Source organism: Papaver somniferum, chromosome 5, assembly GCF_003573695.1.
Source record: "Papaver somniferum cultivar HN1 chromosome 5, ASM357369v1, whole genome shotgun sequence".
NCBI classification, from domain to species: domain Eukaryota; kingdom Viridiplantae; phylum Streptophyta; class Magnoliopsida; order Ranunculales; family Papaveraceae; genus Papaver; species Papaver somniferum.
The window spans coordinates 95268119-95340207 of NC_039362.1; the positions used below are offsets into that span (position 1 = coordinate 95268119).

Sequence of the window (72089 nt, forward strand, 5' to 3'; positions counted from 1 at the left end):
TCCAAACCAAACCAACAATATGCTGCATGCATTACATATTTCACTGACAAGTGACAACTTCAATTACCTTCAAAACAGTCCCTAGTATAGCATCGCTGTAATCAATTTTGACTTTTGAATAAAGGTTTAAACCATCTCTCCAAACTCCAGCTTTCTCCTTGATATGAACAAATAAATAGAGATCACCTCCTATACCCCTGCATGATATCAAATAGTATAACCAGATTATATAAACTGATGTACCTATCTACTATCCAAAAGATAAAAGATCTATAATCAACAGTAATAATCCACATAAAATTATATAGACGTCAGACCCAAACATAATAAGATAAACTTTATCTACTAAGGAGACCTTTTTAGGTCCTAATAGTTTGGTTGGTTAGAAAAATTAGACTTCCCATTCTTTCTATTAATTTGCGGTTGAAGATACTATATCAAATTTAATGGGACTTGCTATCCAAGTGAGTACCTGTTCTTGTCAGAACTCCCTTCTCCTTGAATTTGCATACTGGCTCCTTCGTAAACTCCTGGTGGGATAACTACTTGGATATTTCGTTTCAACTTCACTTTACCCTCGCCACTACACCTTCGGCAATTGTCAGAGATAACCTTTCCATTACCACTACATTTTAAACAAGTCGACACCTGGAAAATAAAACACATCATATGAAATAATAATAATGTATTGGTGAATGAGAGACTAAGTTTTTTTCGATACAACTCAAACAAAAAACAATTAGTACAAAATATCCTTCAATTGTATATACACCATTAGTAAAACACGCTAACATGTACCAGATGTCATTGCCTAGAGGTTTCGACGGGAGTGGCTCAAGATCATTATAGATTGTGTTCACTAAGCTCTAACTGTCCATATGGGACTATTCAATTCTTGGCAAAAATGAAAATTCATTTAATCATTTGAAATAACAAGGAGAAATTATCTGCCAAGCTAAATCTTCAAATTACCTGAGACATTAAACCAAATGGTGTTCTCTGAGCTTTCATCACTCTTCCCTTGCCACCACAATCAGTGCATAATTTTATGCAACCAGCAGTCTTCGCACCTGTACCCTGGCAATCATCACATGTCTCTAAATAGGCTACTTCTATATCCCTTTTGCCCCCAAAAACAGATTCTTCGAGGCTCAAATACAAGTCGTACCTAGATTACAAAGGCATTAACTTCAATCAAGAACTTAGCATAACACAGAAAATTATAAAGTTCAAGTAGCATTCTATGCCTACTGTCCCATCCTAATAGTCAGAATTTAAGGCACGATACTTATACAGTTGTAGAACATAAAATCAGAAGCAGATTGTATTCATCAATGTGATGCTGATAGAGAGAGATGAAATATTAGTTGTGAGCATGGAAACTTACCGAATGTCAAGACTTTGGCTGCGAGTGTTTCTCATATTGCCGCCTCCAAATATATCATTTTGCTCTCCGAAAATTGAATCAAAGATGTCAAAGGCGTCCACCTGAAAAATAAATAATTTCACATTGAAGCATGAATATGACTCCTCATTATTTTAGTCAAAAGGATGAAGAATTACGAAGAAACTTCAGTTATTCCTGAGCATGAATCATTGAGTTCTTACCCCCTGTGAATCAAAATCCGATGTGCCAAAATTTCCCTGTAAACCGTCCTCACCATAGCGGTCGTACAAAGATCTTTTCTCATCATCTGATAAGACCTACATAAAGGCTACATTAACATATGACCAAAAAAGAAAACTACAAAATCCGTAAAAAACCTTATAACTCTACTAATTACAATGCAAGCTCTAAGTTGGAATACCCAACACCATCGATGTAAGGTCGATTACTCTTTGGGTTAGACGTTTCGTAGTGTGAAGAATTCAACTTCACCAGACAGTCATCTTATTCATATTTCTCCATATTCATATAATCACCAGACAGTCATCTTATTCATATTTCTCCATATTCACTTAATTGTTGGTGAGGTAACCTGACAAATCTAGTTTGAGCAGCTATGTGCAGCATTACAATAAAATACGAAACAAAAAACAGAGCACTATACCTTCAACTTTCATAATACATCATGTTTTGGAGACAGCAACTACAAGAGTAATAAGGAAAAGAAAAATAAAAGCACCTCATATGCTGCACTAATCTCTTTGAACTTGTCTTCTGCCCTGGGGCTCTTGTTCATATCAGGATGATACTGTTTCACAAACAGATTACAAACATTTACATACAATCCAAACATATACAATTGGCAATATGTGAGGCGTTTAGACTAGAGTACCAATTAAAAATGTTTAAGGTTTAGGGTTTAATAATACCTGACGAGCGAGTTTTCTGTAAGAATTTTTGATTTCCTGCAAGGTAGCATTCCTGTTCAAATTCAATTTGGAGTAGTAATCAGAATTACTTGATGCCCTAATCCCATTTTTGCACCGAAATGGAGTAAACTTATGGTATGAATGATTTGAAGAACCCAAAAAGCTTGTTGTTGTATTAATAGATAATGAATTGAGAAAACCAAATTTCTTTGTTATCGAAGGAGTTGCAGAATTCACAATGAATCGAAGATTAGAAGAATTCGGAGATGGATTGTTGTAATAGCAGCAGCAGGAGCTCTGCTGAGCTATTGACATTGGCTTAGTTGAGGAGGAGGAGCAAATTGAGAGATAGATGAGAAGATTGCTCTAAAACCTCTGAAAAGAAAACTCCTCGTTATCAAAGGCGTACACGTTCGTTTTTCGTTGACCTACTTTAAACGTGGGTGAACGTACGTTACAATTTCTTTTAGAAATTAATCAGAAAAATAGAAACGACACGTGTCCAACATTCCTTTTCTGAGACCTCTCACCGAAGGCGGCTATAAATATGTACGCCCTAATTCGCTTAAACCTCACAAATCAATCACTGCTAATTGGGGGGAAAACAGAGATTTTTGATTCTTTTTCCAGAATAAGCAAGAAGAAGATGTTGGATAAAGAAAAATCTTATGCGACAAGATTGACAGGATTAAAGAAGAAAGTTCGTGAGTTCTCTACATTAGTTGATGTTGATGCTTGTATGCTTATCTATGGCGGACCCAAACAGGGGGGTTCTCATCATCGTCGTCGTGATGATCAGCCTGAGACATTCCCTGAGAATCGACGCGATGTAATTCGAATTGTGAATCGTTATCTTGGTATTCCTAAGGAAGAACGTATTAAAAGACACGAAAAACTATTTGATGGTGGTGATGGAAAGAACAAGATTGAAGAAGAAGATGATGATAATTTGGATGAATCAGTTAATAACAAGAAAAGAGGTATTGGGAGTAATTCTGATGGGTTAGAATGGGATGATCAGTACGACAAGTTAAGTGCTGATGAACTTCAACGGCTGATTGACTCTGTGGAGTCCAAGATTGGAATTATTGATGAGAAAATTCAGGTCATGGAAAACCCTAGAAGTGGTGGAGTTTCTGATCCTAGGGTTGTTGCTAATAATACAACTCAGGGAATTAATAATAACAATAATAATAATAATAATACTAGTATGCAGATGCAGATGCAGATGCAACCAATATATGTTCTTCAACCTGCCTTCAATCAGAATCTTGCTGCTGCTAACAATGGTTCTACTGGAATGGTGCCAATGGGGGTACCAATGGGGATGATAAATCCGATGAGTACAGCTAATGGGGCGAATGTACCGTATCCAATCATTCCAATGGTTCCAATGTTGGCAGCCCGACCAAGTGGAAGAAACAATATGGTTCCGATGATGGCAGCCCGACCAAGTGGAAGAGACAATATGGTTCCAATGATGACAGTCCGACCAAGTGGAAGAGACAATAATAACCAGGAGGTATATGGAAATCATCAAGGGAAGCAAGTTGAGTATTTTGTGCCACAGGCTGGAAATAACCAAGGGCAGCAAGTTGCGTATATTGTGCCACAGGCTGGAAATAACCAAGGGCAGCAAGTTGCGTATTTTGTGCCACAGGCTGGAAATAACCAAGGGCAGCAGGTTGCATATATTGTGCCGCAGGCATTCGTCCAGCCAACGTCTTCGACGAGGTCGTTTATACCAGATTTGATGCCTGGTGCTTCAGATGCATAAGAACAACCTTTTTGATGATTGTCAGGGTTCTTAGGCCGAGTACAAGACTAGTGAGTTCTCAAGTTCATGCTGCATGTTTTTCAACCTTAGAAACATGTCAGGGGTTTAGAGGTTTTAGACTTTTAGCTTCTGTATTTCTTTTGGTCTCAGAAAACACTTGTTCAAAGTTATTCTATAGATGATTTGTGTATTGATGTAATGAAAGACAAAATCCTTATTGAGTAGTATATGTTTTCTCATAAAGTAACGATATCGTTAACAATTGCATAAGACATTGCTATAGCCTACCAAGTTCTGCACTAAGGAGTTTTGAGTTCTGCAAGAAATCTAGCAGCGACTGAAAGAGCAACACCAAAGAATATGATGGGCATTAAGATGCATTAACGTGTAAGATGAAGCTGCCGGAGCAACTAGGAAGGACTTCTTGCATCCAAGTCTTTTTCTTGCAAGTTGTGTTTTTTTAAAACATCATTTCTTTTGTTGATTTGGTTTTTACATTGTCTAGTTGGTTTATGGATGTTGATGCATTTTCTGCTATATATAGATATACTAGATTGAAATTTGTTGAATTGTAAAAAGTTTTCGGCTGCAGCTATATGTTACTATCAATTTTTTGCAGTGGCTTAACGCTTATATACCAATGACACTGCATATTAGCCTAATATTGTCTTTAGCCCTGAAATCATCCTGCTACAGATTACTAGCATAGATTTGCCTCAACTACGGATACCTGCTCGGGAACAAACTGAACTTTTACTACTAAGATGATCATGGAAACCAAAAGACAGCACCAAATTCTTTACTGGTATGAGAAACTGCTGCATGATTCCATCTAAGTGGTGTTATATCTCTATAACGTTGCGAGTCTTGTGACCGAACACAAATGAACAGAGAAAGGAAGAACTGAACATATTTCAAGGACCCATCAGTAACGCGAGTTTATCAAATATTCCAGAAGCAATACATAAAACCAGATAAGATAATAACACACTAAAAACACCCACGCTGAAACTTAAACCCGCAAGAAGTCACATATATAACAGAAACAAATTCATGGCGTTTCTGCATAAAGATGATCTTTTCATCAAGCATTAGATAGAGACATTTGATATCAATAATGTTAGAAGGTGTAGCAGATAAAATTCTTGTCAATCCTAACCAGAACTAGCATGGTCTTTCCATGAGTTTATTAAATAAAATATCAGTCAGTCAAGGATCAGAAATACGCAGTCATTTATTTATCTTGTAATGCACCAAAATACCAACAACAAACGATGTGTTTACAGAAAAATCTCTAATACAAAATATGTTTACACTAAAATTGAACATTCAGATACAGAACCCAGATTTAATACAGGTGTCATTGCGCTATTTCTTGTGTATCTACTTACAAAAGTTTCATCATTTCACTAGCATGTTTGTACCCCTTGGGCTTGGGATGCTTGGCCTTAAATCCAAGTTCAACGCGTGATTTTCCACGATTAAACGAGCCTCGGCTACGAATTTTCTGCCACCAATGCAGTTTCTTGACAACAAGTTTTCTCTTACCAGTTACTGTTCTTTCTAATCGTCTTTTACCAGCTTTTGACGGCTTAGATTTATTCGAGCCCCAAAGGTGACTAATGAAACCTCCAAAGAGCATTCTAAGATGTCCCTGCTGTTTGAAATCCGGTCTGTTCTTAAGCTGTGTTCTTCTCTTGTTCTTTCTCACCATCTGGTCTTTGGTTTTGTGGTGGAGTATGTCATTACTTACAGGATTCCCAGCAGACCGATGATGAGCGTGGACATTTTCATCCTCCTTGGATGATGAAACACCAGTATTATGACGGCCGGGATGATGGTGGTGGTCATTCTGATGATGGAACATGCCTCCAAACTTGTTCTTTATTCGTCTAAACCATCCCATCTTGTCAGTGGAATGATGTGATGGATAAACGTTGGAATCACGACTCCTCCTATGTGAGTAGACCTCATCTGGTGATCTACTACGTGACGTGGACCTGCTGGAACTATATGAGTAATCTTCCGATGGCGATCTACTCCTTGATAAGGACCTATAAAGGCGACGGTGATCCAGCATTCTGCGTCGTGGATGTGGTTCCCTCTCGTTGCCACTAGAAGACCCAGAAGCGGATGACGAAGCAGAATCTGAAAATGTTGACATAGATCCATTAATCCGATCAAATCGCATCAGTGTTGGCGCCAGTATGACATCGCTTGGGACATTATTGTATCTTTGTCGACATGGGCCAACTTCCTTGGAACCGCCATATCCAACCTTCCTTGACAACTTCGAAGGTGGGGTAGATATTCTGTGTTGAGTCTGATTCTTCTTCTGACTCGATTTTTGCTCCTGTGCATATCGAATATCTTCCCACTTTGATTGTCTCTCAAGTGCATTCACTGTTTCCTGACCAGATTGAAATTTTGGAACAATGGCTACATTCTTCTGTTGGATGCCGGAATGCCCATTCTTGATTGAGTCAGAATTAGAAAACAGTTGAGTTGGCGAAGGTTGTTGAAGATGATTCCCGAGATGTGCGAACCTTCGTACCGCATCTATTGCAATAACCACCTGCCTTCCGGCTTTCTTCATTTTCCCACAATTTGGACACGTTTTAGGAGGAAATTTGAAATATTTCTCCTCAAATGTCTGTTTGATCACCAGAAGAAGAAAAAAATTAGTAATATTAGATAAGAAATTAGGATATTTGATCATGGATAACATCTTTGAATCTTATCATAGTATATACTTTAACTTGAGACCAAACACTCTGCTGCGCAAAATCGTCTATAACCCTTTTTAATCCAAGTCTTGAATCCTCGTGTAACTGGAAAACAAACAGAAAAAAGAGATTCAGAGGAATAGAATCAAATTTTGAAGGAGAATTGCTTGCAACCAGAATAATAAGATTCAAGAACAAGAATTCATTTTTTTAGGGGATTCTTTACTTACTGTCAGAGAAGGATTTTGAAAGAGTTTATACATGTTTTCAATAGTGCGCAGATTCTCTAATAACGATGAGTATGAATCAGTAGAATTTTCGGAATCCATTTTTGTTCTTGCTTTTAAACAAAATGAATTTGAACGAAAAACAAGTTATGCGCAAAAGATGTGTCAGAAGTGGTTTGAAACGAGTTTGAAAGAAAAACAGTTGTGCGCAAGTAGTTATTGTAACTGGCATATATGGATAAGGATGTGTCACTTAACTTTTTTTTTTTTCTTTTTCTGAAAACTTCTGTAGAGCACAATTCACATCACGGTACAAATAGAAATACAACACCAACCTATTGATTTGCTCTTAAGATTGAATAATTTGGATCCTTACATTTTGAGTTGCATATACTATGGATGGAATAAAGTTGAAATTTTTACTTTTGCATGATAAAAAATCAAAAATAGTTAAACTGACAAAAATCCCATGAACTGGTTTCAGCTCCCATTCAAGTATCTAGTTTCTCTTTGGTTCTGGGGTTTTCTTCCCTCGGGATTTCCTTTCTTTACTCTGAAAGAGACAAATATAAAAACATATGAAAGAGTTAAGCACCGTCCATGCAAAACAAACGAAGCAAAACAAGTCCCCAAAGAATAGATATAATATGTCCATCTAACATATCTGGAAAACAAGTTCCGGAACAACACCATACTTCACCACCAGTTGAAAATAGATGTGGTACTTTTTTCAAAAAGAGATGGGATTCTTCTAATAGTGAGGTATTCGTTCTATTCTGTTTAAAACAACTATAAATGAATGTTTGTGCATTGCAGTCTATGTACATGACGAGATAAGTGCCACAATACCTTGGCCACAAAAAAAAAAAACATCCACGTTATGAACATAAGGGTAAAACGCCTAGTCTTGTCCAATAAACGGTGAAATCGGTGCTCTCTGAAGCGAGTAAACCTGGAAGTAACCAAGAAGGTTAGGTGGAAAACTACATTCATCAGTGATTCATGCGATGTTGCAAACAGAGAAATATTGAAGCTTACCCAGGGCGTCAAAAATCTAGCCCACATGGCACGAGTTGTACATGATAGACGCATTTATGTGTCTAATATAGCTCATTTGTATATATTGTTAGTACTCGATATTGTACTTATTTGGTTATTTTATGTATTTGTAGGTGTTTTTGGAAAATAATCTCTTGCGGCGAATTTGGCTAAAAATGTGGCATTTGGACCTCCGTTGATAACGTACCGGAAGCGCCTCAGAAGTGTACCGGAAGTATCCCAGAAATACCCCGGAGGAACCCCGAAAAAAATGCGGAAAATGCCCCAGAGGACACTTGCTATACGGACCCTTGATTTTGGATAAGGGGTAACCTAATTACTAAGGGGTGACCCATTTCCAGGCATCTGCTAAAGGGAGACCAGCCACAGATAAGGGGAGGTCAACTTCTCAAATTCAAAAGAAAATTTTGGCGGGAAAAAAGGCAGCAGCGTCAACAGTTTTGGATCAAGGATTTGAGCGACCTAGCAGGCGATTCAATGGGCAAATTTGGTACCCACGGACTCTACAAGACATAAGGGACCTGTTAGAAGCGATTAGACCCATCTAATTGGGCTGGATAAGTCAGAAAATCCACACAAAGTCAAGACAGTGCACACGGTCCCTGTTTAGGGTTTTGAATTGGTTTGAAAGATTTGGGAGAGATTCTTGCGTGGGATATACTTCAAAACAGTTGAGTTCAAGAGAAGATTTTGGGAGCAATAGAATAGCTCACAGACGCATACAAAGATCGACAGATGGAATTATTGTTCAAACTGCACGTGAAGAATAAGAGATTTATTCTCGAATTTGATCGAGTTTCTAGGGAATCTGAAGGCTATATAAGTGTTGGTTTACATCAAAGAAAGGTTAGAAACCTTTAGGAGAGAGTTTAGAGTCGATGAGAGCCTAGGAGAAGCAATTATAGAGGAGACAACGCTGCTGCTGCTGCCATTAAAGCTTCTGAAGAACACGAAGAACAGACTCGCAGAGTCAGTCGTTCTTCAGCAGACTTATTTTCATACCACTGTCGTTGTTTCACAGCAGTAGATAGTTATCGTTTACAGCAGTCTTAAATTACCATACTTTTGTAACAGTGGCGCTGTAACACCACTACAGCGTTGCTAATTCTATTTCATCATATAATCATCAATAAAAACATCTATTTTAGCCATGAATTATCTTGTGAGTGTGTTTTTGGGATGAGGAGCTAAACCCATTAGCCGAGAGACGGAGGAAGCCATTGGTAATTTATTGGTATAATTCTAATTTTATATTTATTTGCAATATTATTATTTGATTATTTGCACGAATTAAAATTGAATTAATAGTTTTTATTGAGTAATTGTGAATTGACTTGATGAAGCATGCTGGGTTTTAGTAACTTTTGATGTTTTATACTTTTAATTACAATTATTACTTCAAAAACTTATTTGAGGCAAATATTAGAATTGATTTTAAAGATAAATTGCATAAGAACTATTTAGAGTTTACTATTAAAATGGTCATTGGTGGAATCCTAGTCTTGGTGTTTTTCTCAAAACTTTGAATTATTTTATTTTTGCCTGTTTAATTTAAATCTAGAAAAATTGTTTTCTTCACAAGTCTGAAAAGACCCTGTTTTTACCACTACTACAATCACTATTTGAAAAACCATCAAATTTTTGGCGCCGCCGACGCGGACTGGTTTGTTAGTAGCATTTTTTTTTTAGATTTTTTTTATTATTATTCTTGTTCTTCTTTACGTTTTTGGTTTTTTTTGTTTCCTTGCAGATTTTTGAAGTTGGAGCGAGAGATAAATTTGCCAAAGCTTGTGGTGATTTACTTAAAGTTTGGGAGCGAAAAGCAAAGCTAAAGGAGCGAAAAGAAGAAGATTTTCTTTATTTTGTAAAAGAGAGAAAAAAAAAAGAGAGACATTTTTATTTTTGTAATTTTTTTTTTTTTAGACTTTCTTTTCTTTTGTTTTTTTTATGGACTTTGGACATTAATTTTGGGACATTTTTATTTTTATTTTTAAACCCTACGGAAGGGTACCCTTAAATACAAACTGTTTGCAGGGAAGGACGACGATTACGATATCGTCTCGGCCCCTCGGGTTCGCACACGGCATAGGAGTCGTGGCCCGAGTCGACTTCAGCGGTTCTTCGCCCGTCTGGTACGGGAGGTAAAATTCTAAACACCCGCGAATCTCCTGCAAGCGGGTTACTGGACTCCTTAAGGTGAATATATGCTGAGGACTTGAATATGGACTGTTTTTAAATTCCTAGTAAAGGGCAAGGACTGGACCATATAAGATAAGGGTTCGGATTTCATCACCGCTCCCTTCTTGCCCGCCTTAGGAAAACGAAACCTAAAGCGAACCTAAGCCTAAAATTTGGACTAGAAAGAGACCTATAGGGTATCGAGCTTAACAGGACAATCATTCGAAAAATATTGGTTACTCTTTTAAGCACACCTCGAAGTTCTTGACGGTTTCTGCGAGTTGAATGCGTGACTGCGCCGCATTGGATCGGTGAGGTTTTGGGTATCAAAGCTCCACTGAGCTTCCCTCGCCTCGATTCAACTTGCTTAAACTCGGATTGATTCCAGAGGGGTTTGCTCAAATTGTAACGAATTCCCTTTCGAAGGATTAGAAGCTGGTCTAGAAACAATCTAAGTGGAGCCATCATGCTTGTTGTTTGCTAGAAATCTTTAGGTTTGCTGTGGTAAAGTCGAGTCAGCCTGCTGTGTGATTGCTAGAACCTTCCTGTTAGGATTTTTTTATTTCTTTTTGAATTCTTTTTAGTGTATGCCCGATTTTGTTAGGGCTTGGAAAAGAGATACTCTAGGTCGATTGATTAGCGAAAAACCTAGTAGTTCTTCTGATTTAAGCAGGGAGCTCGAAGATTCTTCTTTGAGAGCCCTGTTTTTGGAAACTTCAGTTTTGAGAATCTGTCTCTTTGTGAGGAAAGTACCCCTAGTACCAGTTGTGCCAGCGATGGCAACTTTGAAAGATTACATGTTCCCAACTAGGACCAACCGAGCTTCATGCATTAAATTGCCAGCCACTACGGCTAATTTCGAGATAAAACCTAGTATTCTTCAAATGATCCCTATATTCTTAGGAAAAGATGATGAGAACCCTTATTTTCATATTAGGGACTTTGAGGAAATCTGTGGGACAATTAGAATAAAAGACCTTACTGATGAAGTCTTGAAACTTAAGATGTTTCCCTTTTCCTTGAGAGAAAGCCAAGACCTGGCTTAACAACCTACCGTCTGAATCCATAGAAACATGGCAGGAACTTATCGCTGCCTTCTATATGAAATTCTACCCTAAGCATAAAACTGCAGCTGTTAGGCAGAAAATTAGTGCTAGTGTGCAACAAGAGGGAGAGTCTCTTTATAGGTTTTTAGAGCGATTCAATGATCTCCTATCTCAGTGTCCTCACCATGGATTTGATAATATGAAACTTGTACAGATTATTTATGATGGTTTAGACTATTCGACCAAAGCCATGGTTGAGTCTATGTGCGCTGGTGAGTTCACTAGTAAAAATGCTGATGATGCTTTTACCTTCTTAGGAGCTATCGCTGAAAAATCCCAACAGTGGGAATCTTGTGTTGAACCCCCTAAAAGACTCTTGGTCAATAGAAGTAGCACCAATATGGTAGATACGAGTTTTGCGTCAGATGCTAAGTTTTGCTTTGTCCAGAAGGTTAGAAGCTTTAGAAATGGGTCAGTCTAAAAATAGGCCCCTTGTTGAACCTAATAGAGCCTCTCAAGTCTCTAGTTGTGGAATAGAGCCCGATAATTCATTTTGGGAAGGTCAGTTAGTGAAGAACAAGCCCATGCTGTCTATAACAACTCTAGGTTTGAGAACCGTCAGAAGTTTGACCCATACTCAGAAACCTACAACCCTGGTTGGAGAAACCATCCTAATTTCTCTTGGTCTAAGGGCCAGAATCAAGGCCAGTCTAGCAATTCTCAGCCTCCCCCAGGTTTTGGTTTTAAGAACTCTTCAGGTCAAACCCAGTTTCAGAACACTTCCGAGAAAAAGATCTCTACCTTAGAGGAAGCTATCACTATGTTAGTAAGTAACCATGACATGCTATCAAAGAACCACATGAGCTTTCAACAAGAAACTAGGGGAATTGAAGAATCCCAGAGTCTTGCCAAGTTAGAACTTCAAGTAGGACAAATAGCTAAGTTTATAAGTGAGAGAGGATGGAAGGTTCCCTAGTCATACTGATCCTAACCCTAGAGGAGAGAAATCGTACAATCATGTGAATGCTGTCACAACCCTAAGAAGTGGAAAGAAAGTTGACAACAAGGTCGCCATGCCTGATAGTGAACATGCTGTAGTTCACCCTGCTGAGCCAGAAAATGAGGAGACTGATAGAGTCTCCAAAGAGACCAATGAGGGTCCTGTTGAGCCTCACTTTGTTCCCAGAGCCCCGTTTCCCCAGCTGCTAGTTCCGACTAAGAGGGAGTCCAACTTTAATGATATATTGGAGGTTTTTAAGCAGGTTAATATCAACCTTCCATTATTAGATGCAATTAGGCAGATTCCCTCTTATGCCAAGTTCCTTAAGGACTTGTGTACGCGAAAGCGTAAGCTCAGTGTCCAGAAGAAAGCCTTCATAGCTAGTCATGTGAGTTCTATTATTCAGAATACCACTACTCCTAAGTATAAAGACCCAGGGTCCCCTACCATTTCTTGTACAATAGGTAAGTACCGTGTTGAGAAAGCGTTGCTTGACTTAGGAGCCAGTGTGAACTTACTGCCATACCATGTGTACCTTAAGCTAGGACTTGGTGAGATGAAACCTACCCAGATAACACTCCAGTTAGCTGATAGGTCCGTTAAAATCCCTCGTGGTGTGATCGAGGATGTTCTTATTGAGGTCGACAAGTTTATTTATCCAGTGGATTTCGTGGTCCTAGATACCCAAACCTGTCCCCGACCCAGAGAACCAAATACCTGTGATTTTAGGTCGCCCATTCTTAGCTACGTCTAATGCGATCATAAACTGTCGAAATGGTATTATGAATCTATCTTTTGGTAATATGACTATTGAGCTGAATATTTTTAATGTAAACAAGCTACATTCTGAGCTAGATAGCACATGTATTGAAGAGGTGAACATGATAGGAACCTTAGTTCAGGAGTCATTACCAAACATCGTACCGGAAAATACATTGGAGAGTTGTTTATCCCATTTTAGCCTGGATTTCGACGATGATAGTAACATTGAACAAGTAAATGCTCTGTTGGATTCTGTTCCTATGTTAGATATTGATATATGGAAAGATAGGTTCGAACCATTACTAGCTTCTGAGTCTATCTTAATACCTTATTTAAAAGAGCCTCCTGAGTTGGAGTCTAATTATACATTTTTAGGCCCACCCGAGTCTTTCCCTGTGATTATAGCCTCCGATTTGGATAGTGATCAGGAAAGTAGTCCAGAGACCGTGCTTCAAGAAAATAAGGAAGCCTTAGAGTGGACCATAGAAGATATGAAGCAAGCTGAGGATGAACCACCTGATTATGACTTAGAGAAAGCAATTGACCTTTTTCAAGAACCCGATGGTCTAGAAATTAGGAACATTGTGACTAGTCATTGTAGAGGCACCCAAAATTCTAAGTTTGGGGGTAGAGATTGTCAATTATCCCCAATAGAAGTCCCTAACTTGGGACTCAAGCCTAGTGCATCTGAGGTATCGCTTGAGTGTATTCAGACTCCACAACCTGATCCGCCTGATAATGTCCAGGAGAAAATCCAAATGTTAGAGACCCGTTTTTCGGATGAATCTGTTTGCCGAGACACTCATATGAAGCCCAAGTGGGCACCTCAGATAAATCCAGTTGTCTTGCGAGAAACTTTAGATCAGGTTGTGCTCTATCTGCTCATTTTTCTGATCTTGAGCATTTGTCTCCTATTTGTGGCAGTTCTATTTGGTCTTATGGACCCACAATTATTTCGACTATTGGTATACGACTTTGGAAGGTGAAAATTCTTTTTGAGGTATTTGATGTCTAGCTAATGACTATAAATTTAGCATTTACTGGGAGGCTCCCGCGTTCATGTGATACGGTAATATCCTTCCTTATTTCTTTTCCCTCCAGTGGTAATAGTTTCTCCTTGTTCATGCTTTTATTTTCATCCTTAGAACATTGAGGACAATGTAAGATTTAAGTTTGGGGGTGGGGAAGAAACACTTTTTGTTAGCTTTTAGTTGCAATAAATAAACTCCAGAGCCTAGAAATTTATGCCTATTGAGGATTGCACTAACTAATCTAAGTGGATGGAAGCATTTTGATTGTAGGAGTTTGAGGAACCAATCTGATTAGATGGAAACATCTAAAGAGTCTATTCATAAAAGCACAGAGCTCAGTGTTAGAAATAACATGATAGTTTCACCATATCTCGTTGAGTCCTTTTCACTTCTATTTTTATTTTATTTTGTTTTTAAACTATGTTTCTCTAAGTGATAGGTGGGGCCCACGATTCAAGTTGTTACCAATGCTAGGGTGAATTAGAGTGATTGAGATACCATGAAAAAAAAAAAGTTGAAAAAAAAAAGATGAAAAAAAAAAAAAAAAAAAAAAAAAAAAAAAAAAAGACCAGACCATTTGACCAAAAGGAATAAATTCAATAAAGTCGACCACTGGTACCCTTGTATATGCCAGTTGTGTTGACCTAGAGTTAGGTTATCGACCACTGGTACCCTTGTATATGCCAGTGTGTTGATATTAGTCAGACTAGTATCTCAATCCATTAGGATAGGTTCATTTTGGCGGAGGCCTTCAGACAGATATGGGAAACCGTTCACTTAGTAAACATCAAAACCATCTATGTTTTTCTATATCCATTCTTAATCTTTCCATGTGATTAGTTTGACTCCGAATATGATGTCCATAGTGCAACTATCTGAGTAGAGCTCTGTCACTTTATATGAATTTTAGTATGCTTGAGTGCAAACTCGTGTACACAATTGGAATTTCGCATCAGGGTACTTCTTCCTGTAGTCAATAAGTATGCCAACCAAGGAGATTCTTTAGTGCCTTCCAAGGTTCTGCGTAGATAGCTAAGGTCTGGAGTACAGGTTTTGTGGGTATATCTCTGGTAAGCCCTCCCGAGACTATAACTCGGCCACTAGGGCCACCTAGGGGTTTAAAGGCTTATTGCATACGCTAAATGCAATCGACGATGCCTGCGACAGTGAGTTAGGATTTTATTTTGTAGTTTTGATTTGCTCGGGACTAGCAAATAATAAGTTTGGGGGTATTTGATAGACGCATTTATGTGTCTAATATAGCTCATTTGTATATATTGTTAGTACTCGATATTGTACTTATTTGTTATTTTATGTATTTGTAGGTGTTTTTGGAAATAATCTCTTGCGGCGAATTTGGCTAAAATGTGGCATTTGGACCTCCGTTGATAACGTACCGGAAGCGCCTCAGAAGTGTACCGGAAGTATCCCAGAAATACCCCGGGGAACCCCGAAAAAATGCGGAAAATGCCCCAGAGGACACTTGCTATACGGACCCTTGATTTTGGATAAGGGGTAACCTAATTACTAAGGGGTGACCCATTTCCAGGCATCTGCTAAAGGGAGACCAGCCACAGATAAGGGGAGGTCAACTTCTCAAATTCAAAAGAAAATTTTGGCGGGAAAAAAAGGCAGCAGCGTCAACAGTTTTGGATCAAGGATTTGAGGGACCTAGCAGGCGATTCAATGGGCAAATTTGGTACCCACGGACTCTACAAGACATAAGGGACCTGTTAGAAGCGATTAGACCCATCTAATTGGGCTGGATAAGTCAGAAAATCCACACAAAGTCAAGACAGTGCACACGGTCCCTGTTTAGGGTTTTGAATTGGTTTGAAAGATTTGGGAGAGATTCTTGCGTGGGATATACTTCAAAACAGTTGAGTTCAAGTAAGAGAAGATTTTGGGAGCAATAGAATAGCTCACAGACGCATACAAAGATCGACAGATGGAATTATTGTTCAAACTGCACGTGAAGAATAAGAGATTTATTCTCGAATTTGATCGAGTTTCTAGGGAATCTGAAGGATATATAAGTGTTGGTTTACATCAAAGAAAGGTTAGAAACCTTTAGGAGAGAGTTTAGAGTCGATGAGAGCCTAGGAGAAGCAATTATAGAGGAGACAACGCTGCTGCTGCTGCTGCCATTAAAGCTTCTGAAGAACACGAAGAACACTGCAGAGTCAGTCTTCTTCAGCAGACTTATTTTCATACCACTGTCGTTTTTTTCACAGCAGTAGATAGTTATCGTTTACAGCAGTCTTAAATTACCATACTCTTTGTAACAGTGGCGCTGTAACACCACTACAGCGTTGCTAATTCCTATTTCATCATATAATCATCAATAAAAACATCTATTTTAGCCATGAATTTATCTTGTGAGTGTGTTTTTGGGATGAGGAGCTAAACCCATTAGCCGAGACGACGGAGGAAGCCATTGGTAATTTATTGGTATAATTCTAATTTTTATATTTATTTGCAATATTATTATTTGATTATTTACACGAATTAAAATTGAATTAATAGTTTTTATTGAGTTGAATTGACTTGATGAAGCATGCTGGGTTTTAGTAACTTTTGATGTTTTATACTTTTTAATTACAATTATTACTTCAAAAACTTATTTGAGGCAAATATTAGAATTGATTTTAAAGATAAAATTGCATAAGAACTATTTAGAGTTTACTATTAAAATGGTCATTGGTGGAATCCTAGTCTTGGTGTTTTTCTCCAAAACTTTGAATTATTTTATTTAGTTGCCTGTTTAATTTAAATCTAGAAAAAATTGTTTTCTTCACAAGTCTGAAAAGACCCTGTTTTTACCACTACTACAATCACTATTTGAAAAACCATCAGTACATCCCTCTTCTTGATGGCATAATCTATTACCGCTTCATTCTGCAAACGGAAAGTTTAGACTTTTATGTAAAAAAGAATTACACATTGGTTATGACTTTAGCTTGGGAAGCGCACAAACCTCTGGAATCATTATTGCAACCGAGCAAGTTCATCAATGGCTGCAAGGATCAGTTGCTGCAACATGAATCAACAATTTAACAGGTTCATACATACATCATAAGCAATAACGACGGAGACAAGTAGAAGCCACTATAGAGGATGATCAAGATAACGCAGATGATTGAAATGTAATGGCAACTGCAAGATGAAACTTAGCTTATATAAAGACAACTCTCTTTATTGATGTTTAGAAAATCTCTCAAAACTAAACACAAGCTCTAATCTTGCTCATATGATCAACCACAACTTTGGTGATCATATATATATAGAACTATGAATTCCTTTTCGTAGTCCTATTACCTTATTACATGTCTTTCCTTTTCTTAGAACTAGATGACTTCTAATTCCCTTAGGATTACATCAATTTCCTAATCTTGTCCTAACCAGCTTGTTAGTGACTTCTATGTTGAAGTTTAACCAACATTCTCCCCCTTAAGCTTCAACCTTACCCGTGACATATCTTGTACTCCAATCAATTGTCTCATTTCTTCAAACTTGATCCGAGCTAATGCCTTTGTCAATATATCTGCTTTCTGCTCAGTTCCTGGTATGTGTTCAACGTTAATGACCTCCTTCTCGATGCATTCTCGTATAAAATGATACCTTTTGTGAATGTGTTTCGTCTTCCCATGAAACACTGGATTTTTAGTGAGTGCAATTGCAGACTTATTATCAATCTTGATGAGAACTTTTTCAGGTTCTCTTCCTTTGATTTCACCCAACAGTTCTTGAAGCCATATTGATTGTTTAGCTGCTTCTGTTGCAGCCATAAACTCAGATTCACAGGATGAAAGGGCTACAGTGTCTTGCTTCTGTGAACACCATGTAATAGGTGCTTCTCCTAGATAAAATATATGACCAGTTGTACTTTTTCCATCATTTTGGTCAATATTATGACTGCTGTCACTATACCCAACAATTCCTTTTGATCCTCCTCGACCATACTTCAATCCATAGCTGATTGTTCCTCTTAGATATCTCAATATCTGCTTTATTACATCACCGTGAGACTTGCGTGGACTCTGCATATAACGGCTTGCTACTCCCACAGAGAAAGCCAAGTCTGGTCTTGTGTGTAATAAGTATCTTAGGCATCCAACATTTCTTCTATAACTCGTTGAATCAATCTCTGCTTCTTCTTGTGCCTTTCAAACTTTAAGTCCAAACTCCATTGGTATCTTAGTTGGATTACAAGTTTCAAGTCCTGCTTCTTTCAGAATTCTCCTTGCATAAGCTTCTTGTTTAATCTGAATCCCATCTACTCCTTGATGGACTTCTATGCCAAGGTAATAAGTGAGTTTTCCGAGGTCTGACATCTCAAACTTTGATGAAATTTCTCTCTTGAACTTATTGATTACCTTAAGGGAGTTTCCAGTCAAAAATAGATCATCTACATAGACTGCAATCACAAGAAGCGTTCCCTTTTCTTCTCTTCTGTATACTGATGTTTCTTTAGAGCACTTAACAAATCTGATTTCTCTTAAGATTTGATCTAACTTTGTATTCCAGGCTCGAGGAGCTTGTCTTAGACCATGTAGAGCTTTTGATAACTTATAAACCTTATGCTCTTGTCCTTTTACTTCAAAACCTTCTGGTTGTTCAACATACACATCTTCTCGCAATTCACCATGTAAGAATGCTGTCTTAACGTCTAAGTGGTGAATTTCCCATGAGTTTGATGCTGCCTCTGCAATTAATAAGCGTATTATTTCAATTCTAGCAACTGGTGCAAAAACTTCATCAAAATCTATGCCTGATTCTTGTACATATCCTTTAGCTACAAGCCTTGCTTTGTATTTATTGACAATACCATCAGCATTCCGTTTTATTTTGAAGATCCACTTAAGACCAATCACTTTTACCCCACCTGGCTTATCAACTAGAAACCAAGTCTTGTTTCTGTTGATTGAAATAATTTCTTCTCTACATGCTTGTGTCCATTTAGTCGAGACCTTTGCTTCCTGAAAATTCAGTGGTTCATCATTAATAGAAAGTAGCATAATCTCACATTCTTCTGCAGCTTGAAGAACATAATCCTCCAGATACTGTGGCTTTTGTATCTGTCTTGTTGATTTTCGCAGTGGAATGGGTTGAGTTATTTCATCGATCTTTTCTTCTTCTTCTTCTTCTTCTTCGTTATTCTCAGTGTTTTCATTATTCTCTTCTTCTTCTTGATTAACATCATTGTTTCCATTGGTATTGATGATTATGGGTCCTTCGCCTTCATCAATTACTTGACCCCATCTCATGTGAAACATTCCTGGATCCCTACTTGGTCCATCATTAGTTTCTTTCCAGTTCCATTTTGCTTTTTCATCGAATACTACATCTCGACTCACTATTACTCTTTTCGTTGTTGGATTGAATAATCTGTAAGCTTTGGATCCAGGCTCAATTCCTAGATGCACAAGAGTCTGAGATCGATCATCCAGTTTCTTAAGAGTTGCAGAATCAACTTTTGCGTAAAATTTGCAACCAAACACTCTTAAATGATCTATGTTTGGTTTTCTCTTTCGCAAACTTTCATATAGAGTCATGTATTTCAGAGCTTTCGTAGGTATCCTGTTTATTAGGTATGTGGAGTGTCGTACAGCTTCTCCCCATAGATAATTAGGTACCTGCATAGCCTTTAAAGAACTTCTTGTCATCTCCATTAGAGTCTTGTTTCTCCTCTCCACCACTCCGTTTTGTTGTGGTGTATATGGTGTTGTGAGTTTCCTTTTGATTCCATTTGACTCACAGAACTTGTTGAACTCTAAGGAAGTGAACTCTTCTTCTCTATCAGTTCTAAGCATTTTGACCTCCTCTTTTAACTCTTTTTCTATCAGATTTCTGAAAGCTTTGAATCTGTCAAATGCTTCACTCTTTTCTTTCATAAGAATATACCACATATATCTTGAGAAGTCATCTATAATAACAAATATGTATTTGTTATTTGAAAGGGTTTGTGGTGTAATAGGACCACATAAATCAGCATGAAGAAGCCCTAATGGCTTTGAGGCTCTGAATGTTGTTTCTTTTGGGAAACCTTGACGAGTTTGTTTCCCAACTAAACATGATTCACAGATTTTTGCTTCATCATTTATCTGTGGTAGTCCTCGAACCATCTTGTTCTGAGACATTGCCTTTAAAGTTCTAAAGCTTATGTGTCCTAACCTTGCGTGCCACTTCCATGTATGATCTTCCAGTCTCATATTCAGACATAATGGCCTTCCAATCATGAGACTTATCTTGTAGAGTCTATTCTGTGAGCGTGAGACTCTAACTAAAAGTCTTCCACGTGGGTCATGAACTGTTAGATAATCTTGTCGCATTCTAACATCACATCCAACTTCTGTAGCTTGTCCTAAACTTAGAATGTTGCTTTGTAAGTTTGGGATGAAGTAGATGTTTGTGACAAGATTATGTTCTCCGGTCTTGCTCTGAAATAGAATTGATCATTTCCCTTCAATTTCTACAGAGGATCCATCCCCAAACTTCACTTGTCCTTTGATTTTCTCATTGAGTTCAGAAAAGTAGTGTCTCTTACCAGTCATGTGATGGCTGGCTTCATTATCTAAATACCAGATTCCTTCTTCTCCATCCTTTGATTCGTAGTTCTTTGGTATTAGGTTCCCTTCGTTTAAGAATACAACTTCGTTCATGAAAAGAGCTGTATCTGCTTCCCTTGTTTCATTCTTGTTTGTTTCTTCCATCTTTTGTATTCTTTCAGGGCATACAGAGGAGAAGTGTCCTGGTTTATCACATCTGTAACAAATAATGTTTGATCTATACTTCTTTTCTTTCCCTTGGTTTTGATCATTTTGACTTGTTGTTCTATCTTGTGAGTTAAACCTTCCTCCCCTTCCTCGGCCTCTGTTTCCTCTACCACCTCTTCCACAACCTCTTCCTCTTGTCGCAGAGTTTTGTTTGTAAGAGTTTGTGTACAAGAGTTTTCCTTGAGTTTCTCCATTGTTTTATTCATCAAGGATTCTTTCTTCATATGCTTTCAATCTTCCAATTATATCTTCATAGCTAGTCTTCTTTAAATCTAAGACTTTTTCGAGAGAAGCTATGATATGAATATACTTGGATCTTGGTAAACTATTGAGAAACTTCTTTACCAGTTTATCTTCATCAATGGATTGTCCAAGTGACGCATCTTTTGAGGCTATCTCTGATAGCTTTCCTGCAAAGCTATCAATAGTATCAGTGTCTTTCATCTTCACTCTTTCAAATTCAGACATTAAGGTTTGCAGACGGGCTTCTTTAACTCGATCAGCTCCGAGATTACGTGCCTTTATTGCATCCCAAATTTTCTTTGAAGTTCCCTTTTCACCAACTTGTAGAACAAGACATTCTGGTATTGCTTGAAAGAGTAATCCAATGGCAACATTGTTTTTGTCTGGGTCCAATGTACCAGGATCAATTGTTTCCCAAACTTTGTAGATTTTCATCAGTACCTTCATTCTCATGGCCCATACTGTGTAGTTTGTGGCGTTGAGGATTGGAACTTGTATTGATGGTGGCGTGAACTGTTTTGCACCCACAATGGTAGTTTCGTTTTCCATGGCTCAGAAACAAGCTCTGATACCAATTAATGACAACTGCAAGATGAAACTTAGCTTATATAAAGACAACTCTCTTTATTGATGTTTAGAAAATCTCTCAAAACTAAACACAAGCTCTAATCTTGCTCATATGATCAACCACAACTTTGGTGATCATATATATATATAGAACTATGAATTCCTTTTCCTAGTCTTATTACCTTATTACATGTCTTTCCTTTTCTTAGAACTAGATGACTTCTAATTCCCTTAGGATTACATCAATTTCCTAATATTGTCCTAACCAGCTTGTTAGTGACTTCTATGTTGAAGTTTAACCAACAAAATGTACATAGGAACGGGCAAATTAGGAGGGGAACAGGAATGTCAATCAAGATGGCATGATAGTAGACGGGTTAACTAGGTGCCCCAGTTTCTAAGTTGTACACACAAAAACTTAGTTTTCGAGTTCTGCGGTGATCAGCACATTTAGGAAACAGAGATCCATGTTTGAGCTTATATGACATCAAAATAAGAGAAAAGAAGCTTTACTGGTCAACACACACTATATGAGTTGTTTCAGTCTTCATGTCCACAAGTTATCCGAACACACCCGTTAACAGGACATGGATATATGAGATTGAAACTCAAAAAGTGATACAAGAAAAACTAAACAATTACCAACAAGTAGCAAAAACTCAAAAAAAGAAGAAAAAAATGAAAAATGCCTTAATGACTCGGTTAGATCCATTTTTGTCATATGAATATAGTTTCCGCAAGGGGTTCTCCCTGTAAACAAGGTCTCAATTCCACTACATCTCAACTAATTGGATAACATCATCACGGGCTTCTGAAAATTTCAACTCATCAATCTGCATGTTATGTTGGTAGCCTACTGAAACGAGTACTGAGATAATCCATCCTGGGTATTTTCTTCCTGAGAGAGGCAATTTAAATTTAGATCTTTTGTGAATCTCTGCATTGGGAAAGGGTTTCAGTTTCCTTTCCAAAAATTTAAGTTGCATACACAGAATCTTACACAAATACTAGAAATCAGATACCTATCATTATCTAGCATGAGAAACTCAGCAGATTAAAGATGTCTACAATCAGATGACCTTTCCATTACCTAGAAATTATAACCCAAAAGAAAGAAAAATAAATAGGAAAGGCTTATAGAAGTAAAACCAGGAAATGAGATGAGAAACAAATGCTCACACATTTACTGCTGCTGCAAATGCACCACCAAACACATCACATCCAAGGTACAATACATCACCTTGATGACGTGCCCAAAGTTCAACTACAAGGAGACATTAGAACCCCTTATATACAGAGATAACTTATCAGGTCAGGTGTTAGATCGCTGGGAGAGTGCCTTTCCTCCTTCAGACAAGAAAAAGTTCAGCATAAAGGAGGGCATGAAGATGATTCACCTGGTTGAAAGAATAAGTGGAGAAAATGTCCAGGTTGCAAATATTATAAGGAAAAGACGGGTGCAATGTTTTTGAAGCTCACTGAAGAGGGAAAACATATTCTACTCAATGATCTTTACCTGAAGAATAATATACCTTAAGCTATTGCAAATGCTAAACCGTATCAACTTATTATCTTAGTCAATTATCACTACTGTAAGAGCGAAATAAAGCAAGGTCCTACAAATGCAGCAACCTTTTCTTGAAACATTCTTATTAATTTGCCAAAATTTAGGCTACTTCTTAGCAGATTATAGATCGGATTGTAGCTGCTAGATAACCAAACACAATCTTTGTATATGGTACAAGTTTTGATGCCGCATTAAGAACATTGTGGCTTTAGAATGCAGTTACGAAATCCATACATACGATACGAGACAAATTGACAAACCTCAGCAATTTTAGACATGAACAAATATCTACAAATTTGGATCCCTAAAATTACCTATCAGATAATCTTAGAAACTTAGAAGTATTTCCTGCATGTGCGTATCTGACTCCCATGTATAACGAAGTAACTGACTAAAGTATACACCACATGCACATTCTTCCATTGAAAAATGTTTGAGTTACTAAAAAAATGCACACACTACTGTAAACGATGTTAGAAAGACAGAATAAAGTAACTTATAAAACATAGCTCACTGAGAGAATGCCAATAGCATTAGGTTCGCATAACTCAAAAACTCAAAAAAAATCTGTAGAACGGTAAGAATATTACTTAAAACACTCAACGAAGATTACCAGTTTAAAAGTAAATGTAATCAGGGATCGCATCCTCCCGTAGATGCACACCGCATTTTGTGTCCTCAATTTCAATTGACACTATTGTTTTTGTATCTTCTTCCCCTAATTCTTTCACGAAAATAGGGTGGATACTCGAAAAAGCATGTCCTTAAACTTCACAAGCCTTTTTGAGGTTGAAGTTTTTGTGTCCTGAATTTTGAGATTGCAATAATCATATGTTAAAACTCCATCACTCTTTGAAATGGCTAATAATTCGCTACAGTTAACCCATAACTCTTTACTCCAAACCAATGACTGACGTTCATCCCGCACTTTAATGTCATGATTACCATTCTTCCTTCTTAATAGCCATATGTCATAAGCATCGGATTCTCTGTAATATACATGATTAGCAAAAAACAAAATCCCATCGAAAACCCCTATTTTATTGAGATGCCAATCACTCGCTGGTGGCAAAGGAGGAAGATGTCCGCAGAACCTCTCCTCAGCCAAATCGAAGGTCACAATCATATCCTTGTCCATCCAATACAGAGCTTCATTGGCAAACAAAACATTTTGTTGCTCATGTAGGTTCATTCCAATATTTCTCCATCCAGTGCCACTGCCCAGAGTGTATATGTGGAGTTTTACTACTTCTACTGCTTCTGTATTGTTCCTCGACACATATACTTCTACAACTTTGTACTCATTGATCGAGGAAACATAACCAAAGTTGCTTGCCACATAATAATACCCATCAATATCAGAATCTCTCTTAATTTCTGGAAGCATAACATATTCTCTAGTACATATCAGATGGGTCTTCAGCAAGACAGACCAACCCATTAGATGAACCAACAAAGCTACGAACCTTAAACGGAGAGGTTAAATTAACCCTTCTAATTCTAATTCTCTGAGTGGGTGCTTCTGACTCATCATGATTCTCATTGTATTCAAAATAATGAAATTTTGTATTACAGTACATATCATAAGTCAAAGCAAGAAAACCCAACTTACCCTAATCATCGAACAGATGATTGAGATGGTGTAGATGCATCTTCGAAAATGATGGATGATGGGAAACAAGATTGTTCCAAGTTTTTGACGTTAACTTGCACACAAGAACCCATTCTGCTGGTAAGCGAGTTAAAATGTCTAAGGTGATCTCCACGGGAAGAAACTTGAAGTAATCCATGATAAACCGAAATTTTTTCTTAATTAGGGTTTAGAATATAGTGATGCAAATGATAGGAAAATTAGGGTTTAGGGCAGAGATAAGAGTAAAGCACGAAAAATAAATGAGACTCCAGAGTCCAAACCATACATATATCGGATATGAGAAGAATGAATTTTTCATTTTTATATTTTGGCAGTAAGTATGTGTACAAACTAGAAACATAACCAAAGCCTCAACATATACCTCTATAGATGCACAATGATTGCGCTCAGGGACGGAGCTGTCAAGAGAAAAATGGGCCCGTAGACCCCACTATTTTATGAGATTTAGTTAGAGAAGCTTAGGTAATTTAGTAATATTTTGTAGTTGTGGGGGCAAAGATATATGGAAACGTTGGTTTTTTTCAGAGTCAAACTTACTATATTATTTTTTTGCCTTTATGTTAAAGAAATATCTCTCATCACCCTCACAAGTTCACTCGAGTCCTGGTCGACCATATCACTTATCAGAGACAGAGAACCAAAATGAAGGAGAAAAATGGACTGAAAAATACCAAGGTATAATCCAGGGACGGAGCTGTCAAGAGACAAATGGGGGCCGTAGATCCCATTACTTTCTGAGATTTAGTTAGAGAAGCTTAGGTAATTTAGTAATATTTTGTAGTTGTGGGGGCAAAGATATATGGAAACGTTGGATTTTTTCAGAGTCAAACTTAATATATTATTTTTTTTCCTTTATGTTAAAGAAATATCTCTCATCACCCTCACAAGTTCACTCGAGTCATGGTCTACCATATCACTTATCAGAGACAGAGAACCAAGATGAAGGAGAAAAATGGACTGAAAAATACCGAGGTATATCTAACTATTAAAGTTTAATTAATGGTTTTTGGTCCTTAATCTTTGGTTGTGAATGAAACTAATTATCATATTTTACTTTTCTTTATATGGTTTGATTAGGTAAACTTCAAATTAGGTTTCTTTCAAATTGGGTATTTTTCAAATTGGTTTAAAAATTAAAACAATGTTAGAGACTTATAGTTATAGATTCGAGAATACCCATACATCCATCTTGAGATCAGATCTTCAAGTGGTTAGGGAAATTCAAGTTTGGGTTTTTTGAATTGGGTATTTTTGCAAAAAAAATCATTTGTAGATTTTGGGGTTTTTAATTTATCTGGCTTGTGTGTTCTTGAATTTTCAATTGGGACTGATTTTTGATTTGTTGGCTTGCAGGAATTTAGATTCATGGATTATAATCCAATATGTTTTAAATTTTAGATTTCAAATTCCATTTAACATTTTTATCAATGGTTTTCTTGTAATGCTAGTTATTGGTAAGGGAATGTAGTCATTTATTTATGTTAATTTGAAAAGGAATTAATTTGAGTACTTCTAATTTCCTTGTAGTTGAAATCTCATAGTATGGTGAGATACTTCAAAAAGAAGGCAAGATTTGCTGATACATCATCAAATTCATCACCTTCAAACGGCATTGTACTAGAGATGGGAATGCATCATCTTCTCAACCTAATACACCATCTTCACAAACAAGTGATGCCAGTTCAGAAGAAAATGATATAAGTTTTCAAGTTCCGCAATCAGACCCTTCCAAGTCCATTGGTAGCAGTTCAATTGTTTTGAGTGAGGTTGAGTTGGAAAATCTTCCTTCTGACCCCGGATCGCGGAAACAAATCATAGAGTATCACCCAAATGTCAGAGATCAAGTTCGAAGGGCATATCTTCAGAGGGGACCTTGTCGGCCTAGGAATCATTCATACCCTTACAATCTTAAAGGTAGAAAGTTCAATCCTTATTGGTTCAAGGGTCATGAATATTGGTTGGAATACATCGTATCAAAAGATAAACTATATTGTTTGTGTTGTTACTTATTTAAAACCATTGGTGCTACTAACTTTGTTGATGAAGGATTTTGTACTTGGAAAAAGAAAAATTGACTGCAGGTTCATGTAGGAGATAGCAGTAAGAGTGCTCTCAACACGGCTCGGAAATATTACGAAGACCTGTTAGATGAAAGAGTACACATTGACACATCACTTGAAAAGAAAACAGATGAAACCATAAGGAGATATAGAATTCGATTGAAGGCTTCAATCCAAGTTGTCCGGATACTTCTAAGGCTGGGACTTGCATTTCGTGGGAATGACGAAGACGAAGATTCTATTAATAGAGGTAATTTTCTCGAACTTCTAGCATGGCTTGGCGACAATAACTTAGAAGAGTTGAAACCTTATATTATGGAAAATGCACCGAAAAATTTGAAGTTGACCTCTCCGGACATTCAAAAAGATATTGCAAGTGCTTTTTCGTTTGAAATAATTTCTACAATTATTCGAGATATATGGGATTCATTCTTTTCAATTCTTGTTGATGAATCTAAAGATATTTCAAATAAGGAGCAAATGGCTATTGTGGACGTGTTATTGAGCGTTTTGTTGGGATTAAACATGTAGCTAGTACAACTGCCTGGTCGCTCAAAGAGACAATGGATAACTTCTTCTCAAGGAATAATTTAAGTTATTCCATGTTGCGGGGACAAGGTTATGATGGGGATAATAACATGAAAGGTGAGTACAATGGCCTTAAGAAACTAATTTTGAAAGAAAATGATTGTGCATATTTCATACATTGTTTTGCCCATCAATTACAATTAGCTGTTGTAAATGTATCAAAACTTCATCCGGATATCAAGGATTTGTTTTCTTTAGTTACTTGTGTGACCAATATTGTTGGAGGATCACCTAAGCGTCTCGAAATACTTCGAGAAATTAGAGGGGTAGAATTATATGAAGCCCTCTGCAATGATGGATGAACTTGAAACTGGAAAAGGGTTAAATTAAGAATCTACCCTCAAACGTGTTGTGGATACACGATGGGGTTCGCACCATAATACCTTGATTAGTTTGATCAATTTGTTTTCTTCTGTAAGGGGGTACTGAAGGCACTTTCAAATGATAAAAATTCTGACAAGATATTTGAAGCTAGAGGTCTTTTATCCCATATGAAGTTATATAGTTTTGCTTTTCGTCTTCATTTGATGAAAAACATCATGGGAATTACAAGTGCTTTGTCGGAAGCTTTACAAAGAAAAGATCAAGATATCGTGAATGCTATGAAACTAGTTCAGATTTTCAAGGCACAACTGCAAGAGATATTAAGGTTGATTGTATGGATAATTCTAGTTCATCTCAAGGAAGAACGAAGCGCAAACCCCAGGAGAACAACAACGAGCATGAATATTGTGTTGAAGTATTTTATGATGTCATAGATTTGCAACTATGCGAACTGAATAATCGTTTCACTGAATCAATTACAGAGTTGCTTCTTTGTGTGGCTTACTTGTGTCCAAGTTATTCTTTTTCAGCTTATGATAAGAATAAGTTGATGCGCCTTGCAGAATTTTATCCAAGGGATTTTTCTGAAATTGACCTCGTGTTACTTGATCATGAACTTGAAAATTACATTTTTTTTATATGAGAACAAGTGATGGTTTTTCAAGGTTGAAGGGAATTACTGATCTTTCCAAAAAGATGGTCGAAACAAAGAAAAACATAGTTTATCCGCGGGTTTACTTATTGTTGACATTGGCGTTGATTTTACCGTTTGCTACTGCCTCTGTAGAAAGACTCTTTTCTGCTATGAAGATATTGAAGACTCGGTTGCGTAATAAAATGGTTGATGAGTGGTTGAACGACTGCTTACTTGCGTATGTTGAAAAACTAATTATGGATAGCATTGTCGATGACATTATACTGAAGCGTTTTCAAATCGTGAAGCCACGTAAGGGACGGTTGTAGAATTATACTTGTGTGTATAAAGTGAAATGGAGAAAACATGATACAAGGGATTAACATCAGGTTAACTTATATGAATGACTTTTTTGCTCCATAGTTTGGGATGACTATGGATATTTTGTTTGCAGTTGATGTAATTACAAATGTATACCGCCTTTCACATGAATCAACTGTAATATCCTCTTTTTGTTAATATATATATGTAAGGCTTTTTTGGAAATGGGTTAGAATGTTGGTAATTGTCAGATCTTATGTGTAATTCATATTTTCCTATATCATTCATGCTACGGTGGTCGCGACGACTTCATCAAGTTCTGCAAAAACGGTAAGATTTTTATATCTTTGTTTATTGGTAAGCTTTACATATTCACTGGATTGCAATAATGATATACACTGCATTATTATTTTGCACTTTTGTTAATTACAATGATGTGTCAATGTATTGGTGTATAAACCGAACTTCACTCTGGCCTGTTTTTTGTTCACAGGAGGTGACGAGAGGCTGGATTTCAAGACACTCCAGGTGCTGACACTAAATTTGGAGTAGTTTTTGTATCAACAGGTAAATACTCTAAACGATTTACGTATGGTTAAAAAAATGGTGAATGTTAAGAGTTTTGATTTCAACCCCAGGACTGAAAAGTCCTGGCCGTCACTGATTGCGCTATACAACATATCCGTCCAAGTCAGTAAAACGCAAAGATGGCGCAACACTGCATAGACTGTCAAGTACTGAGATAGCAAGACCCTGCAAGGCCAGTGACGTGCAAAGGTAGCGTTACACTATAAAGGACATTGGATAATTAATGAAGCTTATTGGCCGACACAATGAAGCTTCATTAAGAGAAAGACAAGGCAAGGTTAAGTTGCCAAATGCAACATGCGATATTGGCATTAAGGCATATCCATGAAATTGAGCTGGCCCAAACTCAAGGATGATGCAAGAGAGTATAATAGGAAAAGAATTGTCATATGCATTAGTTCAAGGCTGTCCAAAGCTTGAATAATGCAAACAATCTAGTAATGCAAGGGTGGCATTGCTATTGTCAAGCAAATTGGCGAAGTGAAGCATATGACGCATGAATAACCAAAATAAGCTAAGGAAGTGGCCGAGAGGATTGTAGCGCATCAGTTGTTCAATATGGAGTCCTAGTCCAGTATAGCGCAACAGTTGTGCAATATGGAAGCCAAGTTCAGTAAAGCGCAACAGTTGTACAATATGGCTTAAGTGACGGTTAAGAGTTGGTTATTAGCTTCACAAGCATGCCAAGGCGCGAGACAAGGTAAAACGGTTATAAAGCAAATTTATAAGCGTGGGAGAGTGTTTATAACTGCTTGAGAACAAGTGTTGGATGATGGCGAGAGGTTGAAGAGAAACTGACCAAGTTTGGCACATTTATTGGCGGTTATGGAACTACTGTCCCATGCGTGTGCAACAGTTATGCATGGTTTTTTGCAAGTAAAGTTGTTATACAAATAGTCCTAAGGCATGGGAAAATCAGTAGGCTTACATAGGAGATTGTGAGACTCACATTAAGAAAGTTTTTGTAAGGCTAAGGCTTGGTTCAATAGGAACAAGTCTGTGTAAGTCCCTAAGTGGGCAAGTTTTGTATTTCTTCCCATTAAAGCAATAAAATGAGTTGATTGTGTCATGTTCTAAGTGTTCTTGGTTGGATGATTGTTGATGGCAATGTTTGAGTGCTTTATGGTAAGCATTTGAGAAGTTAAGAGAAGTGAAAGAAGGCTAAAAGACTTCCGCTATAGAACTAAAGAGTTGTTTGTTTGCATTGGTGCAGGTGGGTGAAGTTTGATTCACAAAACTACTGTGTTATCGAGTTTACACTTTCGTAGAAACTTTTAAGAGGCATTTGGGGGTGTGACAATTCGGGTAACATAGTTGTGTTTGGTACACAGTTCAAGTGTATTTGTTGGATAATACACTGGTATTTCTTTCTCTCTTGTATTGTTTTCTTGTGAGCAAGTAAGTGGTGCATTATTTTCATAGAATTTGAATTAGAAATGGGTTATAATGGCATTGTGATCGACGAAGAACTACCGGGTACGTTTGATCAATTGGAGGAGTACGATGATCTTGGAAATATGACCATAGATATGAGTTGTGATGGCCTAGATATTCCTCTTGTTTCTGAAGAAAATGGCAGGATAGATTTACTTGAAGGAAGTACATCGGATTGGTTTAAGGAATTTGACGAAAGAGTAGGTGCAGTCGAGGACAAGGTGTCCGATGAAGCCTTGTTGAATTGTGAAACTAATGCTGAAGTGACTGAATTGAAGGGGAAATTCAGTGACATGAAGACCATACTAACAGTCCATGCGAAGCAAATGTCTCAGGAGATGACAATCCTTCGCAAGTTAATCAGTGATGGCATGTTTACAGGTACACATGAATGGAGAAAGCTCCAATCGAGTCTCTGAGTCACGAATTTATGCTAGTTCCAGAAATGCTAAGAATTTCTTATATGACGTTGAGGCATACTTTAAAGAAGATAGAACTGGGGAAGGACAAATGGTAAATTTCGCACGAAATTACCTAGATGGTGATGCCAAGGTTTGGTGGAGAACTATGCTGCAAGAAGATGAAGCCGTTGGTTATTCCAATTCTATGTCTTGGAATGACATGAAAAAAGGACTGAGATGTCATTTTTGGCCGAGTAATGGTGCTTGGTACGCAAGAGAAAGTTTGCGTAGGCTAAAAAATGACAGGTACACCACATGCCTATGTTGAAAACTTCCTTTCATTGTTGCAAGAAGTGCGTGGCATGAGTAAAGAAGATCAGATGTTCCAATTTTTGTTTGGTGTGAATTCTTTAGTCATTGTTGAACTCAAGAAATACAAACTTTAAATTCTTCTTAGACAACTCCTCTAAATTAGTCCTAAATTCCACTTCAATCATTTACGCCTAAGTGTACGCACAAAATGATTCTTCTTAAACTGATCACTACGATCATTGCCACAACCTTTTGCCTTCCGAATTTTCCCTTTTCATCTAACTCAACATGACAAGGACTTATAAACGACTTGGCCTTCTCTTTCAATCAATTTTACTGGCACGTGCCTTGGACAGTTGTCCTCCATGCCCCTTGTTAAGCACGTCACAAAGTGCATAGGATTTTCCTTTGCATGGAACACCCGAACCTAGCACTTCATGCCTCGCAAGTTCTGATTATGCAAAACTCATTCAAGAACTCATTTCTCTGAATGTGGCCATTTTGCATACCCGAATCAGAAACATGCAAGTTTTCTTTGCCTAACTCGCTAAAGAAAAACTTGATTTGCACAACCCATCTACGCAACTGTGACTAACTATCTTTTGGAAATAACATAGATAACCTTTTAGTTGTCCATATGCCATGCCTTCAAAGCCAATATGTCTCCCAACTATTTCTTTGAACTACATTGCTATATCGCCTAGAAAGTGTGTGTCTTTCTCTAGGCCATGAGTTCTACCCAATCCATGCTTGCACTGTCACTGCCCATCTGCCGTCGTGCCATATTACAATCCCCAAACATCAATATCATTTAATTTTGCATCAACTAGGACATCTGTCCTATGCTTTGCTTATTATATTTCAACTTGTCTCGTTATTGTATATGTTAGGCTAAGTATGCTATCGCAGCATCTTCACATGGACTAATTTAGAGGAATTTCCTAATCATGGTACATGTACCGGGTTTGTATACGCTTAAGACAAAAATGGGTTCAGGAATCCACATATCTTTTCCGGTTTGCATACTGTGTATGTGTACCTTTTCGGTTTTGAAACCAACAGATCTTTTCTAGTTTGCATATAGGGTATGCGTACCTTTCCTGGTTCACGAGTCAACAAACTTTTTATGGTATGGATACCAGGTACACGTACCAAAAAGTCGCTTCCGAACTATAGCTACACCGGTATGTGCATTGGGTACATGTACTGTGGCTCCGGACTTATAACAGTTCTCCCAGTAATGTGAACTGGTATGCATACTGTCTTGTATCCAGATTTATAGTAGTTTTATATCTCTCTAATAATCGATTTGAAACATTCCCGGAAAACATCAATGACACATATCATTGTTCCAGGATATTTTCAAATGATTAATTCTTGAATCATAATTTAGGTCATAAACAATAAATTGTTTTAAACCAGATTCATCAAGCATGAACAAATGTTCTTAAGCTTAGTCATATTTCGAGAACGTAATCAAAATAAACTTGACTCGAAGATTAATTGGAATGGATAACTTCCCATTTCAGTTTACTTTGAAGGCAGCTATATCACCCAAGATAAATCTCTTTGTTTGGAGTCTGGTTCATGGTAAGTTAAATACAAAAAAAGTACTGATTCATAAAGAAATTGAAGTAGATACTTCTTGTGGGTTATGTAGGAATGACCTTGAAACTCAAGAACATCTATTTTAGCACTGTAAGATTGCACACAAAATAGTCACGAACATGTATACAGTAAACGTACTTATCCTGTCGAATATTTTCAGATGCATTAGAATTATTTCTATGAGGTAATCGACATTTGAACAACTCTCTATAAACACTATTTAGACATGATTTATCACATATATGACTCAAGATTAGAGTCTTAAAGTTTTATATGAAAATGGTTAAGCTTATCGTTCAACTGGCTAGTTTCGGCTAACCTTTAATGAACAAGTCATTATACACGTTCGGTTACGGTTCATCCTAACCAGAGTGTATATTCCGTTATGTTAATATTAAGTCAAGTTTTTCATCTAACTATGATTATTGATTGCTTGATTCAAATCTACCTTAGCTTGAATCCAAAGCAACCTTGATCTTGAAAATCTATATAAGGATAACCTCAAACAACTGGAATCTTTGAATCCCAGACACTATTCTTGTGTGTCCTAGTTGTAAACTGGAGTCGTCCTCTCCTTTAAACGTTTTTAGGTTTCGCGACAAAAAGATTTCACCTAGGTATTCGTGAAGTTAGGTCCAACTATTTTTATCTGCATAGTTCGTGTATCATGATCTTACATTGATTTTTGAGCCTTGCTCTAATAGGTGAGATAGATAGAAATCACAAAGTTTCCTCGTCTTATACTTTGTGATTCCATAAGTATCTACTTGTGAGGTGAATAATAATATAGGTTGTCATTCGGGAGTCATAAAACCTGATTTTGAGGTTTGCTAGACTTTGATCGATTTCCTACCTCACCTTGATCTTTGATCAGAAAGGAAATAACATATAGGCTCATCTGTGGGAGGAATATTGGTTTAAAGTCACTAATTGAGTTGAAGCAACTCTTAGGTTGTAAAGGACGTCATCTAAGATAATCAATTGCGCGGAATCCTGCTGGGATTTAAGAGGCTAAAGAACACAACTGTAACTAAATTGTTGTGACTTAGGTTCAGTCTCAACTACATTCCAGTCCGAAGTTTTGATAGTAGGCTAGTTTCTGTAGCGGCTTAATACAATTTGGTGTTCAAATCTAAACAAGGCCCCCGAGTTTTTCTGCATTTGCGGTTTCATCATTAACAAAATTTATGGTGTATGTGTTATTTATTTTTCCGCATTATATTGTTTATATTTATGATTGAAATATCACAAGTTATACGTAAATCAACCTGTTGATGGTGGATTTTTGACAAAGATCATATTCGTAAAATCACACCGGAAAGCCGCTACAGACTCTATCATATTACAAGTTAACTTCAGACTAGAATGTAGTTGATCCCTAACCAAGTCTCACACCGATTAAGGTATAGTCGTGTTCCTTACGCCTCTTGAATATTGTGAGATTCTACGCACTTGATTCCCCTAGCTGACGTCTTTTACATCCTAGAAGTTGCTACGACCCAAAGTCGAAGACTTATAAACAAATATGTATCCCACAGATAAGTATATTTTATTTGTTGTTTCCATCTTAAGATAAAGATCAAGGTGAACATGAAACTCAACTAATAATTCGGTCTTGTACTCCCGAAGAGCAGCCTAGAAAGATTAGTCACCTCACAATAACCTAACTGATTAACAGAAGAAGTCATTGTGGAATCACAAGAGTGTGAGACGAAGACACTATTTTGATTACTTATTATATCTTACCTATCGGAGATAAATCTCGAGAAAATCTTAGAAAAGATTAAACTCAATACGATAGAAAAAGTAAGATCAGGATACACAACTACAAAGAAAGTAGTTGGACCTGGCTTCACGAATCCCAAGCGAAGTCTTTAAGTATTTAAACCTAGTAATGGTTTTCAAAAGAACTGGAAACCTAGGTTAAGAGAGAATCGACTCTAGTTTACAACTAGGACACACGAAAGTGTCGGGATTAGGTTTCCCAGATGCTAAAGATTTTCCTTATATATCCTTTCAAATCAGGGTTGCTTACAATCAAAGATAAGATAGCTTATTAAAAAAACAATTAATATTCGTCGTTAGATAAACACTTGATTTAAGATTCAAGCTAAGTTTGCTTAGAAATAAGCAATCAATCTCCACAGTTACATGGTTTAGCTTGATACACACAAATGAAATATATTTATATTCAGATATGGATGAATTGTACCTAAACGTTTATAACAAGTTGGATCAGTAACAACTAACCGAAGTTAGCCATATGAATACTTTTAGCTTAGATATATTCATCTAACACTTCTAGACCAAATCTGATAATCAATCAATCATGATAGATAATCAAATGTTCACTATCTCATAGAAATATATATAAAGCATTTAAAACATATTCGGCTTGGTTTGTAAGTGTACAAAGTACGTATACAAGAACCAATTCATGAACATAATGCCACGGGTTGTAAACCGAGTTCGCATACCTTAATGCATTAAAATTTAGGGACTTTAGTTTGCAAACAAACCTGAGTTCATGAGTATAGACAATAGTTTTGTCGTTCGTAAAAACTGTTCGCGAACCACAGTTCCGGACCCAATACAGATAAACTCGTTCGCAAACACAGTTCGCAAACAAGAGTTTCAGACCCAAACTAGCACTTCACAGTTCTCATACCGGGTTGTACGCATACTGTGTTGTATCCAGACATTGGTAGTGGTTCTAAAACTCTCGTTAATCGATTTGAAACATCCTTAGAAGATGAAAATGGTAATCTTACACATACCACTAGCTTCAAGTAATTTTCAAATGATTATTTGATCAATACGAAACATCCCAAGTTAACATCAAATGATTGTCTCACACATATCATGTAAGATGTTCAAGGTAATTTTCGCATGATCATCTTGACTTAATATTTAGTTTCCACCAAATGAATTGTTCATAACTAAAGTTTTCAAGTAGATGATGAAGCATTCTAAGATTTAAACTCGTATTTCGAGAATTATATAAACGAGATAAACTCGACTCAAACTTTCAAATGTGTATAATATAAAGTCTACATACGAATTTGTCTCACTAGTAGATAAAATTGAATAGTCTGAGTGATAGATAAGTTTTAGTCTCCACATACCTTTTGTCGTCGAAGTTCTTATAGGAACTTCAGTAGATCTTCTTCTTCAACTGGTGAACGCCGTGAAGTCTAATGCTCAACTACACACTTCTATCCTAATCCGACATAGCAATAAGTAGACTAGAAATCAAGATATAGTTTTGATCAGCTAAACTTGACAAACAATCTTGAGAGACCAACACTTGCGAGTTCGACCGAGCAATGCTCTAACAATTTACGCATCTTTGTCGCTTATATTTACAATTATCGATCTAAATAAGACTTATCGACTCAATATATGTGTTACACCCCGTTAGGTAGATTGCCATTATAAGATTTGATCAGCACAATGCACCTTAAACATGTTGATCCAACAATACAAAAAAAATTGTATTATAAGAAATCTCGGAACTGTCTACCGGTTCCAGTGTAAAGAGAATTTCAATTCAATATCTTTAATTAATGAACACTAAAACTGAAAATAAGTGTCGACGGAGTGTAAACGAAAAAAGGTCAAGGAACGGACAATGGCTAGCCGTTATTTGAAACTTCAAAACGGTTAATGAGTAGCCGTTCCACAAAAATGGATAATGGTTAGCCGGTTTTTTCTTGTAGAACGTTTAATAGCTATCCGTTTTCCACTTTTTGAGAACGACTAATCATTGCCCGTCTCGAAATTCTCCCCGCTGGGACCCAACAGGGAATCTGAGAGGAAAGAGAGGGAATAGAGCTGGGAATAGGGTTGTCAATGGGGATCCGATATCTGTTTCTGAATATCCGTAAATCGATAGGTTAATTTTCGACATCACGGTTATCGGATATCGGAACCGGATTACTTATCAGAACTTTCTGTGTTATCATAACGGAGCCGACTGAAGCAATTTCCGTTACGATAATATCTGATACTGATAAGCCTATCATCCTTTTACGTTCCAAGTATACCCCTCTGTGATTTTTTAGTTTTATCTTAGTTGCTAGCGGGATTTTGGTATATTTGGTAAATAAGAGGGGCAATGACATAATCATTGTTATATTTTAAAAACTCATCGTATCTTTCTCTCATCTCCTCTCCTCTCCAGTTTCCTCTTCCTTACTCACCATAATTACAGACCTGAGACCTCCTTCAGTTTCATATACAAATTCAAACCAGCAACACCATCAATATTTCATACCACCACCCTCCTCTCCACCACTGTTATCAGTTCTTTTAATAATCGTTGCTACAACAATGTTTATCAAGAAACTAATCAAATCCTAAATTTGAAATTGGATGAATTGATCGAATTAGTTTAGATTGGTTCATTGATTAACTAAGTTCTGATTGAATGTTGAAGACTATCGATGATTATAGAGGGTTTATAAGGGAAATCAAGGAGATGTGACTATGGAAGCACTCTTTTCAAAAGAACTGATGGTTTTTATTTAGCATCAGTCTACAATATGTTTCAGTTATCTAAAAAAAATAAAATCTACAATATGTTTTGGCTGAAATTGTCTTGGAATCGATCAGTGGGGTGAGGTTTCTTATGTGGGTTGGTAGTGAATTTGTACCGGGAACTCTTAAAATCTTGATTTTGTAATTGGCAGCGGTGTATCTGAACTAAGTTCTCAAATCGATTAAAAAAACCCAGAAACTTTGGTTAATTTCCCTCCAGAAACTTTTAACAGGCCACCAACTTCAGATTTGCGTTGCAACCACAAACCATCAAAGGTACTTAATAACTGTAGGTGTAGATAATCCACAGGGCTAGGTGGCAAGATCCTAAGCTGTGATACACCAAAAAACAAAGAGCGGCGAAGCACAAGATAGAACCAGACGGCGCAAGGATCGAGGTATCACGTGGGTCGGATGTGACGTGATCCTTATCCTCTGACAGGTCGGGCGAACAATCAGAAAGCATTCGGTCATACAAAGGGAGATGGTCAAACAAAAGAACGAGAAGAAGAGAAGGGCGACATCGTGTTAACCGGATGATTAAAACTCGGCCTCGGGTGAACAACTATCGGTCAAACCAGAAAGTCGGGCGAGCAGTGAAGGTCCGATAGGGAACAACTAAATTGATGTAATGTGACCAACATTGTAATTCTGTTGTATGTCGACCTTGGCCTATAAATATAACGGCAGGTCGAGAGAGAGAGGCAGGTTGAGAGAGAGACAAAAACAAGGCATCATACTTGAGTTGTGAGAGCTTCACCATTTGAGAAAGAGAGAACAACTTGTATCCAAAGAAGAAAAATAAGAACATTCATCCTTTCACCCCGTGGACGTAGGTAATCATACCGAACCACGTATATCCTTGTGTCTACATTTGCTTGTGTATCTTCACTTTGTGTTAAATCATCTTATACTTCGTTGTATGTAGTGTGTGGTTTTATGCCACTACATTCTGGCGCCGACTAAGGGGACGTCTAAGTTCACCGGATACCTTGACTGCATGTGCTGACAGAGACGATCCAAAAGCTCCTAAAAACAATTTGTGTGTTAGTTGATGCTATGGGATGAACTCTACTTAGTGAAAGTATGTATATGATCGTTTGGTTTGAAAACTGTTGAGATAATTAAGTCTTCGTTGTTAAGATCGACTCGTTAGCAAACATTTTCAGTTAGGTCGATCCCGAATAGTCGACTAGTCTCGCTTGTAGGAGAGTCTGTTTTCGTGTCTTAATCTTCGTTTTCATAGTACTTTTCGCACTTGTCTTCGTATTTTGATTTTAGTTTTTGTCCCGTGAGTTCAACAACGGAATACCCATAAACTCCCAAATAACATCTTCGATGTGTGGTTGAAGTTGTTTGAGGTTCCATGTTGGCTGGGGAAAATGCCAAAACAACAGCACGGCGAGATTATTGGTCTCCGGTGAAGGAATCCAAGGAATCAAGGGAAGACATCCCTTTGTAGTTCCAAGGGAGTGCACAAGTCTTAGTCCAGTTTTTGCGGTGGCGTTCTGACCTCATAAAAGTACGAATTTGGACCTTTTACCCACAAAGAACTAGGTGTTAATGATTTGGAGTCTAGGGAATGTAGGACAAATTGTAGTTAATGCAGAGTCATGCTACTGAAAGCGACGTCGTGCAACTTTGAAAGCGACGTAGCATGATACCCGTCTAAAAGGAGACACTTAGAGTATGAACAGGGAAAATTGGCCAGTTCAGCATGGCAGAGCAGAGGGAATCGTACTTTTGAAAATCAGTCTTGGTGTCAGTCACCTTTTTCTTCTAAAAACCGTGCGTACTATAGAAACTTTTCAAAAACAGGTCAAAGTAATGTGTTGTCTGTTTTCACTGACGTAGGTAGGGACGACTCTCGGACTAACGGCACACTGTGTCCGATGGCTAGCACGTCAGGGATGGGAAGAACTCTGAGGAACCGCATGATCTCCAGTAACAACATGCAAGGAGGAGTAACTGGGACGAGACGAGGGAGTAACGGGCATCCACCATCACAGGAATCACGAGCTGCTGCAATGGGTATGCCAACTGTGGACGAGGAGATCGATCTGGGACGAGATGGTGACCCATCGCCTCGCCCCCAAGGAGGGATGATCAAATAGATGGACTTACCGCGTCAGACACGAAAGATGATGAGGCGGCATTGATCCTGCATGCTCAGAGACGAAACATCAGACGACAAGCTGAGTATCAAGAAGCCATCGGGCGAGAGCAAGAACGACTAAGGCGAGTACAACTAGGACGAGAAACAACTATCGGAATCGATCCGGCGACATCGACTCAGATACCCCCCGCAGTACCACCTCCACCACCTATGATGATGGCACAACCCCCTGCCCATTTAGGCCATCCAAATGGTCACTCTATCCATGAGAGTACAGATCCAATACTGCTCGTAATTCTGGAAAGATAAAGAAGGCAAGAGGCGTCTTTAAGGGATCTTCAACAGAGGAACTTATCTCTAGAGTTAGAGAACTATCAGCTACGTAACTTAAGGTCGAGGTCGAGAGGATCTTCTTGCCGAGGGACATCAGGACACCAAGGCCGAATCGGGCAGGTACCACTTGCAGTAGGACCAAGCAATTCCGGTCGATCAGGACCACCCCCAACACCACCTATCGGAAGATACGGTCCACCCGAGGATTCATCAACAGATGACGAAAGGCACGAGAGGAATAATCAACAGAGAAACACAAGGTCCGATAATGCGACTGAAGCCAAGCTAAGAGAGTTAGAGGAAAAGATAAGGAAGTTGTCAGGAACCGGCGAAGAAGATAAGCTCGCCGAGGTCATAAGCGAGGCCGAGAGGACCCCTTTCACCCAAGATCTAGAACTAAGGGCCTTCCCACCTAAGTGCACGCTCCCCACCTTCCCATCAAGGTTCGACAGCACGGGAGACGCAGTTGAGCATTTGAAGATGTACACAATGTCCCTAATACAATGGAAAAACCATGAGGTGGTAATGTGCAAGTTCTTCTCTGCAAGTTTGGAAGGCGAGGCAAGGAAATGGTTCTACAACCTCGCACCAGGAACAGTCAACATTTATGAGACTCTAGTCGAAGCCTTCCTTGAAACATACATGCACAACAGCAGACCTCGGCCCAGGGTCAACAGGTTATTCACCTTGGCCCGACGGTTCAGAGAACCTCTCAGATCATTGACCGCTAGATGGAGAAATTTGTGTACAGAAATTGGGAAAGTACCCGTCGACCAGCAGATAATTCGGGTTTGAAAACACACTTGGGAGGTCGGATCCCATCTGGATAGCCATGTTCACTGAAAAACCACAAACATTGAAAGAAATGAGGAAAATGCAAGAACATTTCATCGCCCTAAAAGAAATTCAGGAAGATTCAAGGGATAGGGGAGTGCAAGAGGCTAGTGCCGCTCCCGAGTCGACATCAGACGATGTTCAAAGGCGGACCGAGAAGAGACCGAGCCCACCTACGCGAGGAAATGGGAAGAAGGAATGAGTGGCTAAAGGAAAGAGGCCGAGGCACGAGGCGAGAACATACACCCCTTTGAATGCTCCACTAGAAGAAATCTTCAAAGAAGTCGAAAAAAGGAGTGACATCATATACCCAGCTCCAAGAGGGGTACAGTTCGAGGAGACCAATGATCACCCGAAATATTGACATTATCATCAATATCGAGGCCACTCTACAAATAACTGTAAAGAAGTGAAAGACATAGTGCAACACCTTATTAGAGATGGTTATCTAAGGCAGTTCGTCCGACACCCAGCCCAGAAGACCGCAGCGCCCGATGCACCCGTTCATCAGGTCCGGATCGATAGATCCACACAGTTTGTCAACACGATTTCCCATTCCGCCACTCAAGCATACAATCTGAATCCTGGAATCATGTCAAGAATCCACAAAAGAGATCATAATGGGAAGAAAATTTTCAGTGTATCAAAAGCTTTGCCGATGGAATCCTGGATGATGCGACCCATCTTTTTCTCGGCTCAGGATGTCCCGATAGTGGGAGCTCAGTCGAAGTACTCTTCTACTGATGGAGGAATGGGGGTTAAGAAAGATACTAGTAGATAGTGGGAGCTCAGTCGAAGTACTCTTCTACGATACGTTCAAAAGGATGGAGTTGTCAGATGATATACTCGTCCCATCGACATATCGTATCTACGGTTTTAATGGGACCGTAACCATCCTAAAGGGCGAAGTAACTCTAAGGGTATCGGATGGAGGTGGTTACCTAGATACTTTAACCACATTCTGCGTGGTTGATGTCTCCTCGCCCTATGAAGCTATAATCGGAAGACCATGGATTGCGGTAATCAAAGGAGTGGCATCGGCCTATCATCAAAGGCTACAATTCCCAACGTACAAGGGGATAGCTGAGGTCATAGGAGATCCACAGACAGCCCGACAGTGCATGCAGGTCGATGCCCAGATAAATGAGGAGCGGCGAGCACGACAAAGGGGAGATAAGAAAAGGGCTAAAGAAGCCAAAGTCGCAGAAGAACTGGAAAGAGTTATTTCGCAGGCAGTCATGACTTACGAAGCACAAGGAAACGAGCCTTCATAGTAATTAAAGGAGACAGCGCCGGTGAAGGAATCAAAACCAAACTTCTCGGCCGTGGAACCTACTCGGGAGATTAATTTGGGAACTGTAGAAGAACCAAGGGTGGTAAGGATCGACCACTGGTCCCCTTGTATATGCCAGTTGTGTTGATATTAGTCAGACCGGTATCTCAGTCCATTAGGATAGGTTCATCTTGGCAGAGACCTTCAGGCAGATATGGGAAACACCGTTCACTTTAAATCATATTTTTCTTTATCCATCTTCTTAATCTTTCCATGTGATTGGTTGACTCCGGTTATGATGTCCAGAAACTATCTGAGTAGAGCTCTGTCACTTTATATGAATTTTAGTATGCTTGAGTGCAAACTCGTGTACAACAATTGGAATTTCGCATCAGGATACTTCCTCCTGTAGTCAGTGATTGTATGACAACCAAGGAAATTCTTTAATCCCTTCCAAGGTTCTGCGTAGATATCTAGGGTCTGGAGTAATGGTTTTGTGGGTACACCTCTGGTAAACCCTCCCGAGATTAACTCGGTTTTTTATATTTTTTTTATTAGTTTTGCTCGTGGACTAGCAAATAATAAGTTTGGGGGTATTTGATAGACGCATTTATGTGTCTAATTTGTCCTCAATGTTTCGTATTGTTAGTACTCGTTTTCGTCCTTATTATTGTGTTTTTATGTATTTTTAGGTATTTTTGGAAATAAACATTTTTGGAAAATTCGGCTCGAAAATTTGCTCGGGGCACCCTTGAAGGACATTTGCTATACGGACCCAATTTTGGCTAAGAGGCACCTTCTTTGTTTTTTCCACCCTACCTGCTATCAGCAACCCAGGACCGGATAAGGGGCACTTCTTCTTCTTCACGGGAGACAGAAAATTGGCGGGAATTCTTCAGTTCAAATATTTTGTTACAGCAAAATTCTGGCGGAAGATTTTGAGGCGATTAATTGAGACTCAATGCCCGGTTTTGATTGTTACAACCCTGTTTCGATTAAACAGGGGTGGTAATGTGTTTTATCTCGGCAAATTTGGGTTGTGTGCATGGGAATGACGTGAAACATGATTGAGAGACTCACGGGATTCTTTTGGATTCCTTTTGGAAAGTTGGAGCGAGTATACAACGTTGTCATCTCATTCTGGAACGTGTATCAATCAGTTTGGAGTGTGTAAACAACAACTAGCTGCGTGAGAAGTTAAAACAAGGAAGAAATTCCAGTATCTTGCATGGAAATATTTTTTATTGATTACCGGGTAATGGAGGATATTTGGGGAGTAATGGCGAGATATTTTGGTCCTGTTGAGTATATATAGGGTGCTGGGAACTCAGAGAGGGAGGATGGAGAGTTAGGGGAAGAAAATAGAGGAGTTTGATCGAGTTGCAAAGTTGTTCCTGCTGCTGCAGAAACCCTAGAAAACGAAGAACATAAGACCCACGGAGAGCAGTCGTTTATGTTACAGTGAATGCAACAAGGACAACGAAACCTAGGCGTGGGTCGTATAGCTACAGTGGTTGCGACACATAGTGACAGTCGTAGAAGCTACAACGTCAGTAACAGTTTATTGTTGTATCTGTAACAATTATAACTGTTACAAAGGCCCTGTTTTATACCTTTTTTCCTTGTAAACACCTTTTTGAGCAATGAAAAATTCCTTTGAGTGTGTTTTCACCGTGCGGAGCTAGACCTCATCACTGGGACAACGGAGGAAGCAACTTTTCATGAATGTGGTAAATGAATTAATTCTTTTATTGACTTTTTACATATATTTAATTGCTTTATGATTTCTATTAATTATTTGTTATTTTGTTAGATGTCGCATGCTTAGTTCTAAATACTTTAGATGTGTCATGCTTTTAACTTACAAATAATATTTTACGAAATCTATTTTTGGCAAAGAACTAGAGTCACAACTTCTTTTGTTTGAGCTATATTGTCTAGAGTTAATGACTGAACCATAACAGTATGAAAAGTAGTGGAATCCTGTGTCTCAGCGTCTCTTCATCTTGTGACATAATTTGTATATTTTTAGTGTTTTTCCTTTATTAATCCTAAAAAAGAATTCAACAAGTCTGAGTGAACGAATCATCTTACTACAACATCATTGAAAAATAACATCAATACCCTCAAAGTAATGGGCAGGCCGAGATCACAAACAAAACTATCGTCGACAATATGAAGAAAAAATTAGATGGAGAATACAGTAATTGGTGCGAAGAACTCTACAATGTTTTATGGGCCTATCGAACCATTCAAAGGGAAGCAACAGGGCTATCACCTTTCATGATGACCTATGGAACCGAAGCGATACTACCAACTGAAGCAATGATACCCACCACAAGAACTGAAGCCTGGAGGCGAAACATATAGGAAGATCTAATATTGGCCAAGCTCGATGACTTGGAGGAAACAAGGGAGATGGCGTTGCAAAAAATGGAGAATTACCAAAGGAGATTACAACGAGAATACAACAAACGAGTTCGACCAAGAGAGTTTCAACCGGGGCAGTTAGTGTTGAAATATCTAGCCGATTGGAAACATGACAAAAAGGGCGGTAAACTAGCGGCAAGGTGGGGAGGACCATACACAATCGTGTCTAAAGCTGGCGAAGGAGCTTATCGATTACTTAAACCAGACGGCAAACCCGATTTAAAATCGTTGAACGCTCAACATCTGAAACTCTATTACCCATGATGGGTTCGAGGGAAACAGGCAAACATACTTGTCATTCATTTCTTTAAAACCGCGAGGGGTAGGAAATATGACATGAGCGACCACTGGTCATTCGTACTCGGGGCAAAGCCAGTGAGGAAGTGCCGAGGTGACTTACACTCGAATGGTCATTCGTACTCGGGGAAAAGCCAGTGTGGAAGTGCCGAGGTGACTTACAGTCGACTAGATATTCGATACTAGGGGCAGTGGCAGTGTGCAAGTGCCAAGGTATCCTAAGGGTACTGGTGGTTGGAAGCCAGATACCAAAGGTTGTTAAGATACGATTTTTTTTCAGCTAGGTAACCTACTTACATCTGAAATCTTACCCCCATCGCAGGTGGTCGTGACCACTTGCCCGAGTTGGTTGGTCGATAACCACTCGGGATTATCGGGCCTAGACCTAGGGCGACTATAACCCTTCCACTGAATCTAAAAGATAGTGATGAGATACCTCGGCTGGGACATGGCGTCGGGCCTGATGACCCTCCTTGTTGAGTGTGTTCGACAAAAAAGGCACTAATAACCAATACATGTGACATCAAATGCAGGTGCGTAACATGAACAACAAGATAAGGCTGAAATTGTCAAGAGAATTGTCAACACAATGAAAAAGGAGGAAATTGTCAAGGAAAAACAAGCTTGGCGACACATCACCCCATTTAAAGAAATTGTTCAAAGAAGCATGAGACAAGTGTTCAAACGAATTACAACCCGCAACAAAAGGAAAATTAGTGGTGCAGCACTACAAAAGGCGTGATCAACTCCTGGGTGGAACAGCACCGTCCCCTCCCTTCCTCTGAGCAACCTCGCGGCGCTTTTGCGCGATGTACTCGTTTACACCGACCTTGATCGCCTCAGCAAGCTCGCTCTGATGAGCGTTTCTCTCGTCCACAATCTGCTGAGAAAGCTGCTCGTACCTCGACTCGGCGGCTTGGAGCTTAACCTTCATCTCTCCTTCAGCCTTCTTCCACTGCTCCACCTCTTGCCCGAGGTTGTGCACATCTCGCTCTAGATCCTTAACACGACCCTGCTCGGGTACAACAAAACATTATAAGCATGTTAAACACGGAATATAGCAGAACATGGAGTAAAAACAACAAATTAACTCGGTCTTAAGGCCACCCCAGCATGCACTCCAGAGACCTGATAGGGTTGACAACACAGATTCTAACGACTCCACGGACTTGGACAACTCATCCTCGGCCTTAGAAAGCTTCAAAGTTAACTCATTATAGTATTGTTCATTGAATTCATTCGAAGGGCACTATTTCTTGTGATAACTGGGCTTGGGTCCACTCTAGATCACTGGACAGCTTATCGAAACCCTTGGTCCTTTCAAAAAGATCTCGGTTGGACTGTTCGGCCACAGCTTTTTCCCTCAAAATTCGTCGCCGATCTTCATGAAGATCTCGATTTTGAAGCCTAAGGGAACCATTTTGACTCTCTAGATTATCGGCTAGTTAACGTTTTATCACCAGCAAGTCTTTGAAACATGCCCAAGCGAGCCCGTAAGTTATCTATCTCCTCGGGAACATACTCAAACAGGCGATATCTGTCCAATTCCTCTTGAAGTTGCTGGATCTCGGCCTCCTATCGGTCTATCTTCCCATCCTTATTGGAAATTCGTTGTCGAAGATTCTCCACATGATCTTTCTCGATATCCCATTTTCTCTTCATAAGTCTATACTCCGAAGAAGTGTCTAGATCTATATTAGATATTTCGGCTAGAAGAACAATAATTGACTCAGGACATTGGTACAAAGAACTCAATCAACACAACTATGTAAACAATATACCTTGAGCATCAGTGAGTTTGATCTCCAGGTCACGAGATCGTTCCTTCTCCTGCTGAAGAGCAGCCTCCAACTTCCTAATCTCTTGTCGGCGGAGTGCATCCTCCAACCTCGACCGATTAAACGCCTAAAAATTTCATCCCAATACGAGATTAGTAAGGCCCGAAAACATCAAAACGAAGAGTTCAAACAAGCCACTTACCATATTATCAAAGACCGGAGTAATGTCAGGATACAGGGGCACGACATAAATCATCTGCTCATCAGTATAGGAGCTGAACTCCTCCGAGTGTAATGCGCCAAGAGAATCAGACATAGGGCCCGATATGGTAAAATATGTTAGAACACCCGATGGAGACCCAACATCCTTCTGGGGCAGCTTTCGGAGCGATGTATGGGTCGGCCCCTGAGCTTCAGACTGCACGATAGGAGTCATAATAGCAATTTCCGCAGGAACCTCCCCTTCCTTCTGACCACCAGCATCCTCATCAAACAGCTGCTCGTCCCTGAATATATCGTCCTCATCTTCTTGATCGGGGATTTCGATCACAATGTCCGAGCTTTTTAGCACCACTCCCTTCGCCGCCACCTTTCCCCGAGGAGGATTACGCCTTGGAACCAAACCTTCATCACCAACAGTATCAGACCCTCCAACATCTTCAACCTCGTGCTTAGGGATTTTCTGCACAAGGTTCAGCGTCAGAACACGTGAAGGCAAAAAACAGGGGAAAGTACATGTACTTAGAATAAAAGCTATATGTTTGTTACCTTCCCCTGGTCTTCCTCGACCCTTGTACCAGCGCTCCTCTTCTTGGAAATAGAAGCCGATTTGGTAGGCTCGCCCTGAGGCTTAACATACGACAAGAAAGTAATCAATAACTAAGCTGATACAGCAGGAATCAAAGAAAGTGGAAAGAAAGCAACATACCTTATCATCGTTAATCACCCAGAATGGATAAGGCTCTGCAGGAAATTGAGGAGGAGGAAAGCTACCATTGCAAAATTTGGCCGCGAACAAGAAGTGGAACTCGGTCCCAGTATGGGTCATTGGTGTGGCGAGCACGCTTGTTGGAACCTTTACCAAGGGGATCAGCATCTAGCATCAATCTGTCAACAACCCCGGGCTTAGATTTCTGACGGTGAGGGCTAGCAGCAAAACCGGCAAGGTCGCCATTGGTAGCTGTCCCGCTCCGGTAGTTCACGATAAAATTGGCAGAAGTGTAATCGAGAGCGTCTCCAGGATTATATGTCGACCAATCGGCCGTAGATCCGCGACCCTCTCCTCGGTCTCTCCACTCATTCATCAGAAGAAAAGTGTTGCCACTCCACTGAGTCAAGGCCCGATATGGACGAAGCTGCGAAAATACCTCATAGTAGAAAGGGCTGGCAGGGTTGTATAAAGGAAAGCGAAGACCAAGTTCCAACTGCCCACGAGTGACAATGACAGCCTCGGACGACTGCTCATGCTTATCGACATCGGTCTTCTTCAACACACCCGTCTGGCCCGAGACTAGGGTCACTTCATAGTTGTGAAGACCAAATTCTTCCTTCAACTGTTCAATAAACTCATCATCAGACAAGTCTTTGGAGACTCTCTTATCAGCCCTACATGAAAAAGAGGGAGAATCATCAGGAAAAAGGGAATTTATAACACGATAATCGTGATGGGAAGGACTCTCAAGCCAAAATAGGGAATCAAGAGAAACAACATCGCCCTCGGAGAAGGTATCACTCACACACCTTTTTTCAGTCATTGACGGAGAAGAAGTAGCCATGGCAGAAAGCGAACGGAGAGATACGAACGTTGGTGAAGAGAGAAGCAAAAGGAAGAACTAACCACGACTTTCGCAAACCTCACCAACAAAAACAGCAAAGCCGAAGACGGTGAAGATAAGGGAATCACCGGAATTAATGGCGTCGGTAAAGTGGGAGGAAAAGAAAAAAGAAGAACAACACTTGGTTTCTCTGAAAATGGCGAGCAAAGGAAAGAGAACATGAAGGTGGGTATTTATAGGGTGCAGCGCCTCAACCGACAACAACGGTTACAAGTCATAAAGGGAGAATTAGTGGGAGACAGCATGGCGGAATTCTCGGCATGCTCGAGGACGTGGGAAGGTGGAGCGATTTTCTTTCCCTCGTGCCAAGCACACGAGCGAAAGAAGGGGCATAAATGTAGGTGTAGATAATCCACAGGGCTAGGTGGCAAGATCCTAAGCTGTGATAACCAAAGAACAAAGAGCGGCGAAGCACAAGATAGAACCAGACGACGCAAAGAGCGAGGTATCACGTGGATCGGATGTGACGTGATCCTTATCCTCTGACAGGTCGGGCGAACAATCAGAAAGCACTCGGTCAGACGAAGGGAGATGGTCAAACAAAAGAACGAGAAGAAGAGAAGGGCGACATCGTGTTAGCCGGACGATTAAAACTCGGCCTCGGGTGAACAACTATCGGTCAAACCAGAAAGTCGGGCGAGCAGTGAAGGTCTGATAGGGAACATCTAAATTGATGTAATGTGACCAACATTGTAATTCTGTTATATGTCGACCTTGGCCTATAAATATAAGGGCAGGTCGAGAGAGAGAGGCAGGTTGAGAGAGAGAAAAAAACAAGGCATCATACTTGAGTTGTGAGAGCTTCACCATTTGAGAAGGAGAGAACAACTTGTAATCAAAGAAGAGAAATAAGAAAATTCATCCTTTCACCCCGTGGACGTAGGTAATCATACCGAATCACGTATATCCTTGTGTCTACATTTGCTTGTGTATCTTCACTTTGTGTTAAATCATCTTATACTTCGTTGGATGTAGTGTGTGGTTTTATGCCACTACAATAACTGAGAATTTCATTGTTCAATTGATCTGATCATCTTGATATACTTTTGCACTAAGCAATTTCAGATTGTATTGCTATAAATTTTCTGTTAAATTTTTGGGCATGAAATTTCTGATTGTTCGTCATCATAATTTCCTTCCGTTATACTGATGGTGTGGGTTAGGTATGAATTTTATGGATAGTGATGCAAATTATTTGCACTGTTATGTAATTTACGGTTTTGAAGAATTTCTTTTTTTGACTGGTTTTATAATCTTATGCAAACCTAGTTTTCTTTCTTGTTCCGTTAAATTTACTCCTCCTAGCCTAGTATGTGGTTTATTTCTGGGAGTTGGGGTTATTGGAATCATCATAGTTATTGTTCCACTAATTGGAGATATCTTGTTGTACCTTATTAGAGTTTTCACTTATGTTTCATTGTTGTGGTAGGTACCAATTATCACTATGGACTCTCAGTCAGTGTGTCTTGAATGCATATCTGAAGAGGAAGTCGAATGTGAACTCTCTGAGATTGTCGAGGAATCATATCTATTAACAGAAAAGCCTGATCTAAAACAAAAATTGGATGAACTTAAGGCATGCTATTTCTTTCATTACTTTTTATTTTATTTTTGAGTAATATTTGAATTTTCTGTAATACTTCCTTGCTTTGACGTTTGTTTTCCATTAGGGTTTGATCTCTGATCTTAGACGCGTGGTTGCGTGTCAGACAGCAACACTTGACGAACTTGGATACTCATACTATGAGATACTTTTTATGTTATTAGATCAGGTTTAGTATTTTCAAGTCTCTTGAACTTACTTTATAGTTATAGTGCTTTCGGTTGATTGGTATATTTACCTCTTGGTTTATCTCTGATTGGTGTGAATAGGTTCTGAAAGTCGACGACTTGCAGACATTTTTACCTATATTTTCATATTTAGAAGAGTCATCGCCCCTTGAATCTATTTTGGAAAGTAATATCGGGGATGAGGACTTAACTGCAGTTTCTGACGAGATCTCAAGCGAACAAGCTGCTAATTACGTCAAAGTATAAGTTTGTATATAATTTCCACTTGATATGCAATTTGATTTTCATTGAGCGCCTCACTCTATACTAAATCTGGTTTATTCACATTGAAGTATATGAAAGGAAAACTACAAGTTGCCAAGGACATGGTATGGAAGAACCTAACAAAAAATGAGAGGAGGCCAACAGTAGATGTCAATGAGATCTCTGAACAACCAGTTGATGGCGCGTTTGGTCTTGTCCAAGTATGTAGTATTTGATTCCTCTTGATATTATATTTGATTTTTATTGCGAGCGTCTTGCTTTGTACTGAATCTTTTCTGTGTCCACATTGAAGCATTTGCAAGAAAATCTACAATCTGTTCATGACGAAATGAAGAAACGTGGAATTAATAGGCAGAAAGTTCTCCAGATGGCTGTTAAGGCCGAATGTGTAGCCAGTCTTTTCCATACGCGACTTGAGCGATTGGGTAGCTCGAGAAGTAGCAAGAGAAAGAGAAGAGGGGATGAGAGATGCCGCAAACGAAATTGAAAATCTGCAAAAGAGAAAGGTCAAGGTGAGTTACTATTGCCAAGGCTGATGATTGTGTGGAAAGCAATTTCCTTGATAACGGTTTGTTTACTACTTGATTACCTGATGAAGAAAACAACCAAGAAAGAGAAGCTTAAGAAAAACGCGTTTGCGAGAATGCTACAGAAAGATAACCATCATTCCGGGTGTCGGCTGAAACAGAATTCAAGAAGAAGAGAACCATCAATGCTGGTGCTTCTCCCATTTTGCACCAGTTTGGAGGGATGTGGTAACAAGGAAGAGGTGGATCCTGACAATGTTAAAGACATTCCAAAGGAATTGTCAATGCTTAGCACAAGCAGCTGCTCTCGACCTTCTTTCTCTCCTGTCTCAAATATATTCTTCTGCTTGCACCTATTTGGATAGTAAACTGTGAAACTAGGTCGGTTTTTATCCAGGTCCCTTGTGCATGACGTAAACAAATGTGTGCTTGCAGGTGGTTTATGGAATTGCAGAATCATTAGTGTGACATTTAGTCTTACTTTATTTTGAAAAAAAAAATAATTTCCTATTTTCAGAAAAAAAAAATGAATTATTTTGAAAATTCGGATGAAGAGGCCCGACCTTTCATAAATTCTAAAACGCTTGTTATGGCAAAAAAAGCGTTATATCCAAAGGTTTGATTAGTGTACATTTTTAATTTTTTACTCAAAAGAACGTAACCCAATAATTGCATGTAGGCAAGTGGGGTGAAAATTCATTTCCTGTATATATCTTACAAACAAAGATTTGCTTGGACTTGGTGTTTGCTTGAACTGTTTCAAATACAAGGTAATCAGATTTTTTTAGATGTGTATAATACCCCCAAACCTTTGGAAATCAAATGCTGAACAGATTTCCTTGTAAACTCAATACCAAGATATTTTAATAATCTGTTAATAATGCACCGAATTCGTTATAAAAAAAATGATAAAGAACCACCGAAATGATCTATGAATCATGTCTTACCGATCATCTTTTTACCAATGGCAATTTAAGGCATTCTTTTTAAATAATTATTTTCAATCCGGCTATGAATTTGGGATGGGATATTATTGCACTTCAGGAATACTACAGCAGAAGACAAAATTTTATGGAAATTGGATTCCTTCGTAATCCGTTCTGGATTTTGAGAGCTTGTTTGTTCTGGGCCCATCATTTCCTTATAATTTGATTCGTAAGCCTTCTATTCCCTGAACCAAACACATTGTACATGAGAATATTTATCAAGATACAAAACAGGAACGAGTCAGCACTCAAAGAAAGACTAGGAGATGACAAAGAAGTCTTAGGTCCCTAGTTTTATCACTTTTGCACCAACTAATAGGTACAGCAAAGCGGCAACTGAAACGGGCTAAGTGGTAGAACCGTCATTTGGGGCATACTGAAAAGGTTTGGGGCATACAGAGTTATTATATCAACCCATGGAAGATGATAAGGGGTTTTCTAGTGATGCTCAAGTTACTATAATGCCCTTATGTAATTTAAATTATAGTATTACCCTTCAACTAAATTAAATTCTAATCCTAAAACTTCCCACAAATTAACCCATCCACTAATTAATTATCCTACTTAATTACTACTAATTAACTCTTACCCAACCACTAATTAAATTTAAAAACTAAACTCTAGAAAATCAAAATCAGTTCTCCCTCTTATTCTCCTCTCAGCCGAACTCTCCCCCTCTTCTTTCCTCTCCAAAAGTTCCTCCAAAATCAAAATCGTTGATTGATAATTCTGTTCTTCGATTGAAACCATATATACAATATCACACCCGATGTGCTAGAGGTAGGACGCCTAATCCGGGAATTCCTTCAGTAGCATCTCAATCTAGGGTTTTTGGAAAAGATGGAGTTGAAGAGGATAGTTGATTAATTGGTATTGGAGAGCGAGAAATAGACCCTGATTCTTTAAAATTGCACATCGAAAGGTATTTACCACAAACCCATAACTTGTTTTTATTTGTATTCGATTGATTGAATGAGATGTATTGGAAAATCTTCGTCATTTTGGTAGTTACAGAGTCGTGTTCGGCTGAAATGTATCAGCCGAACTTAATTTTTTTCTTCAGAAGAAGAACAGTTCGGCTGAAAAAAATGTTTTACTTTGAATATCGTATCGGCTGATAATTTTTTTTTCCTTTTTTAGCCGAATTTCAATGCTGGTAGTTAACCCATTTTACTGTGTTCGGCTCAGTATGTTAAATATCGGGTGTGGCGAACTTTATCCTGTGTATGGGTGTGTCATTTTGCAAACTTGTTCATCTATCGGTTACTTCTCACTTTGTTTAGTCGAAAAATATTTTTTTCTTTTTTGGAGAATTAATTAAGGTGTGTCATTTGTTTTAGCACCCAAATGGAAAACTCAAAGAGAAACTTAAAATGAACAATGGATGTAACTCCTTCTAATTCTAAAACTCTCAAACCTCGAGGTGGTGGTACCAAGAACTTGCATGCAGGGAAAAGGGAGACTGACACGACTGGCTCTTTGCATGTAGAACAAGAGGATGATAATGATGAAGATAAGGGTATAGTAGTAGGAGTAGGATGTAATGATGCAAATGGTGGTGGAGGGGATGATGAAGATGGTGGTGATAATGGTGAAGAGGAAGAAGAAGAAGAAGAAGAAGAAGAAGAAGAAGAAACACAACAAAAACAATAGAAAGGAAAGAAGAAAGTTGTTACATCCAGGGAGACATGTAAGCACATTCCTAGTAATGATAATGTGATACGTGCTCGCAAGAATGGTTTCCCTCATGGTCTTTCGGAAAATGGTGGAAGAGTGTTGATTGGCTACAATGAGTTATGGGCGAAGATAATTTATGAGACTCTGGATCACAGGGATGCAGTCCGCGTACTTAGACACCAGAGTTCCGCATATTGGGATATTTTCAAAGAGGCTCCTGAGGAGGTGGCTTTAGTACAAGGCTCTGGTTTATGGACTGCCATTTTCTATGGACAAGAGGAATTTGATGCAGTTACAAACTCGGCCTTTTGTGAGAGATTTTGTCCAGAGACTTATACATTTCATATCCCCTTTGGCGAGATGTCAATTACTCCTGATGATGCACAGCATATTAGTGGTCTTAGAATGAAGGGGAAAAATATGAAATCTGAGGTTTGTGAAATGACTTGGGTTGAGTTGTATGTAATGGCTGAGGAAACTCTTGGTTGGACAAAAGACAAGACATAATTGGTGTTTTGTTGCACTGCTAAAGAGGTGAAGTTTGCAGATTCTAGTATAAAGAGGTTGAAGAAAATCAAGTTCACCGCTTTGAAAGGAGACACAAATGAGAAAATTTCAAAGAGAGAGTTGGTTATGGACGATGTCACAGCTAGGCACACTGCTACCGCGTATTTGTTGTATACTCTAGGAAGTGTTATTTTCTGATAACAGTGAGAACAAGGTGAATGCCCAATATCTTCAATTGTTAAGGGATTTGAAAAGCTGCCACAAGTACTTTTGGGGAACCGCGGCGCTTTCTTTCCTATACAAGCAACTTGGAACTGCCTCTAGGTTAACAAGTACAAATATTGGAGGTTATTTCACCATGCTTCAGGTAAGTTTACACACTATACTTCAATTTTAATCACTAAAATCGGCTTAAAAATTAGCTTTTAGGTTTCTGTCGAACCTACTTTTTACAAGGTTCGACTCTTACGATTTTAAATTTTTAAGCCGAACCTGATAATGCAACACTATATTTGATCAACTTATTTGGTTCGGCGTATAATTATTTTTTCTATATCAACCAGACTTTCTTCTGTTTCCCAAAGTTGATATCCTCAATGATTCAATTCTATTGATCCTAATAAATAAGTTTTTTTTTTCATATAGTTGATGCATGTATGGATATATGACCATTTCTAGGAATTGAAATTGGCCAAGGAAGATGAAAAATGGGTAGATACATTTCCTACCTCGGGCAAATGGATTTTCAAGGAAAATAAGAAAAGGAATAAAAAGGAAATCTTGATAGCTTTGAGAGAAAGGTTAGACTTTTTGACCGTTGAAGACTTTGTATTTCAACCATACAAGAAGGATGAAGAAAGGGATGAAGTTATTGAAGATGAAGATATGCCATTGGGATGTACTACGGGCCTTTGTTTTATCCCGAAGGCTTTATATTGTTTGATCCTCGTCGAGTATTTCGTCAATATGGATTTATCCAAACGATTCCGGTGCTAGAGGAATCAGAGTTCAAGTTGTTGCCGAAGGGTTCTAAGGGAACTAAGAGTACGGATAGTGCATGGAATTCCAAATACGATCCCGATCCTACCACTGATTGTTGGGATTAATTGGAAGAGAACAAATTAAGTTGGGTTAACTTAGAAGAGTTGCGTGACGATCCTTGTGAAGTTGACCCGGCTTATATAGATTGGTATAACCAAATTTCTCATCCCTTGATCATTAATAGGGAAAGTCAAAAACAAAAGTAAATGGATACGAAGACGAGGAAGAACTCCAAGGGCATTGTAGAAGATGTTGCAAAGGCTTACCCAACTATGGTAAGCGAATATTGAGTGCATATTTTTAAAAAAAAATTCAATATTTTTTTTTATATTGTTGCTTATTTTTTGGAACTAAATTTTATAAGGTGGGCGGGGGTAAAGACGTGTTGAAGATCATGAAGAAGAAACTTGATTGCAATACACCAATGGTGGTGGAAGAGAAAAAATATCTTTACAACCGTTGGGATGGAGTAATCAACGAAGGTGTTAAAGCACTGCTCGGTCGAACTCGCAAGCGTTGTTATCTCAAACTTTTTTGTCAATGTTAGTGATCAAAACTATAAGTATTGATTTCTAGTCTACTTATAGTGATGTCTCGGATTAGGATAGATTGTGTAGTTGAGCATTAGACTTCACGACGTTCATCAATTGAAGACGAAGAACTACTAAGGAGAGCTTGTGGAACTTCATCAACACATGGTATGTGGAGACCAAAACTCATCTATCACTTGGAAAGTCTATTTCTACTCCATCTCCTATATTGAGACAAAAGTCGTATTACTACATAGTATTCGATTGTGCACATTTGAGATTTCGGGATGAGTTTAATTCGCTTACATATTTCTCGAAATATGTGTTGGTAATCTTTCGCTTCAACCAAGTTCATCTTATATTCTTGACGAAATTCAAAAGATGATCATGTGAAATTTGCCGAGTAACATCTACATGGTTTGTGTGATACAATCATTTGGTGTAGACTTGGAATGTTTCTTTATGATTATTTTAATAACTTGAAAATTTATTTGATGCTAATAGTGTGTGAAAATGGCTATTGTCATCCTCTAAGAAAGTTTCAATGACTGAAATAGAGTTTAGAAGCTACAAACTTATACTTTGACGTGATTAGAAGCTTGTTCGCTTGAGATCTCGTCAGAAACTGCAGTTAAGTCCTCATCCCCGGCTTTACTTTCCAAAAAATATCCAAGGGGTGATGACTTTTCTAAATATGAAAATATAGTTAAAACTATCTGCAAGTCGTCGACTTTCAGAACCTATTCACACAAATCAGAGATAAACCAAGAGGTAAATATACCAATCAACCGAAAGCACTATTAACTACTCGTATAAACTAAGTTCAAGAGACTTGAAAATACTAAACCTGATCTAATAACATATAAAGTATCTCACAGTATGGGTATCAAAGTTCGTTAAGTGTCGTTGTCTGACGCGCAACCATGCGTCTAAGATCAGAGATCAAACCCTAATGTAAAACAAACGTCAAAGCAAGGAAATATTACAGAAAATTCAAATATCACTCAAAAATAAAAGAAAAAGAAATTAAAGAAATAGCATGCATTAAGTTCATCCATTTTTTTTAAGATCAGGTTCTTCTGTTAATAGATATGATTCCTCAACAATCTCAGAGAGTTCACATTCGAATTCCTCTTCAGATATGCATTAAAGACACACTGACTGAGAGTCCATGGTCATAATTTGTACCTACCACAACAATGAAACATAAGTTAAAACTCTAATGAGGTACAACAAGAAATCTCCAATTAGTGGAACAAGAACTATGATGACTTCAATAACCCCAACTCCCCAAAACAAACCACATTCTAGGCTTGGAGGAGTAAATTTAACGGAACAAGAAAGAAAACTAGGTTTGCATAAGATTAATAAAACCAGTCAAAAAAAAGAAATTCTTCAAAACCGCAAATTACATAACAATGCAAATAATTTGCATCACTAAATATCCATGAAATCCATACCTAACCCACACCATCAGTATAACAGATGGAAATTATGATGACGAACAATCAGAAATTTTATGCCCAAAAATTTAAACGAAAACTTATAGCAATACAATTTGAAATCGCTTAGTGCAAAAATATATCAAGATAGATCAAATCAATTGAAAAATTAAATTCCCCGTTATAAGATACCTTCGTTGGTTTGTGGTTGCGAAGCGAATCTGAAGATGGTGGCCTGTTAAAAGTTTCTGGAGAGAGCGGTGCAGAGCTTATAGTTATGAAAACCGTCTAGGGTCCAGAATCCGGATTTTTTCGATTAGAGTACCGTCCAACTTTTAATACGCGGTCTTATGGAGCTTCCCAGCCATGGCTGTCAATGGAACCTAACGAAACGGAAACTGGCTCAGCCGGTTCCGTTACGATAAGTGTTATCGGATATCCGATAACTTACGACGGAAACTCAAAAATGCCAGCCGATTTCGTTACTATAAGGTTATCGGATATCGAATTTATTTTGTGATAATTTTCGTTAAGAAACTCCACTATACAAATTCTTTGAGAACTTAGTTCAAATAAACCGCTTCCAATTACAAAATAACTCAGTTTGCGAACTCAGTCCGCGAACTGACGGAAGTTCTCTTCCCGAGAATTTCGGCTTGGATTTTCCAAAAACTCGTTTGCGTGTTTAGTCCGCGAACTGGCAGAAGTCTCCTTGCCGAGATTTTCTGCTGAGTTTGGAAAAATCTGCCGGTTGTCTTAAGTCCGCGAACTTGTTTGCGTACTTGAGTGGGTTATGATCTAAAGATGTGCTCTGAACATGAAACTTAAATTACTAAGGAATGCAGTATGCAAACCGTGGATATAAAGTTCATGAGTCGATTCAATCGAATCGAATCATATTTGTATCAATTGTGTCTTGTGTAGTTACATAAGATGTCATAGTAATTGAACAACTCTCTAACTAGTTCATTTGAGTCAATTGAACTAGTTATGGTGAAGAAGAACAAGGTTAATATGAAATGCTCATATGGTTGACCTTTTGGGTTACTATGTTGGACCAACATACACGTACACGTTTGGGCACGGTTTTCACAAACTCAGTAAACGTATATCTCAAGTGTGTGTGACAAGCTAAGTTTTCGATCTAACGGTTGAGAAATATTAGCTTGAATCTAAATCAGGTTTTCATCTAACGGTGAATATTGATTGCTTTGTAACTAAGGCAAAACCCAGATTTGAAGACTATATATAGGAGACATCTAGCATTGGGCAAAACTAATCCCCACACGTATGTTGATACTAGTGCGCTCGCTAGAGTCGATTCTCCTCTAACCTTTGGTTTTCTTCTCTAAAACCAGGTTAACGACTTAAAGACTTCATTGGGATTGTGAAGCCAGACCGATACTACTTTTATCGTAGTTGTGTGATCTGATCTTGCATCTTCTATCGTACGAGTACAATCTTTGATTGGCTTGAGATCGTGAGAGTTCTCCGATAGGCAAGATAAAGAAGTCACAAATATCTTCGTCTCACTGTTTGTGATTCCTCGACGTCCTCTTGTGTATTCAAGTAAGACTGGTGTCTAGAGGTGATTGATTAATCTAGACTGTTCTTCAGGAATATAAGACCGAATTATCAATTGGTTCCTGTTCACCTTGATTTCTTATCTTAAGACGGAACAAAAACCTAGGGTTTTTCTGTGGGAGACAGATTTATCCTTTGATAGACTTTTCTGTGTGAGACAGATTTGTTTATTATTAAGTATGCGATTTTGGGTTGCAGCAACTCTTGGTTATGGGTGAGATCAGCTAAGGGAATCAAGTGCGCAGTATCCTGCTGGGATCGGAGGCGTAGGAGTACAACTGTACCTTGTATTAGTGGGAGACTGATTGGGGTTCAACTATAGTCCAGTCCGAAGTTAGCTTGGAGTAGGCTAGTGTCTGTAGCGGCTTAATACAATGTGTATTCAATCTGGACTAGGTCCCGGGGTTTTTCTGCATTTGCGGTTTCCTCGTTAACAAAATTTCTGGTGTCTGTGTTATTTCATTTTCCGCATTATATTATTTATCTTTATAATTGAAATAATACAGGTTGTGCGTTAAAGGTTAATCGATTGGAGATCCGTCCTTGTGGTTGTCGATTTCATTGATTAACACTTGGACATTGGTCTTTGGTACCGTCCAAGTTATTCCTTGTATTTGATAAAGACTCGCTATTGTTTTTACCTTGAGTAAAAATCAAATCAAGAGAGAGATATTAACTCCTTGAGATACTTTTATCTAGATTTAGTCTGACTGTCTAGTTGATTCTCTAGCAAAGTATTTCGGAGTTAGTCCATACAGATTTCTAAGCGAAATATTGGGTGGTGTTGTTAGACCCCCGCTTTTTTATTTGGTATCAGAGCAGGCAAACACGTTAAAGACCTTATAAGTCTGTCTTTGTGGCAATCTGAGTCTGTGGACGGAATCTCATACGCATACCAAAATGTCTCCTAAAGATGTCAACTTTGTCAAGTGTCTCAAAAATACCTCAAAGGATCACTCCTTAGATGATTCTTCCGAATCCCGAGGTAGGAAGACTGTCTCATCTTGTGTCAGCCAGTCTTCCTCCAATGAGACGTTGGACATAATGGCTAAAGCTGAAATGGAGCTCACCATAATTTCAAAAAATTCTACAGAGTTTGTTGATCTCAAGGATCATGTACAGCTCTTTGATGAATTCGAGAAGTCTATTGATCGTGAACAGGTACTCTACAACATTATAGGGTCATTCTCTAAGGAAATTGAGAAACTTCTTCAAGAAAACAATCAACAACGTGAAAAGATTTGTGATCTTGAAAAGCTGGTTAAAGAAGGCTCAATTAGAGAAAAATGTTTGATCAGGACGCATTCATCTGATCTGGACAAACTTCGTGTTGAGAAATAGAAACTTGAAGCATCACTTGCTCTAGCCTATGGACGGTGTAAATCCTTGGAAAAGGAAAACTATGTCTTAAGAAGAAATTCTTCTGCACAAACTAATTCTCACGAGTTACCGTACAGAATGAAATCTTCTCCAGATGAAGATTGTGTTAAAAAGGGTTTTAGTAACTTACAATCTTCTCTGACTGCTATGAAGTCTAAACAAGTGTCTGATGTTGCTTCTCTTCCACGAACCTGTACCTTCTGTAGAAAAGGAAATCACTATGCTATTCATTGTTTTGCCAGAAAGAAACAAGTCTTTAACTTCACAAATTGCTTCTTTCTACTGTCAATGGAGTAAATAGTCAGATGACTGCTGCAGTGAACCTCGCTTCCACACGGAACCAGGCATCTTATAAGAGTGATATCTCTCCTAGAAATCATTACATGACACTGGTAAATCCTAGTGGTATAAATCGTACTACCTATGAAAGCATGTCCTGTGCTTATAAGAACAACTCTGGTAAATTTAAGTCTAGTGTATGGAGACCATTTTAGGAAAATCCCCTAGAACCCATTTCTAGAGGTCCTAGACTTTGTTATTAGAAAGATTCATCACCTGTGATTCAAGAGGGACTGTGAGACATTCTCCCGTATCTGGAAACTGTCAAGGAAAGACAAGAAATGCTAAGTTCAGATATCCTGGAGGAAATAACTGTTATTCTCTCAGAACCTATGGTGAGACTGTGTCTCCCTCTGCTACCTAGTAGCAGAAAGTCTATTCTTGTGTCTAACTTGAGAGATACAAGAATGAGGATTTGTGAGATGCTCAAGTATTGTGATGTTTTCTCCAGTTTGTATATATTATGATGTTATGTTGTTAGTACTTCTTTCCTTTGTCACTATGATCTTTTGGAGATAGAGAATCTTTGAAAGCATGGTATGCAGTTTTCCTGATTTGGGCCATTTGTACTTTGGATGGTCCACGAACGTCCGCGTCTCCTCAAGAAACTTTACGGTTTCCAGCTAGGGTACTCATGAACATATGTATAAGTCTTATATGTGTTTCTTTATTCTTCAGAAAGGAAATCTATGTAATCTGTTCCCAAAGAAGAAGTTAACCCTATGGTTGAGGATGATCTCAAAGGATGTGTTTCTGGTCAAGATTTTATTTTGAAGAAGATGGTTGAAAGAAAAGAGTATAACTCTTGGATTGGAGAATATGTCAAGGATCTGATTCGTGTTCAAAATGAAGTCAAGAACGAAGTTGCTAACCTTCAACTGCAGATGAACCAACTTTTTGATGGACAGGCAAAAATCATTAGTACTCAGAATATCTTGATCAGGAATCAGAAAAAAGTTATCCTTGACTGCACAAAGGCTCGCCATTATGCTCGCACTATTGATCGAAAAGTCAACATTCTAACTTTTGAACATGGTGTTTCTACAGTCAACAGGATCAAGGATATCAGTTACTCCTATTTTAATGGACCATTTCATAGGTATGAAATCATCAAGGAAAACTGAGGTTACCTAGTAAGTCTTCTTTTTGGATTAGTTGGAAGAATAACTAGCGTTTTGAATAGCGAAGATTGTGACTACACATAGCTATTTTGTTTTCATCTTCTTATGCTTATTTTTTAGGTTTATTTGTTTTAAATTCTAAAAATATTTGGAGGGTGATGTTATTGCAGTATTAATCTTTATGATTTTGTGATATTGCAATATTTTTATGGGATATGTATTGTTTGCGTCCGTGAACTTGAAGGTCCCATATGTTGTCAAAAGTAAAGTCGTTCATGAATTGGTTTTTGTATTGATGAAAGGAAGATTGGACTTTTGACAAATACAAAAGTTATGCCTATGCAGTCATTTATTTGATGGAAAATAGGATAAAATCTTTTGTGTGACAAGGATAAAGCCTATTATGTCATTATGCATATAGTGATGGAAAGATAGAATAGATCCTTGTATGTATTCCGCGGTATTGATCTTCTTTGATCCATTCTTTTTGTATTACCGTGAAGGCTCCATTGTGTGTCTTATGTTGAGCACGATACAACTAAGTCGATTATTCTTATTGGCTTTGTTGGTTGTTCCATAAGATGTTATACATTGAGCATTATGAACTAAATTAATCATCTTGGTTGGTTATTTAGTTATTTGCTCCGAAAGTCTTTTTTTGTCGAGCAAAAATTTTGACAATTAAATTGATTACCTTCGTGATTAGTTTGGTTGTTTGTATTCCAATTAGATTAATTATGGGTTCTCTTGTAATTATTCTAGTTGAGTTTTCATATATTGCACAAGTTCTTGTGTTGAGTATATGAACGGCTATACTAACTATGTTCTATTGGTTGATGTAGTCGTATATTCCGTAAGGTTTTCCTTATGTTGAGTATGTGACCGATTAAGTTATTCATCTCCGTATGATTACCTTAGTCGTAGATCGGTAAGTTTACTTATGTTGAGCACAATCGATTAAATTGATCACTTTTGTGGTTTGATTTAGTTGTGTATTCCAATTAAATTAATCATGGGTTTACTTGTGATTAATTTGATTAAGTTTTGGATATAGAAAATCATTTTCCTATGGTTTTTGGTGTCCAATTAAAAATCCTTCTTTTCTTTCGAAATTAAGGTCGCTCTTGTTGTTCTCTCGGGAATAACATCAAATGGGGGAGAGTTCTTTTGAACTTGTGCTTAATGGTAATATCTTGTGCGGTGTGCGGCTGTGAAATTTTATTGGGGTTATCTTGTATCTTAAAACTCCTTGATGAATGCATTTAGCTTCGGCTTTATGATAGCATCTAAATTAAGTTGGTATGTATTTCTTCTTTAAGTCTATGAAACGTCTCTTCTCGGAAATTTCATTAGGAACCCGTTCTTGTACCTTTGCCAATTTTATTGACAAAAAGGGGGAGAATTAATGTGTAGTTCTACTACATATACATATGGTTTTCGGATCATTGTGTAAGGGGGAGTGGTTTCCATGTGAGATGGAGTATTGACTAAGGGGGAGTGATACATATCACCGTAGTATTATTGTTAAAGTCGTGATGCAATTGGACTTTGATGTTACATAATAATACTATGTCACTGTCTAATAATGATCGAGAATCTCGATTTCTCTCATTGTTATAGCTACGGATCTTCAACAACGGTGATGCTAAACTTACAACCTTTTGGATCATTGGAGTACTTGGAAGGACGAAGATTTAAGGGAACGTTGAAGATTAGACTATGGAATAGGAGCCACTAAAGTTTATCTTTTTTGTATTTCATATGTATTAATAGTTTTGTCACTAAAATTGACAAAAGGGGAGATTGTTAGAGCATAGCTCGGTCGACCTCGCATGCGTTGCTATCTCAAGCATGTTTGTCAATGTTAGTGATCAAAACTATGAGTCTTGATTTCTAGTCTACATAGCTAAGTCTCGGACTAGGATAGAAAAGTGTAGTTGAGCTCAAGGACTTCATGGCGATTCATCATACAACAACGAAGATCTACTCAAGGAACCGTGGAACTTCATCAAAAAAAAGGTATGTGGAGACTTGAACTTATCTATCACTCAAAAGTCTATCTCTTCTATCTCCAACTTCTTATGAGACAAAATTCGTATGCTATATAGACTGGATCATACACATTTGATATTTCGAGCCAAGTATATCTCGCCTATCTATATCTCGAAATCATGTGTTGGTAAAGCGTTTCGCTTTGATCGGGTTTATCTTCACCTAATGACTAAAGTCATAATGTTTCAATCCTTTGAAAATCACTTTGACGAGAAATAGTGTAACAACTATATAACGTCCTCTAAGAATGTTTCAATGGTTGGAATGAGAGTTTAGGTCTATATAACCAATGATAGATATAAGCATTGTGTGGAAACACATATGTGCATAAGTCTTATTCCTTAATCCGAAGTTTGTGAACTTTGTTGATTGAGAGAAACCGGAGGAATTGTCTTTGCCAAGTCCGCGAACTCAGTTTGCAAACTCAGTCCGCGAACTAACGGAAGTTCTCTTGCCGAGAATTAATGCTGGGATTTTCCAAAAACTCGTTTGCGTGTTTAGTCCGCGAACTGGGGGGAGTCTCCTTGCCGAGATTTTCTGCTGAGTTTGGAAAACTCTGTCGGTTGTCTTAAGTCCACGAACTTGTTTGCGTACTTGAGTGGGTTATGATCTAAAGATGTGCTTTGAAAATGAAACTTAAATTATTAAGAAATATAGTATGCAAACCGTGGCTATAAAGTTCATGAGCCGATTCAATCGAATCGAATCATCTTTGTATCAATTGTGTCTTGTGTAGTTACATAAGATCTCATAGCAATTGAACAACTCTCTAACTAGTTCATTTGAGTCAATTGAACTAGTTATGGTGAAGAAGAACAAGGTTAATATGAAATGCTCATATGGTGGACCTTTTGGGTTACTATGTTGAACCAACATACACGTACACGTTTGGGCACGGTTTTCACAAACTCAGTAAACGTATATCTCAAGTGTGTGTGACAAGCTAAGTTTTCGATCTAACGGTTGAGAAATATTAGCTTGAATCTAAATCAGGTTTTCATCTAACGGTGAATATTGATTGCTTTGTAACTAAGGCGAACCCCTGATTTGAAGACTATATATAGGAGACATCTAGCATTGGGCAAAACTAATCCCCACACGTCTGTGTGATACTAGTGCGCTCGCTAGAGTCGATTCTCCTCTAACCTTTGGTTTTCTTCTCTAAAACAGGTTAACGACTTAAAGACTTCATTGGGATTGTGAAGCCAGACCGATACTACTTTTATCGTAGTTGTGTGATCTGATCTTGCATCTTCTATCGTACGAGTACAATCTTTGATTGGCTTGAGATCGTGAGAGTTCTCCGATAGGCAAGATAAAGAAGTCACAAACATCTTCGTCTCGTTGTTTGTGATTCCTCGACGTCCTCTTGTCAATTCAAGTAAGATTGTTGAGAGGTGATTGATTAATCTAGGATGTTCTTCAGGAATATAAGACCGGATTATCAATTGGTTCATGTTCACCTTGATTTCATATCTTAAGACGGAACAAAAACCTAGGGTTTTTCTGTGGGAGACAGATTTATCCTTTGATAGACTTTTCTGTGTGAGACAGATTTGTTTATTATCAAGTCTGCGATTTTGGGTTGCAGCAACTCTTGGTTATGGGTGAGATCAGCTAAGGGAATCAAGTGCGCAGTATCCTGCTGGGATCAGAGGCGTAGGAGTACAAATGTACCTTGAATTAGTGGGAGACTGATTGGGGTTCAACTATAGTCCAGTCCGAAGTTAGCTTGGAGTAGGCTAGTGTCTGTAGCGGCTTAATACAGTGTGTATTCAATCTGGACTAGGTCCCGAGGTTTTCTGTATTTGCGGTTTCCTCGTTAACAAAATTTCCTGTGTCTGTGTTATTTCATTTTCTGCATTATATTGTTTATCTTTATAATTGAAATAATACAGATTGTGCGTTAAAGTTTAATCGATTGGAGATCCGACCTTGTGGTTGTCGATTTCATTGATTAACACTTGGACATTGGTCTTTGGTACTGTCCGAGTTATTCCTTGTATTTGATAAAGACTCGCTATTATTTTTATCTTGAGTAAAAATCAAATCAAGAGAGAGATATTAACTCCTCGAGATACCTTTATCTAGATTGAGTCTGACTGTCTAGTTGATTCTCTAGCAAAGTATTTCGGAGTTAGTCCATATGGATTGCTAAGCGAAATATTGGGTGGTGTTGTTAGACCCCCGCTTTTTCATAAATCTTCACTCATACCCATACATAATCACAATAACATCCATACGATTATGTCGATGGCTTATATACGAAGTTCAAAAGATAGACGTTATACTTCGTATTGTATTCCTTAATACTATGTCTAACTAGAGTATAATCATTCACAACTTCACAATTATGTTTTCAATATGCACGACTTGAAAGATACGTTAGGGAATGAAACAGTTCAAGTCAAATATTATTAACCTCAAGTGGAAGGATGATGTCGTCGTTGTAGCTCCTTAGTTCTTCACATTCTTCAAGTCTTCACGTAATACTTGTAAGTCTCATATCATAATACTTTCAAGCTAACCTATACGAAGTTGACTCTAGTAAATAATCAAGCGACTCTTTAAATGAGTTTTGGTTCACTAAAATATGACAACCAAACTTGACATACCAATGCTTGGTGGGTTCAACCGAGCTATGCTCTAACAATCTCCCCCTTTGTCAATTTTAGTGACAAAACTCTTACATCATATGGATAAACAAATTACAAGAATTCATTACACATACACTTGATTCCCAAATTCAACAACACAATAACCTGTATACATTCAATCCTTTAAATACCGTTGTTGACATTATAACAACAAAGCTAATACTCCCCCTAAAGGTAAGATAGGTAGATTTTCAATCCGCACGTCTTTGTTATTTCCATCATCATATGATATGTTACTCCCCCTTAGTCTATGCTTTACTCTTTTGTAAGATATAACGTTTAAGAACCATTGTCCTTTCCTTAGTAATACCAAATCAATACAAATAAATATCACTTGTTTACTCCATATATTTCTCCCCATTTTTGTAACAAAATGGCAAAGGTACGAGCAAATAAAGGACAAACCGAAAGGATCTTACAAATCTTACAAAGAGACTTGCAACACCTATAAGAGTTAAGCACGAGGGTTCCACATACCATTTTTGATAACCAATATCAAAACCGAAACTGCAAAGTAATTTTGTTTTGATATGTTATCAAGGAAACAATTGCTCGAAGCAATTTTTCCTTAATAGTTTAGCAAACCAAAAATCGACTAAGCACCTTAGTTCCTTTGCTAAACCGATTGCACAAATACAATCGCTTATTCGATAAGACCAAAATAAAGATCAGAATTAACTTTAGTTTTCTCATCAGGCTTTAGTTATTCTCATCAATAACTTAGACCTTTCACTTTTAAACAAGACAACTACTAGGTTAGTTAACTAGCATTTCTTGTTAAGGCATTCGATTAGACTTGAATAACCGAAACCTCCACTTTGATAAGTCTAACTAAGATCAGAATTAACTTAGTTTCTCTTATCCGGAATTGAATTGGACTAAACAATTCATCCCGAATTGTTTTTCTTTTGTTAATCCATAAACAATTCATACAAACCAAATAAATCAACTTGCATAATTATTTACCTCCACCGGAAGCAATTGAAACAACATAGACATTAAAGTACTGCAATTGCACCGTAATTTCATAAGCCTAAACAATTGATACCAAACAATAAATAAAGATAACAATAGTTTTTCTTAACCGGAAATAATTGAAACACACACACATCCATACACAAATAATGGAATAAAACATCAATTGTACCGAAATTTTGTTAAGCAAAAGCAATAACTATATGCAATAAAATCAGGCTTTTATTAAATAGGAAAACGATTAACTAACAAATTCGTTACCTCAAGCTCCGCATCCTCTTTTCCCCAAAAATATATGTCATTAAGCGCAAGTTCACATAGAAATCTCCCCCGTTATGTTGTCATCCTCTCGCAAAACAAAAGAAAAACAACAAAGAGCAACCTTTACCAGAGAAAGGTTGAAAAGCGTTTTTAACTATTGCAATGCAAAAGTTGAAACCCAGAAACACATATGCTTTTATGCTAAACCAAACGATTCAACATATTGTTTCAATCAGAACTGATGTGTTTTCAAGTTATGAGAAAATAACCAAGACACTGATTCCACTATTACACATGAATGAATGATGGTAAATAACCCAAAACTCTAATTATCTTTTAAGTCCCTTATTTTCTTAACTCATAAATAATCAGGCAAATTCTCAAAAATTAATTGTATCCCCTAAGCATAGATTATCTAATCAAAGTATAACCTATCTACTTGAATCACAACTAATGAAGAAAATTATGCAAACAATTAAAAACTCTGCAAAAGCAGTGATTGAGTGAATTATAATTAAATATTAGAGAAAATATAATAGTTACCAAATTATTCATCGTAAATAGCTTCCTTATTGCCTTGGTTGTGAGAGAATTAGCACATCATCATGTTGGAAACACGCTCGAAATTCATTATTATTGCTCAAAAATGGTTTACAAATGATGAAAAGGGAGAAATATAATGAAAATCGGATTTGTAACAGTTATATGTGTTACAAACCAGAACGACCCACAGTATGTGTTACTGATACTGTAGCAAATAAGTCTGCCTCTGATGTACGGCCCTCGGCTGTGAGTCGTTATAACTGTAGAAAAACGACTGTCTTTGCTGGTCTGTTCTTCGTGTTCTTCAGTTATGCAGCAGCAGAAATGGTGACTCTCTGCAACTTTCAATTCTCGCCTCTGAGATGTTCTAAATCCTCCCAATTCTCTCTGTAATCCTTCAATGATACCCTAATAGGCTATTTATACTCAACAGGGACAAGAATCTTCGCTCATTACTCCGGAAAATCCTTCCAATATTCGGCAGTAAAAGAAAATATTTTGGAGATATTTTCTTTCCTTTCTTTCACAATCATGCATCTGCAGCTGTCCGACCTTCCTTGTTAATCTCAGTCATGCTCCAAACACGCTTAGAATGAGTCCCCGGTGAAGTAAAACTCATGCAAGAACATTATCTTCACGTTATTTCCCGTGAATGTCTTCTCGGCCAAACAAACCTCCATGTTTTCTTATATCCACAATTACAGCCCAGTTTCACCGGTTCTGATGGACTTACCAGTCTTGTTTAGATGTAACAGGCCCATATCAATCCATTTGAGTGATTGAATCACTCCATAAGTCTCCAAGATTAAAAACAGCAACTCTCGGGTTTTCTCATGCAAAACCCATAACTCCCTGATTTCTTCTAACTCGAGTTCTATCCAAAATCCATCGAACCAAAGACCCAAAACAATCCTGTTAGGCTCAAAGGAAGATACCCAAACTGTTCCAGCTCTTTAGTCTCACTGAAAGGCTTCCAAAACTCGAACCCTAGTTCTGGCAGTTTCACATTTTCCCGCCAATTTCGAATTCAAATGGGGAAGAAAAGGTCGCCCCTTAACAAGCTGCTTGGGTGCGAATATCAAATGGGTACCCCTTATCATCTGAGGTGCCCCTTATCTGAAATAGAGAGTCCGAATAACACGTTCCTCCGGGTTGCCTTTAACAACTTTTTGAGCCGAATTTTCCATCAATATTTATTTCCAAAAAATACCTACAAACACACAAAACACCATAATAAGGACGAAAACAAGTACTAACAATACGAAACATTGAGGAAAAATTAGACACATAAATGTGTCTATCAAATACCCCCAAACTTATTATTTGCTAGTCCTCGAGCAAAACTAAAAAAATAAATAAAACCGAGTTAATCTCGGGAGGGTTTACCAGAGGTGTACCCACAAAACCATTACTCCAGACCCTAACTATCTACGCAGAACCTTGGAAGGCACTAAAGAATCTCCTTGGTTGGCATACAATCACTGACTACAGGAGGAAGTACCCTGACGCAAAATTCCAATTGTTGTACACGAGTTTGCACTCAAGCATACTAAAATTCATATAAAGTGACGTAGCTCTACTCAGATAGTTTCTGTACATCATAAACCAGAGTCAACCAATCACATGGAAAGATTAAGAAGATGGATAAAGAGAAAAAATCGATGGTTTAAAGTGAATGGTGTTTCCCATATCTGTCTGAAGGCCTCTGCCAAGATGAACCTATCCTAATGGAATGAGATACCAGTCTGACTAATATCAACACAACTGGCATATACAAGGGGACCAGTGGTCGATAAACCTAACTCTAGGTCAACACAACTGGCATACACAAGGGCACCAGTGGTCGACTTTATTGAATTTATTCCGGTTGGTCTGATGGTCTGGTCTTAATTTTTTTTAATTTTTTTTTTTTGGTATCTCAATCACCCTATTTCACCCTAGCAAAGGTAACAACTTGAATCGTGTGCCCCACCAAATCACTTAAAAAATAAAAACAGAAGGATTAGGATTCAACGAGATATGGCAAAACTACCATTTTTTTTTTAATTCTAACACCTGAGCTCTGTGATTTTATGAATAGACTCTTTAGATGTTTCCATCTAATCAGATTGGTTCCTCAACTCCTACAACCAAGATGTTCCCATCCACTTAGATTGGTTAGTGCCAACCTTAATAAGCATAAATTTCTAGGCTCTGGAGTTTATTTATTGCAACTAAAAGCTAAAAAGTTTCTTCCCCACCCCAAAAATTAAATCTAACATTGTCCTCAATGTTTCTAATGAAAGAGCAATACCAAAAAGTAAAGTAACACGAGGAATCAGTAAAGAGAGAAGTCGGAAAGATAGTACCTGGGTGAAGAGAGAAATCAAAATCTAATATACAACATACAATCGCCTCGATGGTCAATCAAGGGTAAACATGGTCCTTGATTGATTTCAAATTTTGTTGTAGTAGTAGAGTTCGTTCAAGATTTTTGAAGGTTCAATTTTTAAATTTAATAAAAATAAATATACAAATAATGTTAACAAAGTGGGCGAGAGGTACTGGGACTAGGATTCCACCAAATATTCAAATTCATGCGATTCACCTATTTATTCTAAACCATTATAGCTCATTCAACAAGTATTTTGACTCTATTTCTTTGCCTAAGATAGATTCTTAAAATATTAATTGTAAATCTTAAGCATGGCATATCAAAGAATTAATCCTAAGCATAAACCATCAAACAAAATGACAATTAATTAAGAAATTTTTTTTTTTAATTTTAATTCAATGCAAATAGTCAAATAAAGAATTAAATGAATTTACCGCATGATGAATTTTGGTTTCCTCCGTCGTCCCAGCGTTGGGTTTAGCTCATCATGATGAAAACACGCTCAAAAGATTTATTTATAGCTCAAATGGTGTTTACAATGGAGAGAAAAAAGAGAAAATGGTGTGAAACTGTAATCTGCGGCGCACAAAAGGCGTCACAGAATAAACGATAAATAGTAATGATCACAGACGCAGTATCTCTACGACCCACGCCTGTGTGTTGTTCTCACTGTTGGAAAACGACTGTCCTGACGAGTCTGTTCTTCGTGTTCCTCATGTTCATCATCATCATCAGCAGCGAAACCGAGTTTGGGAAAACTCGAATTTCTTCTTCTCTGGCTCTCCTCATCCCCCCCCCCCCCCAAACTCTCGACACCCCTTCTATGATACCTTGTGAACATATTTATACGTGATTGCGACATTGAGTCTCCTCCATTAACTCCAAATAATCTTCATTTACTCGGGTTATTTTCTTTTCATTTTTATCATTGATATTGATTTTCACGCGTTCTGAAGCTTCCATATTTCCATATTTAACTTCTTCACACTCCAAATAGTGGTTAGGTTATTCCAAACACGAGCAGCACACGTCTAACTCGCTGTAATCCCGTGAATATTTTCTTATGTGTACGTGCTGCCCTGTTTTCTTCTCACGGATTTTTCAGCCAAATTCGATCGAAACAAACACCCATAATAGCTTTGTTAGGACATATCACAACTACCCATGAAGTTTCAGCGTTTGAATCACAAAAAAACTCCTCCAAAATCCGATCGAAAACTCTGCCATTTTTCCCGCCTTTTTTCATTTTTGAATTTTGGGAAGAAGATGTCCTCCCCCTAATCCTGTACGGGTGTCCCTTTAGCACTTGCACTGGGGTGCAAATAGTATTTTTGGGCGTAAATAATAATTTTTCTGGGATTCCTTCAGCGCGTTTCTGGGGTGCCTTTAACACATTTCGGGGGT

At 38.1% G+C, this 72089-nt stretch overlaps 5 protein-coding genes and 1 non-coding gene across 6 annotated transcripts in view; 3 read left to right on the plus strand and 3 right to left on the minus strand.

Annotated features, from left to right (window-relative positions):
- Positions 1-2665, minus strand: part of LOC113282275 (chaperone protein DnaJ-like) — a 3906-nt gene extending 1241 nt beyond the window's left edge. The window contains exons 1-7 of the mRNA XM_026531264.1: positions 2317-2665; positions 2127-2195; positions 1609-1704; positions 1388-1488; positions 973-1168; positions 473-648; positions 68-197 (exon numbers count right to left, since the gene is read on the minus strand). Of these exons, the coding sequence (XP_026387049.1) occupies positions 68-197; positions 473-648; positions 973-1168; positions 1388-1488; positions 1609-1704; positions 2127-2195; positions 2317-2631 (1083 nt within the window). The 5' untranslated portion in view covers positions 2632-2665. The remainder of the gene's footprint in view (positions 1-67; positions 198-472; positions 649-972; positions 1169-1387; positions 1489-1608; positions 1705-2126; positions 2196-2316) is intronic.
- Positions 2666-2928: 263 nt separating this feature from the next.
- On the plus strand, positions 2929-4270 carry LOC113277666. Its single transcript, XM_026526708.1, has one exon. It carries the CDS (start codon positions 2963-2965, stop codon positions 4091-4093), a length of 1131 nt encoding a protein of 376 aa, XP_026382493.1. The 5' UTR covers positions 2929-2962; the 3' UTR covers positions 4094-4270.
- A 1088-nt stretch (positions 4271-5358) lies between these two features.
- On the minus strand, positions 5359-7153 carry LOC113277665 (protein KOKOPELLI-like). The gene is made up of 3 exons (XM_026526707.1): positions 7050-7153; positions 6847-6924; positions 5359-6746 (listed from the first exon to the last, which is right to left on the minus strand). Exons 1-3 carry the CDS (start codon positions 7146-7148, stop codon positions 5481-5483), a joined length of 1443 nt encoding a protein of 480 aa, XP_026382492.1. The 5' UTR covers positions 7149-7153; the 3' UTR covers positions 5359-5480.
- A 15250-nt stretch (positions 7154-22403) lies between these two features.
- On the minus strand, positions 22404-22517 carry LOC113284932. The gene has a single exon (XR_003328456.1). It is a non-coding gene; the product is annotated as a small nucleolar RNA Z278 (small nucleolar RNA).
- A 19247-nt stretch (positions 22518-41764) lies between these two features.
- Positions 41765-42295, plus strand: LOC113279346. Its single transcript, XM_026528040.1, has one exon. The coding sequence runs from the start codon at positions 41765-41767 to the stop codon at positions 42293-42295; it is 531 nt and encodes a 176-aa protein (XP_026383825.1).
- Positions 42296-50350: 8055 nt separating this feature from the next.
- LOC113277667 lies at positions 50351-51759 on the plus strand. Its single transcript, XM_026526709.1, has 4 exons — positions 50351-50406; positions 50507-50665; positions 50758-50889; positions 50982-51759. The coding sequence occupies exons 1-4, from the start codon at positions 50392-50394 to the stop codon at positions 51174-51176; spliced, it is 501 nt and encodes a 166-aa protein (XP_026382494.1). The 5' UTR covers positions 50351-50391; the 3' UTR covers positions 51177-51759.
- Positions 51760-72089: the final 20330 nt, after the last annotated feature.

Coding starts and splice junctions, on each gene's coding strand:
- LOC113277666 (XM_026526708.1), top strand. CDS start 2,963: ATGTTGGATAAAGAAAAATCTTATGCGACAAGATTGACAGGATTAAAG.
- LOC113277665 (XM_026526707.1), bottom strand. CDS start 7,148: ATGGATTCCGAAAATTCTACTGATTCATACTCATCGTTATTAGAGAAT. Junction 6,925..7,049: donor TTCAAAATCCTTCTCTGACA/GTAAGTAAAGAA, acceptor TTTGTTTTCCAG/TTACACGAGGATTCAAGACT. Junction 6,747..6,846: donor GTGTTTGGTCTCAAGTTAAA/GTATATACTATG, acceptor GTGATCAAACAG/ACATTTGAGGAGAAATATTT.
- LOC113279346 (XM_026528040.1), top strand. CDS start 41,765: ATGGAGGAATGGGGGTTAAGAAAGATACTAGTAGATAGTGGGAGCTCA.
- LOC113277667 (XM_026526709.1), top strand. Junction 50,666..50,757: donor AAGCTGCTAATTACGTCAAA/GTATAAGTTTGT, acceptor TTCACATTGAAG/TATATGAAAGGAAAACTACA. Junction 50,890..50,981: donor GCGCGTTTGGTCTTGTCCAA/GTATGTAGTATT, acceptor TCCACATTGAAG/CATTTGCAAGAAAATCTACA.